The 70,780-nt window shown below is 43.2% G+C and overlaps 1 protein-coding gene across 2 annotated transcripts; it reads left to right on the forward strand.

Moving 5' to 3' along the window:
• Positions 1-21,681: 21,681 nt before the first annotated feature.
• Positions 21,682-58,124, forward strand: wnt7bb (wingless-type MMTV integration site family, member 7Bb). Of its 2 annotated transcripts, none has more exons than XM_030427216.1 (4): positions 21,682-21,925; positions 29,850-30,076; positions 48,999-49,270; positions 54,365-58,124. In XM_030427216.1, the coding sequence occupies exons 1-4, from the start codon at positions 21,855-21,857 to the stop codon at positions 54,842-54,844; spliced, it is 1,050 nt and encodes a 349-aa protein (XP_030283076.1). In that variant the 5' UTR covers positions 21,682-21,854; the 3' UTR covers positions 54,845-58,124. The 2 variants fall into 2 exon arrangements, with proteins under 2 accessions (XP_030283076.1, XP_030283075.1); XM_030427215.1 differs by lacking the exon at positions 21,682-21,925 and adding an exon at positions 24,327-24,874.
• The last annotated feature ends 12,656 nt before the right edge of the window (positions 58,125-70,780 follow it).

The raw sequence follows: 70,780 nt of genomic DNA on the forward strand, positions 1-70,780 counted from the left end.
GGCAGCTGATGAGGGATTATCTGCTGGCAGAGGCATGGCATACTCCCCACCATAATCTTCAATTAGTTCAGTTCACGGTGATGTGTTGGGTGGACCTGCCACTGCCCTTCCCACGGCTTCTTCATAAACATCACACCAACGTATTGACAAAATGTACGTTGTCATGTTTTGTCTGATTGGTTGGAGAAATTAGCTTGAAATGTCATTGTTATATTTTGGGGAAAAAAAAGTGTAAAGAAACGAAATGTTTATGTGCAGTGATGGAATGTAACTAAGTACATTTACTTGTAATTGTAATTGTATGTATCATTTTACTTTTACTGGGACTCTTGATACTTAAATGTCTTATTTATAATATTCAGTCAAGTGCCTGCCAGTTTGTTGCACTACCTAACGTTGCTAATGCTAGCTAACTTTGACATCCGTAATGGTAGTTAGCGGAAATTAACGCTAATGCTGCTATCCCTAGCTAATGTTAGCATTGATATCGCTAGCTGGAACCAACTGTCAGAATTCTTACACAGAGTTGAACAAAACAAATCATCTAAATCTTTCAGGACTCTAAAATCATCAATTTACAATCATAATAATGTTTGTAAGGAAAAGAGAGACTTTTATTCTGCAACTTTCTACAAGGTCTGTAGCTGTATTATTTTTAAAACATAATCTGTGTACATAAAAATCTTATCAATACGACTTTTAATTGAATTAATTGCCAGAAATTTACTTTTTACTTTTGACGCAGACATACGTCTGCTATCAGGTACTTTAAGAAAAGTAGCCAACTACTCATATGGGTGACTTGAACTTTCACCAAAATAATATTTAACACAACATCTGTAATTTTAGTCAGGTATGACTTTTTGGTACTTTTTACACTGGTTCTTTAAATGTAAAGTACCAACAATCTTCAGAATTGTAATGTGTCCATTTTTGTGTAGATGATTTGCACTATTATTGAGCAGTTTCACCTCCCAAGATTTGTTCTCAATCATTTCATTTCAAAACATGTTTGACAAAAAGTTGAAACACGGCTTTCCTGAATTATAAATAATGGTCTTTCCATTCACTCATAAGATTGGCCAGGATGAAGTTCAAGTTCATTTACTCACATATCCATTTATTACAAGCAACAGGAGAAGGTATCCAACAACCTACGCTCTGTTACATGGGGCCAAATACTGGATGGATGCCTTGCGAGCTGTAATATAGCCACAATATGATGGTTAGGGTGAAATGAGTGTTTTACACCAGTTGCCTTTGACAGAGAGAAAAAACAGAACTAGATATATCTAATAAAGAACAAAGAGCACAAAATAAAAATAGCACATGGAAAAGACATAACCAGCCCACCAATCTCAGCTAATAAGGCTCAGGTTACTTTGCAGCAGCTACCTTACACTCTCTGAGGTAAAGCCTTTTAACAGGCATCCTTTACACCCATCTGCACTCTGTTCCATTTAAGTCTCGGTTCATTTACTAGAAGGTGTGTCTCCAATTACATAAAAAGGAAACCTGTTAATTACTTTGACTGAAAGATGTTTCCAAAAGCTCAGGTTGGAGGTCTAAAACACAGTTCAGTGACTTGATGAAACACAATACTAACTCACATACAGTACAAAGTTCAAGTGCAGCACCTTTAGCTGTTTAATACATAGTCTTTTAAGAGAATACTGTTGGGAATACATCTAATACACCAGCAGCAAATTATGAATAATGTCTGAGACGCAACAATCTAATTATAGTGCTATTTCCCTATTTAACCAAGAACTTGCAAAACATTTTCCATTTGAAAAAAATGTATCTTTCATCAGGCATCTCAAGTTCTGGGGCCTTGCATGTTAAAGCGAAAGTGGGTCTGTATTAAATGAACTGCAGTGTTTGGAGAGGAACACAATATTTTGTTGAACCAGTTCTCCTTGCTTTAACATCGCTCAAGCTTTTGTTGGAAAGTGTTGGCTCTGGTGCTGTAAGTCACTCATAGCGGTCTAATACCATGAGGCTGTTAAAGTGTGGGGAAATACAGGGTCTTTCGGTACATTAAAAATAACACGATAGGGATCTATAACGCCATCTTGTCAGTGCGAAGGTTATCTGATCCACTCGTCAAACAGCAAGGTGACAGCCAAATGGCTCCGACAGGGAGATTGTGAAATGCCACTTCTCCCGCTGTTGTTGATTAGCTTGTTTTCCATGGAAAGTCACCAACAAAATGTCTGGAAAAAAACCTGGACTTCGTCTCACATATGAAATGGCCAGTCCCAAGTCCTTTGAAAGCGGAGGCTCAGGGTGAACCAACCGATCGTCTGATCAGATGTTTAACACTGCACCACACTGCACTGACTTCAGCCTTAGCCGGATTGTAAAAAATACCCTAAAGTCATAGTTGAGACAAAGAAAAGATATCATTGAAATCCATCCAGTAGTCTTTCTGTATTCCTGCTGACAAACAAACCACCCAAAAGTGCAAATGGGTGAAAACGTAACCTCCTTGGGAGAGATAAAAATAAGAAAATACACGTGGAGGGCAGCGTATCTGCAGATCCAGACACCGTCACATACTTCTAGTGGGTTATGAGTGATGATTGAGAGAGATTACTTTTGTATTCAGCAAATTAGACACACTAACATCAGGCAAACGGGTCGTCAATGAGAGCTAGCTTTTTCAGCAGAGGCAGGTGCATTTCCATTTGTTTGAATGTTGATTAAAGTTCATCGTCCTTTTTGAACATATTAAATTAAATAATGTTTATGCAGTACAAATAGAACGTTTCAGCGTTTTATCTCTCGTCATGAGGGTTTGATTTTATGTGATAGCGACTTTGGGATTCATTTACTGAGTCAGACAGCATGAATTGTGAATTTAGATCTTGTTTATCTTCACCAGAGGCAATTAGTATGAAAGTATTTATTAGAAATTACTGCCACACGCGGAGAAAGCACAAGGCTTCCTCAGTCGACATGTTCCCACCATACTAATGCAGTTAACGGTTCAGTAAAGTGTGACAAGCACAGTCAGTCACTTTGTTTCATACAGGATAGAGTCACACATTGCATCGGCTCAGTGGGCTTTATAATCTGTACAGTAGAAACATAAAGAGGTGGATTTGACATTATATTTGTACTTACTTTATTTCATTCATTTCAAATAAAAGATTCCATACCTGGGGTCAACATCTAGTCACTGCAACTCTGAAAACACAACTAATAACCATCTTTTATAGCTCCAGTGCAAAACCATTCAGCTGGCGGTTTAGTCTAAGGTGCACAGCAGGTCATATTACATTATTATAGAAGGCGTAAAAAAAAACGCAGCAACACCCGCGGGGTGGGTCAAATTCATGGGGAGAAGGGTCATCTCAGGTAAAGTGATCACGTGTGCTCCCACCAGCACTTCAGGTCTGGCACTTCATCCTATTATTGTTGGGTGAAGCTTGACCATATGCTGGTTTTATTTGTTTTGGGGGTTTTTTTGCAAGAAAGTCAGCCTGACACTGACACGAGGCCAGAAATGCTGTGACACAAACACGACATGAGACTCCCCTCAGTTTACCTGTGACCTTCTTTTTAAGGACAAGACTGAAAAGGATGAGCGCGCATGCTGCCAAGTGTTTTTGTAGGTGTGTGTATGTGGGTCTTGTTTGTTTTCCCTCGGAGCACAGTGATAGGCTTAGATAGGCTGGCAGACGTGCCTTAACAAGATGTGGGGCATGCCTCGATAACACACACACACACACACACACACACACACAGATGAGTGTATTTTCGGTCATGGGACTCCGTGCACTCATTCACCCCAGCCACTGCAAATGGAAAACAGTCGGCTGCAGATTCGAATATCACAATATCACAGGAGCCCTGTTTTGTTTTGTTGCTTTTAGTCATACAAATATGTGCAAAATTAAACTGTGGCCGGAGCACATGCACTGCACACTTTGTGTCATGCATTCACTCTTGCATTCATGACTTGCATATATTTTCTCTGAGTTTGCTTGTGTCGGCGCACATGTGATCGTTGTATCTAATGTTTACCTCATGTGGCCCGGTCCTGTTGTTTGTCTGGGCATTACCGCATCTGATCCCTGTCAGTGCTCTTGGATCGTCTCTACTTGAGGGTTTTATGCCTCCAGCTGACCCAGAAGATCTTAGCCGTCTGTTGGGCCATCCCCGCAGCCCTGCTGTGGTTCTCTTACTCAACACGGCATGTGTTATTCATCACATGTTGTCGTGAGCTGTCAGAGGCAGCCATGACAAATGCTGCGTTTCTGTTTATGAAACAATCATGTTGGCCTCACTCTTCAAACCACCATTATCATCCACAGTTGACTGCTCTGCACTTGCAAAATCTGTTTTGTGGGCACGCGGTGCCATAATTCAAAGGCAGGAGGACGTTTCATTTGCGAAGTCAAAGAAATACGCCATTTTTCACTACACACCAGTGCTTTGAAAAAGCTTGGGAAAACAACAGGAAAGACACGAGTGTAATTAATGGTCAGACTTGTAGACTTATCTCAGAACAACAAACTCTTTCCCCCTTACAGTAAGTGACCTCAAAGAACTTACGACACGAAGCATTCAACGCTGGTCCCCGCACAATACGATTACTGTATATCTCTTTCAACCCCCCTGCAGCTCCCAGAGATGACAAACATGCATTGTCCTTCTCCAGAGCCAGAACAATCACGTCCTTTGTGTTGGAACGCTCAAGGGTCGGGCAAGGTCAAGGGTCTTTAAGAACTGGAGGACTGAAAAAAAAAAAAATGCACATGTGTGTGGAAAGGGAAGCAGGACTCATTCATGAGGCTTTTAATAGAAGCTCTTGCAGTGTATTTTACTGTAATCTCCCAATCCCCAGTTGAAATCGAGCCTCCTCCTTGTTTATCTTTATTTTGTTTTTGCATCAAAAATGCTCACAGGTCTAGTGATCAGACGAAGCCGTCCCTCTGTCACAGAGCTGTGCTGAAGATATTCCTGCTGCTGCACGGAGACAGTTTAGTCCCTCCCTGCGTCACTCCTTCGTCCCCTTCACCCCTCCTTCTCCACACAGGCTGAATCAGCACACTGGGCCCCCCGGTGTCGCTTTGCAATGGCATCACCACAAATTCGCTTTGGTGAGCCGGCCCCCGCATCGCCGACAGAGAGCTGTCTCCCCCAATGACAGAGCAAGAAGGGGGCAGAGTGGGCGGGAGATGAATTTGAAACAGCAGAGATGGCTCAAGTAAAAGAATCACTGAGTTTAGGAAGAAAAAAGTTTTGCTCAACTGAGATTTAAGGGGAAACAGGCCTAATAAATCAAACGGAGCTCATGGAGATTCTCTGTAATGTTGTTTTGGCTCTTGTTCTCATTTTGACATTTAAAAGACATCTGTATTCACTTTTTGCTGTGTAAAGACCACAGAGTATTTGTCATGATGGAATACATGGCCAAAGAGTAAATTCTAACCCTGCGTGATAACTATACATGAAGCGAAGGAAGGAGATCAGTGTAAATTGGCACATGTGAATATTACTCACTGAACTTCTATCTGACCCGTGTGATTAGAAGGGAGCTCGAGCAGCGGAGTTTACACGTGCAGCGAGTGGCAGAGTCGAGCAGTTTATGGCTCCGGGCTCTGCTCCGTTAAAAGGTGCGAATTGGTCTGGACACAGCAAAAGATTGATTGTGTACAGGGAGGGAAATCTGGTGCACACTCTCAGCATAATTTACTGGGTCACTGAATCTTGATTTTTATCTCTCTCAAAACCTTTGAAGCACTTGTGAGATATATAATCTCATTAGCAGCAGTATATTTCCTGGTAGTTTGCATCGAGAGGCCTGCCGACACATACAGAAACACCATATGGAGAAAGTTTAGTAAACTTTAGAGAAGTTAAAAAAGTCCAGTGAGCATAAATACACTGATATTTTAAGTCTATTTTAACATTAGTTGTATTTTTTCATTATTTGTCCATCACTTCAATCTGCAAGATAACATGATGCTCCTCGTTTGCAGAGATCCGGGAACATGGTGACTTAGTGGCTACAAAGTCTGTAGCCAAATCTATGAAAATAAAGCCCACATTTGTGATACACAATTTAAAGAATTCCTTTAACACGACAAAGTTGAACCCTGGTTGAACAAATCTGGCCTTTGAATTACTGTCAAAAAGGTTTGCACAGTTGGTTTAAGCTGCCGTCAAATTAGAATAAAAAGTGTATTTGTTGGGGACCATGGGGCAGTTAGTGTGACAGTGTGGGATAGACAAGATGAAATAAACTACGGTGTCCAAGTTTATCATTAATAAGGAAATAAGGAGGGCTCTTCATTTATTTTGCGACCCCTAGAGGCCATGGTAATTATCATGGCAGTGAGGGAGGAAGTCAGCCAAGGTAGTATAAAGAGGGACAAGTTTGTTCGCTCGTTCGTGTCCTTGGAGATTGGCTGATGGATGGTTGGGTCAGACACGCACAGGACTTTCATTCATGAGACCACTGTTCATGTCATGAGTCATTTTAACTTCATAATGTGGTTAAGTGACAACATGTACATGACGTAACCGAAGCTACATAAGTCATAAGTTACATAGTTATTTCAAGCCAAATCATGATGTTTTCCTAAACGTAACCAAACTGTATCTGTACACTGCAACAGTCATGTCGTTTTGGGAGTCACTGGCAATCAACCAATCAGTAGTTTAGGCGAGGGTGTGTTGCAAAACATATAGAATTCAGCAAAGACCCAACAGACTTCTCTGTTAACTGTGGCTGAGGAAATCCGAGCAGGGAAAGCCATCGCTTTCTCTCTAAAGGTTGAGTCACTCTTTAGCAAAGCTCTGAAAGCTAATGCTCCTCAGGCGGAGGGTGCTTGTACTACGGAGGTGCCTAAACTAATGCAGGGTGCTAATAAAAACCATGCCGCTCTGCAAGGTTTAAAAAAGTTTCCTCCAAGCAATCATGGACATGAATGACATTTCCTCACAGGGGAATAATCAGATTGTTCACTGCATTTGTGATTATTATTCAGTTTGTGTAAGTGGCCTGCACCACTGCATATTCCAGATTTTTCACGTCAAGCTGCATGCTATGAGAGGAGACAGTTTTGACGATTCATTCCGGTCGAGATCGGCCCGAGATTGTACAATTAAAACAGCGTATTTACATATGTTTGATGTTTAAGTGCTTTGTGCTACATGCTAAAACAGAGCCTGGCGCTGTAATGCACTCTGACTCGGAGCAGTGGGCACAATGTCTATCTTAGATCAAGCTCTTTTTGAATCTTAATAGGGGTACTGTTACTGCACAGTGATACGCCTGGTGGGACTGGGAGCGTGGGGTGTCCGAGCCAGACACTGTTTCAATCACAGGGCACGGCAGGAATTGGAGGAGATGTGTTCTTCTGAATGTAGAAGGTGGTGTGCAATCAAGAGTCAAGACAACCTGCGCCCCCTCACCCCCCCACACACAAAAAAAGCACTCTCTTGCACACACACATACACACAGTTGGCAATCCAATCCATGGTAGGGTTTGGCTGTAGTCAGGAAGTGCTAATGAAGTTATTAATGATATTCATGTGTGCAGTGGCGTGCAAGCAGGGACGGGGCCTCCATTAGCCAGCTGGTAGATGTGTCTCAACTTAGTTCATGGTGATTAATAAAATGGGGAACAAAAGAGAGAAAGAGACTTTCACCCAGAGCTTTGTCAAGTAAAATTGAGTGTGGAGATACTGCAGAAAAACAGAAGATACAAGGGAAATAGAATGGTCACTCCAAAAAAAAAAAAAAAAAAGAGAGAATACATACACATAGGTGTTGGGGCAAATCTTCCGAAATATACTTTTGATTGCACTAGATGGCTGTTTGGAAAGTTAAAGGTGCAATATGTATAAACCGGCCACCTGTCAAAGTCATACTTTTATACAACAAAACAAACAGAGGGGGCAGCATGTCACTGCTAACCATTAGCTAGTTAGCTCAGTCAGCTGCGCAGCTGGTGATACCACAGGACGCGCAAAGACCAGGGGAGTATTGTTGTTCACAGGCTAGCACATGAGCTTTACACTTGTATGGGCATGGGCTATCTGGTTAGCATGCTAGCTTTAGTAGATATTTCTGTAAAAGAATACATAGACAACACAACATCACAACTGTTAATTGTTGATCATTTTTAAAAAAAAAAAAAATTCTATTAAACTTATCACACATTGCACCTTTAATTCTTATCATTTAAATAGTAATAATGTTGTTCCTGGTCAGGTGTGAAGTTTGCAACCTAAACTCTGCCACAAAATTAAGAATCAAGGGTATAATCTTAAGGTTAGGCATGAATATTACAGTTAAAACAGAACACAGACATATATAAGAAGAATACGGACATGGGGAGCAGAAAAAAGTAGAGCACATCTTGGTTAAACAAAGCAATGTTTGGCAGCATATACTTTATATTTTGGCAGACATTTGCCAAAATAAAGACGTCCGTAGTAACGCTGATTCTGAAATCACAAGTTCATCAAAAAACAAGTATTCAGTCATTATCTACTCACCCCAATGCTGATGAAAAGTTTCAGCAGCCTTCTCCTGAACAACTTTAGTAGCTGGAGCCTTACCTAAAACCTAAAAGAGAATTGAATCCTGCATCCTGTCTGCACGAGCTCGATCGATTGTTACTACTAACAACAGATCCAAATTAGCTGCACGCTAACTCTGATGCAATCACGTTCAATTGTGCACTGTCCACTTTAACAATAAACAATACATATAAATACATTGTGTCTTTACATGTGTCTTTTCAAATCAATTTAGGATTTTGGATTACGCATTCATTTTGCTATGAATCGCCAGAAATGTTTTAGGGACTTCTCACTTTCCGGGGTAAGTAGAAAAGAAGATAGACTGAAATTTCAGCTCCTGGGTGAACTTGTCCTTTATCTGATAAAGAAAGGACCTATAAGTGGTGTGTTTCCTGATGTGGACTGGTGCAGAGTTCCATTCATGTGCTTCCTTTATTCAAAGGTTAACACCTAAACGAGTGAAAGCAACGATCGGTTTGGTTTGACTTCAGCGAAAACTATCAGAGAAGACACGCCTTCTGATACAAGACGATTAGCAGGTACACAAATGTTCTGCATCGCTACTGCTCAGCCGATCACAGCACGGTTTTGTCCAACGCGCCGGGACGTTACGTTATCATGGTGATCATTTTGAGCCGTGAGTAACTCCTGCAAAGATGGCAGCAATTAAGATGGCGGCGGAACTGGGGGACAGTCAGACCCCGGCTCCACGCGGGCCGGATCCACTGGCTCCACCACTACACAGGGGCTGCTGAGAGTGAGAGCCTCCTTCCCCTCTGCTGCCTCACTGCTTGTCCTACAACTCCCTCTGCTGGGTGTCCAAGTTGCTCAGAGTCGGTTTGAGCAGTCTGCTAAAAAGGTTTTATGCAAGTCGATGATTATCGGACTTTTAAATTTATAAGCCCGTCTTGAGGTTGATAAAAAAAACACTCAAAAGTCAAAATCAAACCATCCCGACTTCTAACTTCATACATTGTCTAGTTGTGTTTGGTCAACTGAGGGAGACAGAAAGCAGACTGACTTTCACACCGGCCCCAGCTTGTTGTGTAGCGTTTTGTGCTGCAGACTTTGTCTCCATCTACTGGGAAGATTTAGCTGTCTCTTTGTTTTCCAAGTTCACACCAGAGCCCTTTCAATAGCAGCAAATCATGCTCTACAAAACGTGGACATTTTACAACAGTCGGACACCAGGAAATGAGAATTCGGATCACTCGGTTTTAAAGGTAGTGTTTTTTGATATTTTGGAACGGTGTACATGACAGCACATTTGATGTCAAAGCAGAGGAGCGATCCGCGCATGACTCAGACACATCAAACCGACCACTTTTCTTTTTTTCAAACACAATGTTTCAGACACATCACATGTAGATCATAATGTACCGAGCTGATTCTTTGACATATTGCTGTAATTTATGATACCACACACAGATGGGCAGCCATTCCCAAAGACATCATCGTTCGAATGGATTCCTGATGACAGCGGTCAAGTCAGAATTTCATACGGTAGTGCCAGGATCCAACCACCCATTAACCACCAATATATCCCTCAATATATTTAATCGCTCGGTTATGAATGATTTATTTGTCCGACAGCGTGCGGCGCCAGCACTGTGCACATTGGGGAGCCATTATTCTCTTCAAGCTAAATGAAGATAAAGGAAAGACAAATTTACTGCCCTCGTGCACCATTGGTCAAAAAAGAAGGAATTGTCCACAATTTGCTATCTGCCACTTCCTGTGAGCTTTTCCGTGCGTCTTCTGCGTCTCTGCCAGCGAGAGTTTGCTACAAATTCCGCCGGATTCCAGTAAGTGGTGTCAGACAGCTTTCCTGGGCTTAACGGGAAATCTGTCTTTAGGGTGTAAGATTATAACCTCTGCAAACCGCTGGTCAATGGAAAAGTCCTAATCCACTCACAGGCCAACCACTCCCGAGTGTAATATTGGCTCCGGGAGAAATGGAGGTGGCCGATTTAACCAAAAACAAATAAATTCCATGAAGAATAAAATAAATACTCGGAAGAACAGCATGTGAGGAGCGGAAGCACATTTCTGTGTTCTTACAGTCACTCCTGGTTATCCTGCGTCTGAATCCAGTCTAGGAAACTATGCTATGAGGACCGTTCTTTGTCCCTGGCTCTTAAATCAGTGCTAGATACTGACACACTTACATTCGTTCATTAGCTAATTACAAACTACAGTGTCATCTGGGAATTCTTGAGAGCCATGCTAACATCTTCCATATAAATGCCCTTAATAAGACCATTACATTGCCGTTCCGCGCTCACAACAGCCTCTCATCAGAAGCAGATAATGACTTTTACTCTCTCACTTGGCCCTAATTGTTATGAGACAGTCCGAACAAAGGAGACGTTCTTTTAATAAGGGAATGCATGCAGTAAAAAAAAAAAAAAAGTGTTGTACCACAGCAAAATAAAACCAAATGTGAAGCCTTTCATGTGTCTTTAACGGGGTTTACGCTACGGCTGAAAATATCATTGTCATGCTGGTGGCGGCTGAGGTAATGGCTCCGGCCTCAGTGCGGACGATGGCTCCCCTTCTCAGTCCGCCAGCCGTTGTTGTCATCTTCATCCCAAAACCATGACACCAGACAGAAGGAGGAACTAAGGAGACACGCAGAGCAAAAAGAAGAAGAAGAAGAAGAAAGGATGAACCCCGGTGGCGGCGACAGTCCAAGTCCAAACGGAACACCAAGGTGCCCTCTGACCTCCGCTGTCAAACAACCCAGAATGCTCTCTGTTTGCAGTTCCAGTGGAGACAAGGCTGCCAGCGGGGAGCTCTGGGTTTTGGCAACGCCGCCTGTCACTCTTCTGTCTCCACGGAAATGTCTTCTTCCTCTACGCGCCGAGGGGAAGCTTGAGGGCAGACCGACAGACAGACAGACAAACCGCAGGCAGCCCAGCGCCGCGGAGTTGAAACAGCAGTCACTTCTCACAGGAAGTCGTTGCTCACTGGGATGCTTCACCGCTCAGACACAACAAAGTGGGCTTTTACAGACCCAAACACACAGGGAGAAAAGTGCAGGGTTAACCGGAGGCCAGGAGCAGGATGAGAGTTGAAACCGAGTGTGTGTTGACTGTGAATGCAAATGATGTGGGATTTTTGTCCTTAAAACATCTTGGAGAGGGATGAGGCTGAAGTAAACAGTCCTAATAGACAAATGGCATCAGATATTCATAAGGAGTTCATTCAAGTCTCTCTGCGGTCTGGTTGCCCTTTGCGACCCGTGTTGGTATGCAAACTGATCTCGTCACCACGACGACGTTGCGTACATTTGTTGATTCCAACAATTTAAGCGATTCCGACTGAGACCCTCCTGGATCCAGAGTAATTTAACCGTCCCGCCAACGTTTCCTCTCCTCTGGCCGCCTCGGTATCCACTGTCCGGCCTCCGAGCGCGGCCCGAACCTCCCTGACCCAATTTAGATGTCAGATTACTGTTGTGGAGTCAAACAGGCAAACAAGCAGTGTGTGTGGCGGTGTAACGGATCCATCCAAACATTCCTTTGTGTACGTGAGGCCCCTGCGAGGTTCAGTGTGTGGCTGACACAACAAAGAGAACCTGTGTTTGACAAGCAGCCCAGATGCCAAGCCCAACCCGAGGCTGCCAGAGAAGCCCGGGACACTCTGAACCCACCTGAGGCCGGATGTCCAGCTCGTAGACACGACACAGACGTAGATAACATATTCAGAGTATTCATTTGCTTTCTTATTCAGATCTCGTGAATTATCTTTTTTACGTTGTCAGTCTGTAACGCATTGTCACCGCAGGGATATTCAGTTGGAAGAAATAAATTAAAGGACGGTAAAAGGAAGTGACCGGCTCGTTCTACAGGTAGGTATTCAGTGAGGTATTTTCAAATGATGAAAACCTGCCAGGAAACTGTGCTTGCCTCAGCAAGGGATGTGGTCCAATGATATCTGAAGTAAAACAAAAAACTGCATACATTTAGGATGATGAAGTATTACTACAGCAGAGAGAATTATGTTTATATGATGTATCTAAGAAGCTTTAATCTTTTAGTACTCAGCTGAGATCTGGTGTTTTACCATTTAATGCTGAAACTGGACAACATGTCAGTCTGGAAGCAGATCAGTGGACTTGTCCATTGCATCATCGAATAGAGTAAGAGCTCCTTTCTTTTAACATGGGGACCCTGCATTATTTAGTTTTTCGCGACACAGTGACAACCGAAGAAGACCGAGGTGGCAGTTAACATATACGTTAACTGGAGAACATTTATGAAAAAAGGGTTTTACCGTGAGCAGAAATATGGCTTTTGACAAAAGCAAAAGTGTCTTTCTTTATGCCCCTGCTACTCTTTGCACAATTAATTTGAACTATTGTAAACATAGTATTTTACTTGAATTGTAGGCCTACATATAATTTCATAACTGATTAATAAGACATTGAAAGTATTATGCAAACGTCGACATAATGTTGTTGTTCTGATTCCCATACCAGTATCGTCAATGCCTCAGATTCAGCCTAAAATGCTGGATCAGGCATTGACAGGCACACAAGTTTATGCACTGATCTGATACTACAACATTTTCCAGGCGTCCTCCGGTACACCTGTACCACTTAAAAAATGTTTTTCAAGCAGAAGTAGCCAATATCGATTCCTAGCGAGCGACTTGTGTAACTTTAAACATGTCAGCAAATGTTAATTTGCTGATACCTGTGATCTTAATTTGCTGATACCTGTGTTCTGATTGTCAAACTAGATAATAAAATGCATCGAACGTTTATTCATGTTTTACAAAGACACAAGGTCTGTCCAAAGGGAACATAATGATGTAAAGTCACATCATAGTGTTAGCAAAGCGCCACCTAACTACCTAGCTAACGATATATCAAGAGGAGTCTCTCTCACATATCAATTGTTAGCATGTGACCAAAATTCCATATTTCCATCCGTCGGTGGCGACAAAATGAGCCATTTGTTGAAGAAAGCTGCAGGATGTGACTGAAAGCTCTGGAAAAAAGCTATTATGTGGAGCTGGGGTCAAAATTCATGATTTCAACAAAAGTCAAGAATGTTGTTTTTGTTTTGTTGTGGGATGAAGCTTTAGTGGTTTAAAATAAATGGATAAATACATAAAAAATAAAAATCCTCTGCTGTTTTCTGTACCTGGTAAAAGTTGCACACACTCATATAATGTACCAACTATATCATGTGCTCTAAACCTGCAGGGAGAAATATAATCATTGCACAACTCGAAATCTTGGGCGCGTGCCACAATGTGATTTGAAGGATGATTGGTCGAGCTAATTGCTCCCTTATAACAACAGCAAATCTAGCTTGAATTTCATTTCGCATCAGCCCTCCCGAAAAACGCTGCATTGCAAGGAAACAATTTTTGTGCCATTTCTTTATACCGCAGTCTACTGGGCCGGTGTTATTAGGCCTCACTATACAGCTGCCAAGCCATCAGTGAGAAGGAGTGAACGCCACAGATGGCCTTTACATATTACACAGCCAGTGTTTGATGTCAGGATGGTATAGGGAAAGACACTCTGACGGTGCCAAATCAGGAAAACCGCATTCTTATATCCAAACATATCAGGCCATTGGTATAGAAACCTCAATCTGCCAAATGCGATGCTGAAGATAAACAGCATGGATGGATTGAGGGGAATGGCATACGCAGAGACGGAGCAGATTGAGAATAGCCAAATGCTTTTCAGACATTTAGCTGATGCACTCATCCGGAGTGATTTATGTCGGGTTCATCAGCAGAATAATGAAATTCTGAGAAAATTAAAAGCAAGCGACAGAGCGAGCCTGCTCTCAATGAATCTGCTGTGACGTCAAAAAGCTAATTGAACGCGTATTGTACGATATGATTTAAGACTGTAAAGGAGATTGCTCTTTTGAGAACACAGTTTGTTCATTTTTTGTACAGGAGTCTGGAGTTCATTGTTTATCCATGTTTTTTATTAACCTCTATAGCCGAGCAGAGAGGGGAGAGCGAGCTCCCACTGGCTTTTTGAACTCGTTGTACCAGCTTCTTCCCAACGGCAGTTCGTCTTTGTGACCGCCTTTGTTAAGGAAACAGTGCGCGACTAATATCTCTGTGACCCTGACTGGAATGCTGAAACATTATCAATAGCCGGGGGAGAGAACACAGAAAAGAATCAGGTGCATTTCTGAAATTCTACTTGATTTCTCAATGAACTTGGCCCCTGTTTTCCCAGCGCGACCTGAGGCCAAGCCTTCCCCGGGTTTGTGTGCGTCTTCACAAAAGCGGGCCTCACAGTGTGCTTGAATGGCAAAGGGGACGGAAACGAGCGCTGTTTGAGCTAGGTGCAGTGCAAACACAGACAGTGCACGGGTCATTGTGCGAGTGGAGAAGAGAACCAACGACCAGCTGTTCAGAGTCAAGTTTGCATCTGTGTGTGTGTGCGCGCACGCACGCACTTGTGCCCGTCCATAGCTGCGGTCAGATACAAATATGGGGCCACACCTTAAGTCAATGCTCTCTGTTTAACTTTCACAGGTATGTAAACTCCAACGCCAAAGCATGCATTTGATGTGCCCGCAAAGTTTACCCAAAAGGAGAGGAAAGTTAATGCCTAATTCAGTTTTGCAATGTTATCTCATCCATATTCCTGCCTATTGAGGCAAAACATGCTCAGAGCGTTCACTAATAGCTCTCGAGCGATGAGAGCAATATGCACTGGGATCAATGATGCAAGGGAGTTATTTAAAGAGCTATAGGCCATGTTGGAGTGCTAAGAACGCTCGCAGTGTCATAAAATTGACCTCAAGATTACTGTTTCATGTCATTTATGCTTTATTAATGCCCTTTTCTTTTTTTCCTTTTTTTTTAAGTCAAGCAGCCTTTTTGAAAACAAAACAGCAATTATCCAGTTGAATTGTTGCTCCTGGACATAGGGAACATGTCATGACATTAATATTTCAGATGAAAATCCCGTCCAAAGTGCCAACTTGACGTGGTCTCTGTCTGTTCTCAGACCTTTTCTCATATCCCCAGGCTTATTAGAGGCCAGCAGAGAGTATTGCTTGCGTTCGCTCCACTGCACACAAGGTCTGGGGCCTTTGGTACAGACACAAGCCATATGTCTGTCAGATTTTATTGTGAATGTAAATGCCTGGGTTCCATTCTCTGACCAAGGAGACCGACTGTGGTTCATGTAAGTTTTATTGCATCATCAGTCTTTTTTGTTGATGTTTTTTTGTTTGTTAGTGATGAAACTCATTGTTCCTGCATTTACTGATCCCTGTCCGGTGCTTCGCTTCACGTCCTCTAATAAATCAAACTAGGCTGTATCCATAACATTTTTTAAAAACAACAGTAACGCACCCTTAGAGGTTAAGTTCACCCAGAAAAATGACAATTCAGTCATCGTCTGCCCGCCCCACGAAACCTTTCTCGAGCTTCACAGCAAAACAGCGCTGCGGCATTCTCCAAAACAACTGCAGCAGACGGGAAAAACAAAAACAAACAAAAAAATAAAATAAAAAAAACTGAAATGGCTCCGTACAGCTTGTCCAAGTCGCCGGAAGCTCGGAGATCCCATATTGATTTGAAAAGATATTTTTGCAGATCGGCCACTGTAAGGTAAATGCTAAGAGCACACCACGTCTAAAGAGGTTGTAAGTCCTTCTGAAGACTTTGACAAGCTGTAAGGGAACAACAAGTCTCCATCTTCTTCAGTCATTCAGGAGAACGCTGGGAATCAGTTTTGCTGCAAAGCTCCAGAAATGTTTTGCGGACTGCAAAACTCAACTTTCCATCCACACCGGGGTGATTGGGTAATTGGGTAATATTTGGGTGAACTTATCCTCAAGTGCACTCCACCGTCTGCTGCGTGCGCCCTGAATCACAACAATGCCCCGTCCTGGGCGTCCCGTCTGAAAAACTGTGGCACAATGTCCTCCTGTACATCTGATTTCAATTCAGGCACCTGCTTACAAATCATTTCCTCAGAGCAGTCGAATCTGTCTGGAGAATGGAATGGGAGCCCTGGTGGTATATGACCGTCTCATAGGGATTTTGAGGGCTTTACGTTAGCTCATGTTTTACATATCAAAGTCTAGCTGTGGGCACAGCCATCGATGACAATGCGATCTCTGGAAGTAATATAACTTCAGCTCGGTCCCCAACACAGCGTCAACTAACTATTTAGTCCATTGTTTCTGACATTTGGGAAGGAAAAGCTGAGGAGATTCATTGATAAAGGGCGTCTGAGAAAAATCATAAATTCAACAAAAGGATTCCATTTAATTGTCGAACTGGCACGCACTGAAGTGTACAGACATATTTTTCCGATCCATCTCACTTGATTGTTCTTCCGGCTCGTTCAAAAATATTAGCCCGTAAATCAAAACACTTTAAGTCAGAAAAACAAACCTTCAATTATGTTGTCTTGTGTATTAAATATTGCAGATGGTGGCATTAGGATCTGCTCTAGCAGGATTTATTCTCGCTGGAGTGTCACATAAAGTCATTATTAAGTGCATATTACGTTACCTCTGCGAAAATACCCAACTGCAGCCCCGCTCGCACTCATGAGCCAGGTCTAGACACATGGCACAGTAGCAACAAATCCTAATCTCAGTCATTCTCAGGCCTCTCCAACTTGAAACTGGACTCTTTACTTTCCTCTAAGCCATTTCATTCACTTTACAGAGTGTGCTCTTGAATAGAGGCTACAGCTTTGGCGTGGTGTCCCAGACTGTCAGATTTGAGTAAATTGATCCTGCCTCCCTGTTCTGTCTCGGAGCCCCGGCCCGATCAGGAAAACACCCATGACAGTTTGGCCAGCGGCCTTGCTAAGAAGCGAGCCCCGTTTGAAACAGCAACATTGCAAATTAGTATTTGAAGTTTTAAGCATGAGAGCAAACACCAGTCTCCTTTTGAGCTCTAACTTTGCACAAGTTCTCCAAGTGGTGTCAGACACTGTGAAGCCAACCCTCAGAAAAAAAACAAAAAAAAACTCCTTTCCGTGGGGAGGGCACGGCGCAGCATTTCAGCCAGGGCTAATGCACGTGGATCCAGCCTGGCAGATCTGCTTGCATGCACACACACACACACACACACACTCACACACACATGAACACGAATGAGCAACCGTTGACCTAATATATCAGCGAACATGGTGAGGAATTAATCAGATCACACCCCGGTTCCCTATGCACAGCTGTGACTGAAAAAGGACAGAGGGAAAGGTCAGAGTCATTGGTCAGGACGGAAGGACTGGGAGAGTTGGTTTAACCTCTGACCTCACAGCTAGATGTACGAGGAGACATCTGACATCCGGGTCTAAAAAGGTCACTTTCTCTCAGTGTACCTCTGCGAAATCCTCCTCCTTCGTCCGCCTCCCTTCCTCGCGTCACGCTCGCTCGCTAAACTGCGGCTCAGTTAATTGAGGGAAGAGTGTTAAGATGGAGGAGAAGAGAGAGTCGGAGGGAAGTGGCTGTTGGAGATGGAGAGAGGGGGACTTTGCGAGTGCATAATAGCCGTTTCCCCCCTCTCGCCTGGGGCCCAGTGTAGATGTGGTGGACCCAGCCCCAGACGCCACTCCATGGTTTGGCATGCTCCGCGTTTCAGTCCTCTCACTGTTTCCAGCTGAACCAGCTCCTATGCAAACACATGGGCAACCGGTGGGTTTTCTTATTTAGTTGTCGGTCAAGAGTACTTAATAATATTCAAAAAGACAGTGCGACATATCATCGCGCGCTTGCCAAAATATGATCGCCTTCTTTTTTTTCCCCCCTTTCTCTTCCAACATTTTCCCCCTCTACATTTTGGTGGGAGCAGATGAAAAGGAACAGATACACAATGGTGCAATCTTGAAAAAAAAATAAAAAATTGTTTGGCCGACGGTCATTAAAGCCGTAGAGCAGACCGAGGAAGAGGGTAAGTACGGAGCAAGGAGGACGGCGGCCGCCTTTCAGGAGACCCGAGGAGGAGATATCCCAAACACAATGGCCTGTAAATGCAGCATAGAGCGTGAGCAGTGATGTGGCGTATGACTTACTCCGATTGATATGTCCTCGCTGACCCAAATGCTCTCATCCCCCGCCTCAGCTTTTTTTTTTTTTGAAGTTAAATAAACAGTGTGTCACAAGATCTTCCACATACCACCCAAGTGTTACAGTGTGTGCGAGAGCCTCTGTGTGTGTCCGCGGTGCTTGAGTGTCTACGGTTTGATTTTTGCGAGCCCGCGCTGCACACTCGCTTGCGTGCATGGACGCAAGGGAGAGACAGATTGTGTTTGTTTGCGTGCGCAGGAATGTGTGCGAGCGTTTTTTTGGACGCGCGCAACGTCATCTGTAATGACAATGGCGGGTGACAAATAACGCTGACGCACACACTGTCCCCAGTTCTTGATCCTGCTTATAATAAAAAAGTGTTGGCTCTTTGAACATTTTAATTAAACTAAACAGGGCCCATCCCCGCCCAGGCCTCGACGACGAGCTATGTACATTTGAAGACAAACAAGACCATCTGTTACGGGGCAGACATCAAATACATGTCTTCTTTTTTTTTTTTTTTATGTCACCCTGGGTCCGCATGTTGACTTTCATTATTTCTAAAAATCCATCTGGAATTTTGATGGACATGTTTTGAAGGAAAAGGCCTTGAAACCACAACGCAGGGATGTCTTGAAACAAAAGGTCTCCGCGGTTTTGTCTGTTCCTCGTGGTCAACAACAGCCCCGGCAGTCTCTGCGCTCAGATAGCTCATGTCTGTAATTTTAGTTTATGCCATCATTATTACAACACGTTAGCCGTTTTTCATGCCGTTTCTTGGAAATATACTGAACTGATGGTTTATGCGCTCCTTTAAGAAAACCGAACCGAGGCCATAAAGTGCAGAGAGAAGAGAATGAGGCTCCGGAGATTTTTTTGACTCATCAGGCAGAGGAGTACATGGTGTGAGACTTTCCTGACCTGATAGCTATCTCGAAAAAGATCACAGTATACAATATTAGTTATTATTATCATTTCCAGTGACCCTAATTGGAATAAAAACAGATGGTTTCTAACTGGCTGAACAAAAGTTTGACTTTAACTTCATAAAATATTATGTCCTGACAAACATCAGGTCTGATATTACATGAAATATATATTTCTAATAACACTGATAGGGTAGAAGAGAGTCAGTTCTCATAACATGACCATAACCTAAGATTTAAGACCAGAGCGGCCTTTTCAAAATAACAAAACTTTTATCACAATGTCAAACTTTCTCCTTTCTTGCTCCCTGACAAACTCAGTGAAATTTGGACAGCGATGAGTCGATATTATCAACTTAACCGCACTTAAAGGATAAGTTCACTGTTACCTCAAAAGTGAAAACTCAAGTCATTATCTTCTCAACCTCATGCCGAAATATAGAGGTGAAGTTTCGTGGTCCAAGAAACATTTCTGGGGCTTTGCAGCTAAACAAGTGTTTCAGGATTCTCCTAGGCAACTGAGGTAGATGGGGACTTACAAACAACAGGACATAAAAAACATCAAATGGATCCATGCGGGTCCCTGAGATCCCAAACTGATTTGAAAATATCTAATTACACCCTTTTAAAAACCAAAAAAAAAATCCACTGGAGCTGCTGGGCTGAAAGCGTTAGGGTGCACCTCATGTAGGCGAGCACCCTTGACCCGTGTGTATAATCATTTTATTTATCATAAGTCTTAATCCCGCCAGACAAGCTGCATGAAACCCCTCCATGTTTTTTATCGGATGTCTTTTCTTCACGCTTTTAAACCAAACGACGTCTACTTACCGTCTTACCATCTACCTACTACTTTACTGGGAAGGTGAGTAGATAATAACTGCAGTTTCATTTTTGGGGTGAACTTTTTCTTTAAAGAGGACTTTCTGGAAAAAAGTCTGAGAACTATACTTAAATCTGAAGTTGCTGAGTGAAAACGCCCGAGGAAAACTTATTCCAACAATATCAAGAGGGTGATTTTAACACGTTTCCTTAAAAAGAGTTTAACTTCACTGTCACACACACACATTCAGACACCTTTTCTTTAGATTATACCTGCATCTAACTACACAACTCTTCTGCATTTCTCCGCTGGTTCTGGTTCTGATTCTTGACTGTCATGCAGGAGTCGCAGTGACGGGGTTCGTCTCTGTACCGCGTGTTTCCACCAGAGGGCGTCTTCCCAGTCGAATCCTGTTCGTCCCAAAGGGGCTTTTTGACTGTGTGTCCTGAAACATCTGCACAAAATTCACATCACCCGACTCAAGCCCCCAATAACGGCGCTATTAATGTTTTGTTTATGTTGTTTTGTTCATGCATCGTGCTGTAAATTCAACCCCGACTGACAGACCTCCACTGGCACACACTTCGCCCTGACGCCAGTTCATTATTACCAGTCATTATTAGTCATGCGATGGTGTCTTTTTTTTTTTTCTTCGTTCATACAGCTGGAAAGCCGTTCCTAGTCTGTTTAGACTTTATGGGGCTTACTGTTGTGGTGAGGCGCACAGCTGATGGGGTAATGCCCAATGTTGCAAGCGACAGGCACCAGCCTCGCCTCGGCCTATATAAGGGCCATTTCACTCGGTTGCTTCTTTAGTTTTTCTGTACAACAACTACACGTGTTGAGCTCAGACTGCAAAGCCCATCCCCATTCCCTGAATATCCATGCTTGGAGGAGGAGGAGGAGGAGGAGGCGTGCAGTCCCTTTTGTTACCTGTATTAGAGTACCTGGCCGCTGCAAGTTTAGTGACATGGACTGAGTTTTCACGATGTCTCCAAGGAATAGAGAACAAGAAGCTCTGAGCTGAAACCAAATCCACAGGGCGCTGCTGTGGCCAGTTTTTCGTTTTGTTGTTTTGTTTTTTCTTCTTCCCTCTTCTTACCTGCACGGCGCAGCAAATGGGAATTGCTAATTAGGGCTCTGCCGTGAAAAAAAAAAAAAGTGAGGACGACTAGGAGGCACTTCCTCCAGAGAAACTCATTCACCCTCTCAGGTCCGACCCTCTCTCGAGTTTCATTTCGGAGATCCCGTCCACCTCACGGGTCGCCCTCCCCCGCCCCCCCCCCCCTCCCCCCTCCCCGGCACCTTCAGCATCTCACCTGTGCCCCGCCGGACCAATGGATTTCGCACGGTCGAAGGTTTCAAGGGCGCTTCAGCTTCACGTCGCGGAACATAGGCGGTATACGTGCATCTGGAAGGGTTAGGGAAAGCCGCCAATGTGAAACGAGGGGGTAGAAAAAACAAAAACAAAAAACAAAAAGCGTGACCACTGTATGTTACCGTGCATGGCCTCTGGACGAAGTGGTACCGATCATGCACAAACCCCTCCGAAAGCGGAGTCTCTACGTGTTCCTGTGTTTCGGCATCATCTACCTCAGACTTGGGTGAGTTCTCTTTTTCTTTTTTCTTTTTTTCATTACCTGTGATTACATGCGCGGAGTCTTTTCTCCACATGCGCGAACCTGCGTGTGTGAAATCCATTGCGACACTCTTCACAGTTCAAACTGTTTACAGGAAAGCTTCGAGCTGCCCTCTGACCTCACGCTTCCACAGAATTCCGCAGGTGTATTTTTGTGCGTTTCTTTTTGAGAAGAGAAGTATGTTCACACATTAGATCCGAACGCTTGCGCTCGGGGAATGCGTTGTGCGTAAAAAAAAAAAGAAAAAAAAAAAAGGGGGCAGATCGGGTCTCATGCCAACAAGGCAATACGATCGATTCGTATTCGCTGTCAGAGGGCTATTAAGTTCACCTCGTGAGACTCCGGCTCCTTTTGTCGCACAAGATAATTTGAGCCGCTGTCTCTGCTCCAGATCCAGCTCACCCCTGCATACCTTCATTAATAGCGGGCGGACTGAGTTGTATTTCCACATTCCATTGCCCAGACGGAGTTTTTTTTTTTTTTTTTTTTTTTACCTGTTTTGCAATACCTCACCTTGATGCATAAACACAGAAGGGCTCCTTTTCTCTGCTGCCCCTCTAAAGCACGACCACGCCAGGGACCCCTTCATACAGGCTCACGATGAATTCAAGCCTTCTGTTTTGCACTTTTGTCCAAGTGTGTTTGTTTGTGCATGCATGCTGTGTACAGTCTCTACTTTTTCTCTGCTCAATTGTGGAGTAAATCAAAAAACTGTTCACTTAAAGGGGCACCGTGTAGTTTTTTCTTTTGGGAGAACACGTTCAAACTCAGAATTAATGAGGTAGTAATGCAAACTCAGCTATATTTCTCTTTGCCATATGTGAATAAACAAGCTGTTCTCAGAGGAAAATATGGTCCCCAGAACACTGTTTGAAGCTGGAATGGTGGCAGGGTCCGCCACATATAAACAAGGCAATACAGTGTGAAATTGTCCTTCAAAGTCAGTTTGTTTATTTGGTTTATTCGGCCATGAAAACGAAGAGAGATTTAAACAAATCAGTCAAGTCAACAGAAGCTGCTTCTGTTCTGATTCCCCCACTACAACTACATAATGCACCTTTAAACAGGGCCTATTGTAACGACACTATGCTTATAATAAGCTCTGGGGGACTGAAGTTAAACAGGTAAACATGCAACAGGTCTTACCTGCCAAATTATGATGCCGGGGGAGATTGAACGCACAGTGACAGATTAATCATCAGTATAATTTGGCAGCTTTTCTTGAATATCTTTGAGCAACTGCACATGAAATGTTCATAGTTATTCAGTGAGGTATAAGCTGCTGCTACATGGAAAGAAAAAGTCCACTTATCAATAACGCTCTTACTGTTCTTGTAAGTTTTCTCAGAGATCCCAATCCCAGCCACACACACACACACACACACACACACACAAGAAGAAGCGTTGGCCCTCCCTGAGAGCACCTCATGTGGAGTGAAGCGTGTAACTGACAGATGCTCATATCACATGACAGTAGCTCCAGTATGGGTCGGTGGGGAGGGGGAAGAAGAGTCACCCATCTCCGTGTTTACTAAGCCTCGGAATTAGCTCATTCCTTCCATCCTTTTTACTCCGGCTAAATCTTTCATGGCACCCTCTTCATTTACAGTGACTGGAGCCTGCAGGTGTTGAGTGAGAGTCACGATGCTGTGGCGATAAAAAGCCCCTGAACCCCCCCCCCCACACACACACACACAAAAAAAGCCCTGCGACAAAATCTCCCCAAGTATTGTATATGTCTCTCTTCAGATTTAATCTCAGGGAACACACTGCTATTCTCTTTCTTTTTTTTTCGTCCCCCCCCCCCCTTTAAAAGTACCTTCACTTTTTTTTTTTTAGGAATCCCACAGTCTGATGTGATTATTATATCATTTAACAGCACGGCCACAAGAAGAATATTTGAATCCAGCCATTAAACGCCATCAGAGCGCAGCAGTCTGGAGCGGGAATATTACAGACGCCTATAGGAATATTACGGTGTGACCACGGCACATAATAAGGTCACTGAAAGTCACATTCGAGCACCGCAAGGGATGGTTTGATGTCTCTCAGGACATGTAGTAGGAAAAACTTTTTTTTAAAAAAGGAGCACAGCACCGTGTGACCACTTTCACGCAGAAACATTTAAAAACCGTATTGGTGCGTAATTACGACGCCAACTTGTTGATTTTACGGACACATCCTGTCAGAGAAATGTGCTGTTTGTTTTTTTCTTGCACATGGAGCTGTGATGAAGGTGCGAGCGTCTGTGTTTGTTTATTTTCGGCTGGACGGTGGAGTGGGGTGGTGCTGGTGGTGGTGGAGGAGGAAGAGGAGGAGGAGGAGGAGAAGGGGGAGGAGGTGGGGGTGTGGAGGGTGACGATGAATGAAAACCTCCTGCACGTCCAACGGGGGTATCGGATCAGTGTCACCCTATTGTCCCGCCGTGGCAAAGTGGGCGGATAGCAGTGTCTCTCGCTGCCCAATGGCAGGCACGACTCATGAGAGTGGAGAGAGGCACTTTTCTGCCATGCGAAATCCCTAAAACCATCATCATTCCGGCTTGGGAACCCACAGTACTGTGCAACAGCCTCCGCCGCTGAGAGATGACAGAGCCAATCTCAGCGCACACACGGCCCTGGGAGCTTGGAGCTGCGTAGAGCCACCGCGCCAGAGACGAGGAGAGACGCACGGCACCTTCTTTTTTTTTTTTTTGATTTTTTTTTTTTTTTTGTGTGTGTTTGTGTGCGAGAGGGACTCTAAAGCCGGGAATTAACGGAGTTTCTTCAGCCTGCCTGCCTGTCCGCGTCGTCTCACTCAATCCGAACGTGGCCATTTGCTCAATGTCATCATGATCATCTTCTCGTCGCGCAGTGTACTGCTGTCAGTCTATTACCCGCAGATCTTCCTGATCCTGACGAGTGGCAGCTACCTGTAAGTTTGAGCCAATTAACTGGGGTCCTTAATTAACTTCAGGGAGGGCGCGCGCTCATCCTCAGCAGCGCAAAGGCGCACGGGTGTTTCGCCTCTGCTCCCGTGCAGCTTTGCCGGGGCTTTATTTCCCTTTTCCTTCTAATCACTAAACAGCCGGTTTTCTTTAGATGGTTTTGTTTAGTTTTCTGCGTCCGAGGATTGGAGACTCATTTGAAGTTGTTCATATCGTGTGATCGGCGCAGGGAGCAGACGCAGCAGAGGCTCAACTTTACGCAGCGAATGTGATTTAATTGTAGGATATTTTTCACACACCTCCTCGTGTTATACAAGCATTGAATCCCATACAGAGAAGTCATCAGTGGAAAACGATCCACGTGGGAATAAACTAATTAGGTGAACCCGCTCGTGTGCCGGCGGGCGAGCGTGGCTCGCGAGAGATGGTTCGGTGTCGCAAATATTTTAAGCAGGATCCGAAAAAACAGAACACTTTGGTGACTGCTACACGGATCCGTTTTGGCCACAGAGTGGCAGAGATGTTCAAGACAATTGGATGCTGAGATTCTTTTTCATGTGAGGAGAAAATTCAAACAACACGGATGCGAGCACCGTTAAACTGTCAGAGCATGTGAAATATCCTCTCCGTGCGTTACCTCACCTCTGGTTAATTCTCCCTCCGCGTTTCGATGTTATCGTTTTTGAACCCACATCTTAAAAGAGAGAGAGAGAGAGTGTGTGTGTGTGTCTGTGTGCGCCTGCAACATGCACGTGCACGCTGTAAGTGCGCCGCGGCTCTGAATTAAACAGAGCAAAGACTCTTGCAGGAGAACACTAGCTTTTCTTAAAGCTTCCAAAATAATTACTCACCCATGCGCCCTCGCTCCCTTTTCCTCTGCTGCCCGGAGACCCCAAACCTGACGCTGAAATAGATGTGGTTTTTGGTTTTTCTGTTAAAAGTGGGCTACACTGCTAAGAATAGCCATGGCTTGCACATTAAAGCTACATACCATTGTTTGTTTGGATTATTTAAGCATGTTTCCTGTTGAGCATTAACCGCAGAAAGCGCCTGGAGAACATTTTAAACACGGATGCGAAATAATGCAGCGCATCAGAGCTGCACATCTTGTGTTGTGGAGTGTGAAAGTGTGAAATTTGTAGAGCTGTGGGTGGCAAAAGAGCCGTCAGCAAAAGGATCTGACCACGGAGAGGGTTGGGGTCATCGCACTCCTCACACTTCAGTATCCAGGAATTTCACACTTAATGTTCCAATGACAATAATCCGACCATGTTGGCTGTGTTTTGTTAATATCACTCTGGCCTAACCAGTGTGCGACTGCTGATAGAGTCAGAAAACCGGATTGTGATATCGAATTAAACACCCCCTTGGCGCTATTCATCTTAAAGTCCTGTATCTGTAGATGAGCAGCAAACAGGGGGAAAAATATTCAGCATCAAATTTGGTTAGTCTCCTTCTTGAAAAAGAAAACCGCGTTTATTCACTTGACTTAGTTAAGTCGTGTCTCTGGCTTTTTTTTGTGAGTGCATTCCTCGGTAGGAGATGCATGCCTGGGAGCTTAATAGTGTGTCAGTTAGGTTCAAAGTGTTCCATGTGATGGAGTAGGTGTCTGCGAGCACACTGTATGCCATGACGTAGACTATAGCTTCTCTAAAGGCCAAGCTGCCCTGTGATGGGATCAGCGAGCTCCTGACCGCTCTCACGATTTCATTTTGTCTGTTTTTTCATTGTGTTTTTCTACAGAAGTTAATTTAATTGTCGGGTCAACCTGCGAGAGAGATCTATTCCCCTGACATTTAATGTTGAATGTCGACATATGTTGTGATCAATATACGTAGACATTCAAAGATAATCAGATTATTAGAGATAAAGATGTGTGTCTCCTCAAAGTTTAGAAGTGAAGCTGTGGTTGACAAAGTCCCTGTGCACAACCAGCTTGTTGGTGTTTGATGAATCCGACAACATCACTTTTTGGATCAAAACTAGGGCTGCATAAAGGTCAGTTTGTTTGTTCAGCCATGAAAACAATGAGAGTTTGTTTACTTTATTTGTTTGGGCATTAAAAAAAATCAGTCAGTGAAGATCATTGTCTTCTGATTAAAATTTCTTCCCCCAAAACTACAGAGTGCACCTTTAATCGCAATAGCCTCAAAAATATAACTGATTATATTTAGTATGCGGTGCTGCAGAGATGCCATGGGCCTATAAATCTTGTCCACCAGATGTGAGCAAAAAAATGTTTGTTAGCTGAAGACCCCGGCAGATGTCACATCATCATGATTTCGATTACTTTCAGTGAAAATATCAAATTGTTTGTGGCTCACATCTCAGTCGCAGCCTCTGTCAGAATGATCCAAACATGCAGACCTGATGAAGAAAGAGCACTAATGTGGCCTTTCCGAGTTCATGCCAAAATTTTGGATATGCACCTCACAATAGCTGCATAAAGCTCACACTCGCCATGACAGCTTCCTTAAAGGTGCACTATGCAACTTTCGTTTGCTTGCAGTTTTGGTTATATAGTCCTATATTCTTGGAACGGCTGTAAACATGTGGCTGTAAAGTGCATCCAAAATGTTAGATGAAGAGCTCTCTCTCTTTATTTTTGGTTTAAGGCTTTAATACGGACTGAGGTCGGTGATCAATCTGCACACTTTGCATCCGTTACACTCCAGATCACTGCTGTAGCTGATACATGAAATACACAGTCCACACGATGCAGGAACTTCTCCTTCACCGGCATCAGCCACAGCATCGATCCTGTGACATTTCCAAGTGTTGTTGGCGTTCCTGCTGTCGCCCCGGGTCTGTAACCGTGGGTGAGTCGTCCCCAAGCTTGCTGGCGTACACGCAGCAGAGCATACGCTAAGCAAACAGAATCGCATTTGTGCACTTTGATGATTTCGGGGATTTAAAAGCTTAGCTCTGGAATTCTCTGTTTGCTGTTGTCTGATGGTTTAGGTTGCCAGAACGGTAGACTGTGATTCTGTGAATTTAGCAGGTGAATGACGTGAGAAAAGAGCCGAGGGGGGAAGCTGTTAAGGGTTTCTGTTTGTCAGGCTCAAAAACAACGTGCTTGCACCGAAATATCGGAGATATGAAGTGACTCAAAAGTATTTTATTGGCCTTTTGGATTTATATAAACACACCAGTTCCATTTGACCATAATGTTTATGATGCGAGATGGTGAACGTCCTAATGAGCTCGACCTTTCGGTTTGTACATTCGAGTACATGTCATTGTTGCCATGAGCGACCGCATATACAGCGGAGGGTCACGGAGGGTCAGTGGAGTTCAAGCCTGTTTAAAAGCAGGGAGAGCAAAGAGGGTCTGAGCGCAGCAGCATGTCTGAGTGCTTACTGAAGAAACGCTGGATGTGTTTGATGCACGGCGTGTTTTCTTCGAGGCATTTTACTTTTTAGTCGTATATAATTTGAAAGTCATAGTCTTCTGTCGACGGTGTAGAAAGATTAATCACGTCCTATTAACATCTTGCTTGTGGTTCTGTCTTTTTTTTAAGAATAACAGATGTTACCACGGAACATATTGCACTGAAAAACAATAAAAAAGAATCTTCTTAGTTCAGCTAGAATCTATGGTATTTTCAGAGCAGGGTTTGCTAAATCAACAGTGTATACAATGGCACTTTCCCTTTTACACACTGTGGTACGTTCCCCTGACTGCGACGAGGGGACCGGGAGAATGTCTGCAGCCTGGTAACGCATATGCGCCTCGCGGCAGTTAGGATTTATTTGAACGTTTGTGTTTGAAATTGATTTATGTTTTTTTTTCTGCCTCTGTGGAGAAACTTAAAGAGCCAGCAAAAGAGTAAGCCTGATCGTCCAAGAGCGATTTCTAATCATAATCATCGATTTCTGTCATTGTTTTTGGTCAGGGGGGCTCCTACGCAAAAGGATCCACAGAAATCATTGTGTGGGTTTCTCTTCCTCAGTGCCCCTCGAGCGTTCTCCGTTCTCGCTTCTCTCACGCCGCCGTTGCTTTTTTGCTGACACACAACGCGCCAGCGTTAGCTTGCCCCGTTTTGTGGTGAAGCCTTTGGAGGTCGACGTCATACTTCAAAGCCCGCGTTTGCCTCCGCGCTCATTTATGGCTCCCCATCCCTGACATGTTTGAAAAGTCTGTATCTACATGGTTTTCGGGGGCTATAAACAGAGCCACGGAGAAAGTCAGCGCCTTGTTTGGCTGTAATCTGTTTCGGCTTTCTCGTTGGTTGCAAAGCCATTTTCAACATGTGTTTTGATATCATCACATCAAGTGATCAGATGTTATGGTGAGAGCTGAGAGGGAGGTGTGTCAGTTATTGTACAGCACATGAATACCCTACCAGTTCAGGCAACCAGTGTTGTGAACCTTTAATATTTTCCATGCAGACAAGCCTGAGGAGGTGGCTGAAGTAAAAACAGTCTCTTGTGAATTTATAGGCAGCGTTTCACACGATTATACGAATCAGAAGGAATAACATTTTGTGTGACGTTTGGTTAAAAAGTGGACTCTGCATTCACATCACAAGACACTGAGCAAGTGTATAAACCGTCCTTGCATAAGAGTCAAGTCTGGCAGCATTTCACGCCACCATGCTACCTAACAATTAACACAAAAACCACAACTTGTTACTCAAACTCCCGCCATCCAAACCAATGTGGAGTGGCGTTGTCAGCAGTCAAATAAGCATTTTGTTTTCTCTCTCTGGACTGTTTTAACAAGTTTCTTTTTTTTTATGTTTTCAGGTTTTTTGATTTACCTCTAATCCATTAAATAGCAGTACTCATGCAGTGCAGCTTTCACTTCACTACGGAATGTACATCAATCACTGGTCGAATTGAATCCTGTTTCTGGAGAGTCTCACATAAGTGAGTCAGTCTGACCATCCTTTGGAAGTCCTAACTGAGTCTCTGTTTGTGTGTGTGTGTGTGTGTGTGTGTGTTTCTCTTTCTCTGGCAGGGCCCTGTCCTCGGTGGTGGCTCTGGGTGCCAACATCATCTGCAACAAGATTCCCGGGCTGGCACCTCGCCAGCGGGCCATCTGCCAGAGCCGCCCGGACGCCATCATTGTTGTGGGCGAAGGTGCCCAGATGGGCATCAATGAGTGTCAATACCAGTTCCGATATGGACGCTGGAACTGTTCGGCTCTGGGAGAAAGGACAGTCTTCGGCCAGGAGCTGCGAGTAGGTCAGTCTGGGTTCTATCGCAAAAAAAGCGGAAGGGAGCGTAGTGTGCTGTGTGTGTGTGTGTGTTTGTGTGGCTGCCTGTGTTGAGCTTTAGCTGTTGGAAAGAGGACATGCTCTGTCGTTTCTGCCAGTAATCACTTGTTTCATTCTCAAGTTTCTTCGGTGTCGAACATCATTTATTAGAACTAGGATTGAATTTAGGTTTGTAGCGTGGATGAAGTTACTTTTACATGAAAGATGCACTATGTATACTTTTTTAGTAACTTTTTTTGGTTATGTAGTCCTTTGTTTTTGAACGACAGGACCTCTAGATGGAAGATGTGCTGTTTTTGTCAACTTTTTCGTTTTAATGTTCAGAAACAAACGGCTCTAAGGTATAAATATTTTAACTGGTATTCAGTGTATCACAAGCTCCTCCTCTTTGTCTGTTTTATATGTCTGAAAAAAGTTGTGTAGTGAACCTTCAAAGCTTTGGATTTAGGGTTAATGTCATCTCTACTGCCTGACTCTAGTGGTTGGAACTTGACTGATGCATCTTAGGCAGAAGAGCGTTGTACAAACTCTTGGACGTGGACGGGTTAACATGTCTGGGGAGCCCGCAGCAAAAATGTGGCCCCCGTTTGTGTGTATAAACTAGGTTGTGGTAGTTTGATTAAACATAGCTGCTCATAAAAACAGCACACATTTAATAAAATTGTTAATATATTAAAATGTTGACCAAAGGAACGGCAATTAAAGCAGGCATCGCTACAGGGCTCGTCTTGATTGATATTAGACTTCTCAGGCAAATTTGCACTCCACCAAAACACCAAAAAAACTAATCAGCATGAAGCAAGCAAACTCTGAGTTTCTGGTAGAGATAGATGCAGTCGCCTCTGTCTTTATAGTCAGTGTCTTGATCACAACATGGATGAGTAACACGTCATGTGCAACAGCCTGTATCAACACTGAGTAATCTAATTCTGATAAAAACAAGTAACTAAAGTTATCAAATAGACTTAGGGGAGAAAAAAGTACAATATTTGCTTGCAAATGCATTGGAGCGGAAGCAGAAAATGAAGTTATACCCCATGTCTAGATGTTGATACTAAGATCTTTATTTATACAGCTACTTTATGTGAGTCTGATACAAATATTATGGTTATGAGCGTCCTTTAATACTAGTAATCAATATCTGTACTGGCCCTGAAAAACCACATCAGTCAAGTTTTTGGATCTCAAATCCTCCAGAAAATTCCCAGAACGTCTATAGTAAAGTACAAAGTTCAACATTTGGCGTTGCAGCTGTCAAGAACGACATGTTGGATTTGAATTTGCCTCCGGTATGTGCAAAACACTGCTTCAATCAATGGAACAAACTGTCACCAGAATATACTAGATGTTGTACAGGATCATATCATGTTTTTGTAACGTTGAAGCAACTTAGGAAGGTATTTGAAAAGGAACATCGAGGTTCATGAGGTTAAGGTTTGGAGTGTTGTGTAAGGGATTAGGTCACTGCTTGAGAGTATGAATGTTATCAGTGATAAATCCTCAAGTGTGCGTGTGTGTTTGTGTGTGTGTGTGTGTTCACAACGGTTGGAAACACCCTAAAAAAAGGGGGGGATTATAACTTGGATGTGTGTACGTTGGATGCCTTTATAGCTGCCAGTGACTGTCATTGTCATTTGGTAATGATCTTGAAGTTGACAGTGATAATACCAGTGGCTTTCCTGTCGAAGAGGGATGAGGAGTTACATAACGCGAGTTTCGAGCCATCCTATTGTTTCAGATTTTGAGAAACAGTACCAGAAGAGTATCAAAAAATGTGGTACCAGCCCCCGACCCTCTGAGCCCCATGAAATATGGCTGTTCTCAAGCCAAACCCGAGCTGCACACATCACACAGTCAAAACTCAAACCAGTAACACACAGTCTCTTTGACTCTCTATTGTATAACCATTTGCGTTGGCATCGCTCAAGAGGGACCTCATATACTTCTGATTCCAGCCCATCTTAGTTGTCCTCTTTTCAATTGACAATGTTGTATTTCTCCAGCGCGCTCTGGTTTCTGTTGATGTAGGTTCTGCATTGAGCCTGTTGGTTTGCAAGCATGCCGCCCGTCGCTGGCGAGGCCAAAGTTATGGAAAAGCTACCGAACGGCGCTGGAGCTCTAATGGGGAAAACGTATGGTTGAAAAATGATATCGCAAATGAGGAGACAACTAATGGTGTTATTGCAGAGAACGCTTGTCGAACCAAAATAGATGGACACATCTGTTGTTAATCGGGCAAAATTGGTTGTGTCCATGCCTGGCTGGCTCATGGGAGTGTGCACATACATGCAGAAAATGACGTTAAGCAGACAAACATTTACATTTACGATGCTGTTGTTTGGGAGACTTGGCATTCCGCAAACCTCTTTTGCGTCGCTTTTGTTTTACAGAGACTTTTATGTATTTCCTTTCATTTAGAAGATGCTTTGTTGCCATTACGTTGCGGTCGGGCTGCGCATTTAATCCAGTGGCTCTGTTAACAATCACTCCTCCTAAGGAGTAGCTGAATTAGCTCCAGCTCCCTCTCCAAAAGCACTTTTTTTCTTTGTTGTGAATGTGGCGCTTTCTTTTGTAATGGAGCTCATGTTGTTTTCCTCAACACTCAGCATCGCCTTTCCTCCTCCTCTCGGTCTGTTCTGTGATGCCCTTCTGAAGGGCGTAGAGATTTAGGACTGATATTAGGCACTTGCTCAACTGAAGCGTCCTTTTATTTTTGTTGTCAGATGTTTGTGTTTTTACGCATTATACTGCTCACCCAGGGTGCTTCCTCCAGCGTAAAAATCTACGCTTAGCAGTTTGGATTCACACAGTCTAGTATTTGATGAATCTGATTCACGAGGAAAGTCACGTGTTGGTGCTCAATCAAGCTGTGGCCATTCTGCCCGTCTGCAGTGCTACATCTACATCCCATGATGGCATCATCTAAATTTCCTGCTCCCCTTTGCTCTTCTTGTTTGGTTTCCATAGTGGATCTACACAAATAAATCCTTCATGCGCCCGCACTGAGCACATCACTGTTGGTGTCCAGTTCTGGTCAGAAAGCGATGACTACTGGGCGGCCCTGATTGTCCAATAATGATGGGACTTGGTGGCCTTCTCAATAAAGTATTCCAATGATGACGTCTTCTCTTAGTCCAGCGTAGAACTTGATTTTTGCTCAGTGTTCCCATGACGGCTTTGATTTGGGTTTGCTTTTTTTAAATGTATTTTCTTATTTCTCCTCTCCATTATAATCACCACAAATCCGATGCTTTCTTGACGTATTTGAATCATTGGATTCATTGATTCAGTTACGTCATTGGATCGCTGGATTCATTTATTTTTACTTGGTAATGAAATTGGCGTTGACGTCGATGATTCCAGAGACTTTTCTGTCGAAGGGTGATGAGGAGTGCTATCACTGTTGTCCTGCAGATTTAACAATACGAGAACAGTATAATAAATGACAGTACAAGCACCCGGCCCTCTAAGCCCCATGCGATATGGATTTATTCCTCCGCTCCACAGTTGCCAAAGTGAGAAAGTGTTGCATCGTTTGTGCCTCTTGACAGTGATGGCATATTGGCGTAAACACCATTACAAGTCTTTATCTATCAGGCCGGCTAACGGCCCAAACAGAGGCTTGTTCACTGGTTCTGTGATGGGTATGTAGGTTCATGGTTTTAGGAGGTAACTCTTGTTCAAAGGAAAGAAAGGAAAAGAAAATCTGTGGTGTTGAACGCATCAGTAGCTTTATACACACGGCCACTGACACACAAATATCATTGTGTAATAAATGTGTTATTGATAAACTGTGGTGAAATGCGAGCCAGAAGTTCAGATGAACAAAAAAGCCACTCACTGACTGGAACATTAGTGGAACAAAAACATGAGGTTAGATTGAACTGAACTGGATTGAGAAATCTTCTCGTTGGTGGCCCTTACCTCATTCTGAGAACACGAAACACGACAACTTGAGCCTCTTTTCAGCTCGCACAGGTATATAATGTGCCTAATGACTGAGCTGCGAGATGTGCTGTTCCATATTGCACAGTTAAAGTAGTAAAAAATGTGTTAAGAATATGTTCAGAGGGATACCACACAGACTCAGAAATCCAAAAAGTATCCACAAATCTCTTGATAAGTAATGCTAATGTGATCATTTTAATCATCTTAGTTTCTGATGTTTTGGGGGATCGTGATAGATTATTAGAATATTTTATGGACTGTATGAGAGGAGCGAATCACTAGTTTGATTACATTCATGATCTAATCCACCTCATTAGAAGAGTAACAAGTGAAAGCACAGGAACAGTACATTACAACCCTCTGCACTGTCAACGTGCACATGTGCACAGCCTTGGTACTACAGCAGGACATTTACAGCGGAAACCAGTTTATGACTTCTCACTTATAAAATAAGTGGTTCAGACGATCTGGTTAAATTGAGGACTTGAAACCAGTGATTGCTCACGTTGGACTCGCTGTCTAGTAATATTGACTTGCCAACACGTCCCAGCAGTTATGGTCAGTAAAAAACTCTATCACAAGTAATTATTTTCCAAACTAGGAAATCAGTGCTTTATTATTTTTTTCTTAATGTAGCTGCCGTTTAACCCTGCTGACACTGGCACATCTAGAACTTATTTTATTACCGTTTCTGACTGCTGGATGGTGTGTTCAAGTTTCTCTTTCAGTCTGGGTTTAGCACTTACAAAGAGACAAGTGTGTGTATATGGTAGATATGTTGCACTAAAAGCCAAATATACATACCCAGTTAAGACAGAAGTGTGTTATATTGTTCTTGTGCACGTAAAATGTTTGGAGGATGCAAAGACAATGGGAACGTTCCTTTAATTCCGTGACTTCTTGAATTCACACCACGTCAATGTGTCACACAATTGCATAGTCATGGTAGAAGTGAAGCTACCTGGAACCTGAAAACGCAGCAGACAGAGCCAACCAGAGACGGTGAACGGTGCTGGCTCAAGTATGTGTGTGCTGACCAATCAGAGCAGACTAAGGAATTTGGGAGGAGGGCCTTAAAGATACAGGAGGTAAAGCCGAGTGTCTCACACAGAAGGGAAATACGGTGCTGCTTCACTGACCAGCATGAGCATCATACATTGTCTCCTTTATGTTTTGTCCCACAGAGGATGAATCCTGTGTGAAGCAGAACAATAGTTACATACTGTGATGTTAGTTTTAATATACATTAAATGAGTTTCTCTGCAGCTGCACTGATCTCTCACTCTCTGAAACAGGTTTTTAGTTTTGAGAAGACAGGATGGAACTGAACTGAGCTTTTTGTGGATGATGTATTGGGTGGCTACTGGTCATTTATAGGTTTGAATGAGCTCATTCTGCAGTAACATACAAAATTTATGTGAACTTCCTTGAATTATGGCTATATTGACCTTTAGAGGGTTTTTAGAGAGTTCCACTAATTCAGTTTCCCTTTTTTTTCACGATTATTTGCTTTTTCTTTCAGTATATAGTTTTTTTTTTTTCTTTGTCAAAGTTTAAAAGCGTTGCTTTGCTCTACGCTTTAAGATACGATACACGACTGGTTACAGGGGTGTGTCTGGCTGCTGTGGGATCAGGCTCTCCACTGCTGTAGGTGGAATCTGACGGTGCTCTTTCAGTTTAGCAGTGTCCCACTCGGCCATCGTGGGAGACCACAGACACCACAGCTACTGCAGAGCTCCTCTGCCAGTTAGACGCTGTGGAAAAGTGGCCGATTTAGCGTTTTCTCTCAACACCTTAATGTCAAACTGCCACCAGCGTGCACGCAGCATGCGCAGTTGCGAGACTTTCCAGCGTTTGCCACTCATGACTGAAGATGTAACCATGTTTTTCTGACCATGTCTGTACGTATTATGGGATTCTTTAGCATGGCATATGAAATCATGGAATACGCCCCTTCAACAAAATGTTCCGATCCCTTCTCCGAATCTGCAAATTCCCGCATCATCATAATCAAGTGCAGGGGAAAAGCTATTCCCGTTCTGCTCCTATTTAAGTTTTTCATTCAAATCCCCCAAATTATGAACACTAAACCTTTCCCCCCGCTCTGTGATCCAGTCTTAGTTTTGGACTGGAGGGAGGAGATGTCGGCATTTTTTCAAGAACTAAAGATCAGCCGACCGCAAGTCTAATGCATTCTCTCTGTGCTGCCTGCTCTTGGAGGCAGTCTCTCTGTTCTGGAGCCACTCCATGGTATTACATTCGCTTTCCAAGAGAGCGCACATTAATAGTCGAGTTATTGAGCATTACAGAGCCTAAGATATCTTCATTTGGGAGAGATGATTCAGTTTCAGAGGCTGGTCATTTGATAGTTATGTCGCTCTACTACTGTCGACAGAAAAGCGTATTCAGTTCAGGCGATGGCTTTCGGCTGGCACCTTCCCTGCTGCCTGACGCTCCCGCGGAACACGAGACTTGAGGCTAGATGGATTGATGGAAAAATGGAAGCATCCCCATTCTTGTTGCAGCTCGATCCCTCAACAGTTTCTCTGTTTTGCAGAGAGCGCTGGATGCCTCATTATGCTCTCACTGACAAATTGGAGAACAACACCATAAACTCCTAGTGAGATCTGAAACGGGCAATTTGAGCGCGTCTCTGTTTCCTCCGCAGAAGCAGATTTAGCAGTCCTCCCCTCGTGCCCTGCTCTGGTGTTGGCACGAGTTGGTACCTTCAGTCTGTAAAAATGTGGAATGAATTATCCCTCGCTAACAGAAATGGGTGTTATTGAGTGGTTGGTTGCAGTCTATTAAGAAGTAATAATAAAATTAGAGGCAAATCCGTCAGCGGGTCAGGCGGAACGGACGGACGGGGGGGGGGGGTTCAGGATAAGAATGGCAAACGTGGTCAATCCTCCAATCATAGTACTTGGCCTGGTCCCTGGGTGAATCACTCTGTTTTTAAATATTTCTGTCAAGACTGATCACAGGGCTGCGATTTGCTGATGCTGTTTTATTGTGCATATTTAAGTGTGTTCGCCCACGCATGAAGTGCATCGAAAGCCCCTTGTGGTTTCTGTTACGCATCTCTCATAATTTGTTTCCGTGTTTTAGACCAAGCGAGTGATCTTTGCCCCGCGCCTCAACTTTAACACACATAAAGTATCATGTAAACACATTTTCCCCCGTTCCCCCTGCACATTTATACCTTTCTTTGATGATATGTTTTGATTGAAAGCACCTCATCTTGTGCCCCCGTCAGACATTTCTTTGGTCAGTCACCTGTAATGGAGATGCTCCCTCACTTAAAAGACCCGCTCATGAACACCTTACCGGCTCTCTTCGAATCGCAGTGCACTTGATGTCAGCGATTAGGGCTTGAAAATGGACACCTTTCAACGGTTACACTCAGCATCAAAGGCCAACACTGGCCCCCTTGTCGTGAAACGGCCTGCTCTGGTTACTCTCTGTTTGACTTTCCAGCCAGTTTGTCACCGTCCTGATTCATGCTTTTCATCTCAAAGAGGTTTCTTGTTGTGCCGGCGATGAAATATGACAAAAGTTCAATCATGCTGCCTCTGGCTTATTGCACAAGAATAGATGCACTTGAGCAGGTGAACCCTTTTGCTGTAGAGGGTTTTTATGACTGTGTATTTGTTTTAGTAGTTCTGAATAACATGTTTAGATCGTAGCAAAAAGGGGCTTCAGAGAGGACGCAAGGAAAAGCCCATTCTGTGACCTACATCATCGCTCTCTCTCTCTCACTCTCTCTCGCTCTCGCTCTCGCTCTCGCTCTCTCTCTCTCTCTCTCAGTTACCTCAGGTGGGTGCACAGTTCTTGCAACAAGCTGTGCTGCATGACTAGAAACTGTGAAAGTGGATGAGAAATGTCTGTCTGATCGTTACAAAGAACCAATGCATGAATAGTAAAACAAATCCCAGGTCAATATAGACTAATGTTTTGCAACACAACCAGCAGGATAACTGTTGGCAGCGTAAGTTTCTGCAAACCACAGACATGTTGAAACACTTCTTTATGCAGCGAGTTTCCTTAGGTTTAATTTTCAATTTTATGTTTTGACAATGAATGTTATGCTCTGGTTAGGTTTAGACACGAAACCCACTTGGTGAGGGTTAGGAAAACAGCATGTTTTGGAGACCAGAACCAGAATACGCTGCAAAACACGGCCGGACATGTCCCGAGAACTCGTTAAAAAACATCCGGTGTTGTAGCCACAAGCATCCCTCGAAATTTCCCCATGGCCTCCTCAGAAATATCCCCTGGTTTCACACTTTGAAATGTTGAGACGCAGTCTTGAAGTGCGGTCACTATCTTGGCAGCCTTTCTTGCCTCCAACTCCACCACTCTCCCCTTCACCTCACGGCATGAAAGTCAGGTTATAAACATGTAATGTGAATGTGAGTGCGATGACACATTTTTGCAACATATCTGTAGAATGCAGAAACGTTAACGGCCGACAAATTATCCTGGTGACTGGAATCCATGTTGTTACGCCTCTTGGCATGTCTGAAAGATGCATAACGTACCCCCTGAACATCTGAGAAAGCCTCTGTAACATGTGGTTAACATTGTGAAATGGTCAAAGTTTAGTATGGTCACACAAAAACATATTAGTTAGGTAGAGGAGAAGATCCTGGTCTGGATTGAAACTTTCTGTACGTGACTTAAGTGGTGTACATGGTGCACGTGGCATTTAGTCCACAAACTGCCATCTCCTAGGTGAAAGTCCTGTCCTACACCCTGATAGCGGTTTGGACCAATAAATCTTGTTTTTTCCTCATCCTAGCCAGTCCCTACACCCCTCATTCAACTGTCTCCTCTTGGCTAAGCAGTGTGTGGTGAAGGCAATGGGGCAATCCACCTGCCTGGACTGCAGGGCTGCAGGGCTGCAGGGGCCAAATCAGCGTCTAGTCAGATAAAGGATGTTGAAGTCAGCAGGTTCATTGAAAACCACTTGTGTGGAAAGAACTCCCAGACAGGCAGGTACTTGATCGGGGAGCTGGAGACGCAGAACTCCTTCGGGCAGAGCTCGCTCTCACAGGAGGGGAAAGGTCACTACAAACAGACATAACTCAGTACCGAGGTTGGTTTTTGTGTCTTCAGTTGAAACAGTGGAGGAGGATAAGTGCAAAGAGGACATGGCTGATAGAAGTTTTTGGATTTGACTTTGTGTTTTACATTTCATACCCTTTTTTATGTGGCTGGATCTGTTGAAACCACGCATACAACAGTATTCACAGGCAGAACTGAGTCAGAATGATTTACTACACTGAATCAGGTGGAATTTAATATTATTAGAGCCACAGTTGTAGTTAATGATTATTATCCTCACATTTTATTTTTTGCTGGGGGCTTAAAATAGCCGTTAATTTGCTTTTCTTCCCACATATCTAGCATTTCTCCTCGCACACGCTGTGCTACAAGCTCCCGGTTCAAGGACAACAAAATACTTGCAGTTTATAAATGCATTGGCGGAGCTCCTTCCCCTTCTCGGAATCAGTTGATGGTCATTTGTGGTGAAATCATATCCCTGCAGTATGCGAGTACAACATCGCAGTCCAACCTAAGTCTAATAATGGACGGACAAGGAAATCTATTCACATGGCCGTGTGGTTCCATTCATGTTTTGTTTCTTCATTCTGACAAAGTGGAAGGAAATGCAAGTTGAAATATTAATTTTTCGAGCACCAGCTGAAGTCCTTTTTTTAAATCATGTGGTGATGCCGTCTCAAAAAAACAGACGTTCAAGTTAAATATCAACTACAGGATAAACATACTTTGCTTGAAAGCGGATACGTCAGTTGTACAGTGTGGACTTTAGCCACCTACGTTGTCCACCCAGAAATAATTAAAACAGATTTATTTACATCTCATAGATTAAAGGCTACCATTGTTAGGGAGTGAAGCTTCACTGTTCACATTCTTGCTTGCAGAAACTGCAACGTTACCTTGTTTGACTTATGAGCCTTGTCAGTTTAATACCCAGGACTAGCTTAATAAAGACAGTCAGAAAGTCATTCTTCAGAACTGGGTTTTTTTTTCAATAGCACACAATTGGATACTTTGACACCGGTGAACTCTCCCAAAACACCATCAATCATCTCTCTGTCGCCGAGGTTTTTCCCTTTGTGGGATTAGTTTCTTGTTGGTTGTGCACCCCGCAGGGAAGTTGTGATTATCAGCACAGATATGTAATCAGTTATCCCAGATAGATAGCAAATACTTGCCATAATCATACAAGGATGCTCTATCAAGGCTGATATTGCATAAGATAAATACAAAACATCTGCGATGCATGGTAGTGCTGCACTACCAGCGAAACTGTAGATCCAGCCTAGTTGCCAGGATAACATGCCCCAAACCACAGATGTGTTCTAAGGCAATAAGGCTGCCATGGTTGTAGTCTTCGTTTTAAAATAAAGGGCTAAAAAAATGATATTTTCCTAACCCTAACCAGGTGTTTTTTTTGTCTAAACCTAACCAGAACATAAGCACAGCATTGTGGCAAGAGAAAAATAAAAAATTTTACTGAAAGTAACGTAAAGTTTCAACATTAAGAAATGTCAAGTTTTCAGCTGATCTGTGGTGTTGCATAAACGTATTTTGCCAACATTCCTTCTGGCGACCGGGCTGGCAGATTCACTCCCGGGCTGCCAAGAACTCGATGCAGATAACGGTGTTGAAGTGATGCGTGCGTTGTGTTATGGTGGAGCGGTGGTGGATAAAAGGCCTATTTTTCAGCCCATTATCATGTGGGTAGCCGTAATCCTCCGTGCCCTCTTCTAAGTAAGTTCAGAGAGAACAGAGCAGCTGTAAATAGCTGTGTGTGTGTGTGTGTGTGTGTGTGTCCAACTGTGTAGGATCTTTCCTCTAACTTTATCTGATAGGAGAGTCTGATGTGTTGTTGTTCTACAGTGTGTGGGCTGTGGTCATCACGGCTCAGTAAAGGTCATCTCTTACTCTTTCTCTCCCAATGTTTTGCCTCACTTCCCTTGCCCACAACATGCGTCTGGATGAAGGGTGGGGCCTCTCATCCTATGCGAAAACCGAACAGCGCTATCGTCGCCAGGCCCCTTTGCTTGTTCATTCATCGGCTCTGTCTCTGTCTCAGACTGTGTGGGTGTGTCGGGAGCTAGGGTCCCTCTCCTTTCCCTCGCCCCTCTCCCGCTCACTCTCTCTGCTGCCCACCCACCGTCTGTCTGCTGACGTGGCCCGGGGTCGTTCTGGGCCCTGGCCCTCGGGCCTCTGTGTGTATGTGTGTGTGTGTGTGTGTGTGTGTGTGTCTGTGTGGGTGTGTGTGTCGCTCGCCCCTCCCAACCTCGCGGTGATGTGTTATCGGTGGGATCTGCGTCTGTCTGTGTCTGCCAGTGCCGCTAGACGCAGGAGGAAACAGGATGCGAGAGGATCAACTGTAATCTCACAGCGCGCTTTGTTCCACACAATCCCAGGCCGATCACTGTATTCTCTACACGCAGGGCCGCCACTGGACATTTACATGTGCCAACAATCACACTGCTACTGGCCCACTTAGGTAAGAGCGCAGAGAGAGAGTGAGAGTTAGTGGGTTTGAGGCAGAGAGACATCGGCAGGAGGAAGAGGATGTTGAGAGACCTGGGGCTTTATTTGAGGGTTTCAACGAATGTCAACGAATATGGAAATGTTAGGGCTGGAGGTTTCTTTTGTAATGAGAAAGGAAACATGTCATCAGTGGCATATTTGACTCGCTGATTATAGTGATGACGATAATGATATCTTCAACGATATGATGAGGGATTGATATATATCTCGGTAAATATGTTCCCATTGAAGATGAAACAGAGTCAAATGGGATCGAAATTGAGGAAAATCCTCAACAATGTCCTCAAATGAACTTGGTGATTACCATGTACAGCACATAGACAGGCCTACATTTCCAGATCTGAGCAGGTGAGGTCCTGATTCGGTCTCATTATTAGGATGAAAGGGTGGGAGAAGGATTTGTGCCTGTTTTAGCAAGTCTCGGTATTCAGTCAAAAAGCTTTATCTCCACCTCAGGGAGATCAGGGAAGAAAAAGGATGCTTTTGAGATGCTCCCTGCCAGCCCAATTTTCTATGCCTGGGAGGCAGCTTACTTAGATTCTCAGCATTTAATACCGGCACCGTTAAATACCCTCATAATTGTTTTAGCTTTACTTCTCAAAGCCCTCCTTATTATATGAATCAAACATCGAGACCCTACAGCGAGCGCCTGTGCCAAAGAGTGTCACTTCCCCGGCTCCATGATGTGAGTACACTGAGAATGTGGAGCCTAGTTCTGGTAAAACAATATTATTTTATTGTACAGGAACACGGCTGTGCTAATTCCTCAAGCTGCAAACCTCACAGACCACAACTTTGTCTATAATTTGCTGGGAGCATATGTTCATAGCAACGGTACATAAAGCGGAACGGAAAACAGTAGTAGAGAGCGCATTAGTCAGTTCAGTGATTGGTATACAAAGCAAGGGGTTTTCCTCCAACTTTCTTCCCCTTCATGGGGCCCTGGAGTCACAGTTCCAGCGCCGTCTCGGAGTTGGTTAGAGCTTGTTTTCAGTGTTTTGGGTGTCATAACTGTATTATATATGTACAGGCTGGAAAAATAACTTTTTTTATGGAGTGTGCATGAACTAACCAGTGGTTTAAAAAATCCTCAAAGTGTATCAGATTTCTTTCTCATTCACTGTTTTGCAAAAGTCTTCGGTGGTATGTTGCCCCGTTTTTTCGACTTTTATCTTACATACAGTTTTGCTTTTTTTAAATGAAGAGTAGGGACTTTCTTGGCTCGAGTTAAAGTGCAGTTAGGCAGAGCGAGCGGAGGGAAGACAAAGACAAGTCTTCAGCTGGATTTTAAAGTCAGCGACTCACACATACAACCCCAGAAAAAAAATACTTTGGTTATCTCCCTTTCCACCATATAAATATAATCGACTTTTAATTGAAGCGTCAGGTGACACGTCCTCTACATGAAAACAAGTGTCCTGTCCTGTTTACAGCACAGCATCACCACAAGTGTAAGCACTCCTGCCCACCAGCAGGTGACACTTTCCCCTTGGTTCACTGTGGTGCCATTTGTCCGTGACAGGACGTCCTTGCGCCTAATGGATATGAAGCTCCAGAACTCCAGTGTGTCGTCGCGTTGTCGAGATGTCATTTCTTATGCAATCCAATCCTCCTCTGTCCCCGGGGTGTGAGTGCATGTCCGGGACGAGGGGGCCTTTAAAAAGCTTTCCCCTTCACTGCTCCACCAACAGGCTCGTCTTGTGTGGAGAGAGGCCATTCAGCTGCACTGCTGGGTTCTGCCGGTCTGTGTGTGTGTGTGTGTGTGTGTGTGTGTGTGCGTGTGTGCATGTGTGTGTTTTTTCCTCTGGCTTGACAAGACCCCTACTAGTATTCAGGCCCAAACTACCTCTCTCCAGCCCTTCTGAATTTCTCCTCCTGTCGTCTTACTATAACCAGTCCTCCTCACCTTTACGGTAATCAAATCGGATCGTGTCTACATGCTTAACTCCGGCACACTTAGGCGGCAGACCTTCTTGTGGGCCTTTGCGACCTTGATTGTCCGAAAAGTTCTGTGGCAATATATGCTGACACAAACAGGGAAATTGACTCGAGATGTCAGAAGCTTCCTCAGTGCCAGAAACTCAACACTAACAACATCGCAACATATGCAGTAGCTTCTCTGTGCAGGTAAGTTTAGTTACCCAGAAATCCAAACTACAACTCAGAAAGTATGTTTTTGTTGCCTGTATGGTGTCTCGCCAGCTACAAAACAGTTTATTTAACTTTATATTTCAACCCTTTCTCTTATAATGTGAGACACACACAACAAAACTTGAGCTTTTGGGATGGAGCTCTAGCCTCCACACACCCCCTTCTCCATGATCCTTCAGTATATCTTTTCCCTTCTTTCTCCCTTGTCAGCAACATGGCCTAACCATGGCCTGAGAGTGGTGAAGGAAGCGAGGCCTGTTAGGGTCAGTGGCAGGGTTACTACTACATCGGCCGGCCTATACTACAACGGCACTGTATAGTGTCCTTGGTTGTAAATCTCCTGTGCTGTGTCATGTGAAATTTGTCTAGCGGTGTGCCTGCCTCCGGCTCTAAACACAGATTGCTGTCTTAGCGGCGAGCCACTACATCCAGAGATTTCTTTTTGTGTCCTGCTTTTCGGCAGATGGTCAAAAGACATGACGGGCATTGCAGCAGGGGCTAGTGTCCAAAGTTATGTGGTCAGTTAATGTGAAGGCCAAGGCGCACTGAGTCAGTAGCTCTGCTACATCTCTGGTTTTAGCCCCTGATACACGAAGGTTGCAGGATAGTTTATGAACTCTTGTACCTGTTCTGAGTGAAGCAAAGCTGATCGTCTTCCTTCCTTTTTTCTTGGATAGTGTAGCAGACACTTGCCACTAAACTCCATTAGACATCTGGTTTAATATTCCCCCATTCTTCTCTCCTAGATGTTTCCAAGTTCATTGAGGTTTTTCTGGTCACTCCAATTTTCCACTGGCAGCGAGCGAGGCTATCCCAGGGTGGTTCCTCCTGGAGGACTGTCAGGACTCTGGGGCCAGCCTCTGTAGGGCTTTTCGGCTGCTGTTATGGGTGCTTTTTCTCCTCCGCATTTCATCAACCGCACGGCTGTTCAGCAAAGCTCCCTGAGGGAGTAAAACGATGTTGCACATACAAACATCCAACAAAGAACAACGGAGCATTGTTGTATGAATTTTCCCGGTTTTGGTTATATTAGTGTATTAGTGTCGTAGAGTGCACTCAGAACCAGAACCTCTGGGTTTTTTGATAACTGTCACTTCAGGGCACCTAAATGTATTATCTATTCATTCATTGGTTTTATGGAGTGGAGAATGGAGTGAATACAAGATCTTCATTTTTTTATGTTTTTTGATGTAAAGAACTATCACACATAATATGACTGAATTGCATTGAATGGGCAAGAGAGATACTTATACCCAGCAGCAACATTTTTTAAAGTGCTAGAAATCTGATTTCTGATGTCGTCTTTGGTCCATTGCACAAAGAAAAGAGAGGGTCTTGATCGCCACAGTTCCATGGTTGTGTAATTGGCTTTCATTATGGCCAAGCAGAGCCTTGGCTGTGCCAGACCCACCAGGGGGTGACAACCAGTACAAGCCCATCATCATCATTTTCCCCATGAGCTGCACAACTCAATGGGCCCAGAAATGGGCATGCATCTATGGCTGAGGGAACCACCCTTTCTCTGGAAACTGCCTTTATCCTGTTTTAAACATTATAGTGACGCTCTGTTTGTGCGTTTATGTGCAAATGTGTTTTTAACAGCGCATGTGTGTGAGGGTTGAGGGCAGTGTGAGTGTGTTGTGTATTTTTATTATGTGGCCGGTCACACTGCGCGCATATGTTTGCGTGTGAATGCACACACTCTAGTTGTGTGCCTGCGTCCGTGCATGTGTGTGAGGTGGGGGCAGCAGAGTGTTACCACAGGCTGGTGGGGCACAGCTCTGCTGCTAACCAAAGAAGCAAGTGGTTGTGAGTCAGTCCCCACCAGGCAAACCTGTGGCCATGGTATTAGGGCTGCAGCGCCAGTGCCAAGATAGGAAATTAACAGTGGCTTTGGGTGAAAACGTCTCTGAGAGTTCAGAAGAAAATTCCCTCGGGACCAGAATTAGAGGTGCAAAGTGCCTCTGAAGAAGGAAGAGGAAATGAAATAAAAAACAGCTGCAAATGACTGCATGTGAGTGGTTTATTTAGAAGTACTTGATGCAAATCAAGTTTTAAATGCTGAAAAAGCTCCATAAAATCAGGCAATAGTCAAATACAAACCCCAACATGTACACACATTTCACTATTCTGCTTTATGCACAGCAGTCCTGCCGCAGCTACATTCCAGCTAACGCTAGCAGCCTTGCTTCTATGTAACCGCAATGACTGGGCCCGTTAAATAAGGTAAAATAAGCAAAAGATTTTACGTCTAGTAACTCTGAAAATTGTTAAAAGTTTATTTGGTCAGGGAAAATAACACAGGCCGTACTGTATGTGTTTTGTTTCCACATAATTTCCACTTTATTGTTGTACTTGCTGCTGCTACAGATGTAAACATTTCCTCCACTGGCTCATTCTAGGATATTATTTCTGTTTTTGGTGGACGCAACTGTAGGCATGTCTGCAATATCTGACAGTTTATTTATTGTAGTTATTGAATGTTTACAGAGTTCACATTCAATTCGTTTGGTTTGTCACCGGATCAAAACTGTTTCTAGTTCCCATTTCTGCACAGGACGGTTTGTTTTGAATCCATTCCTTTTGAAAACATGTACATCTGTCACTTTTCAAGGCAACATGTAGTCCAATATAGTGCACTACAATTATAACTGGTTAATATCCAATAATAACTCCTAATTCATCAAAACATATTGCAGTTTGTGTTACTGATAAATCCATCTCTGAGGGATCTTTGTCCACACAGGATTTTAAAATGCTCTGTGCTCCTCACGCCCAAATCGTCTGCAGTGTGAAGTGACATCAAGTCACGGTGTCCAGAGCACTCCAGTCGCTGTTCACATCTTCACACACATCACAGTGAAGTCTGCTGCCAAGCTCATCTGACAAGCTTCTTGGCTGTTTTCTCTGAAAGCCATTCAAGACATGATAAATCATCAAGAAGCTTTTTGGCTCACTGAAGTACAGAAAAAAAAATGCATTTCACCTAGAGAGATTCCAATAATTGCAACTGAGTATATTACACAACATACATCAAAAGACTTGCAAAACATTCCTCTGTGCTCTGCGGTTAGCCTTGTTTCTGCCGCTTGGTCCCTTCCAGATTACTGCCAGTTGAAGGGAGGCCGGGGTTTTAATAGCCCACAGTCTGTTTTAGACCAGAGGAGGCCTTTTAAGCCAGCCCTCTGTGGCCATTAGGAGAGGAAGAGAGGACTCTGAGATATTTAGAAAGGAAGGAATGGTATGGCATGGCTGTTATCAGCAACCTTTTGGCTAAAAGTGTAAGATAGTCCTTTGGCTCCCTCTTCATCCTAAATCTGTTTTTAATACTTCACAGAAGTGATATTTGATAACATGATTCCATGATGAAAACATCCATTTTGACAACCAATGAATCATTCATCAAAGATAAATGTTTCAAATGTGTCTGTTTTTTGTCTGGATGTGCAGTTTTACTCCATTTGATATAATTCTTGATTGAGTATGTTTGGGATTTGAACTGTTAGTCTGACAGATTAGGCAGTTTGAAGACACCGCATTTGGCTCTGGGGTTTTCTGGGGATATCATAATGTTATTTATTTATGACATTTTACTAACCAAACAGATCAATCAATTAATTGAAAAAATCAATGTATCAATTAACAGTCAAAGTTACCATCACTTGCAGCACAAATTTCACCAAAACCTCATTCTCTGTTGTGCAGTTTTTGCCACAAGCTGATTTTACGACACAAGTTTTTTGCGTTAAAAAGTGATAGGTTGTCTCCTGCCAGCGTAGAGTTGACAGAGATGAAATAAGTTGGTCGTCACACATTCTTCCTCGCTGCCCTCATTGCTTTCATCAGAGGGCAAGTTGCAGGTAGCCTTGCAATGACTTTAAAATGACAAATTACCCTTCCGTTACTGTACGAATAGCTCTGTTCGCAAATCCATCAGGCCATCAAGAGAAGCTCCTGACTCAGAGACTGAAACAACGGGCCACCATGTTCTTTTTATTTACCCTTACATAGTTCTACAGAATAAATTCACTTTTTGTGTACACTTTCCAGTATACTGTTTAAGAAACTGAGGAATGTTTTTCTTATGCTACTGGGACAAAAACTGACTGAGCTTTTGAAGTGGTTTGGCGGAAAAAGTTTATTTTATACTGCGGTCAGAAACATCGACCCCAGAGGATTAATTATTCAAGTGCTCATTAACATTTACAAGTACAAGTACAACTGAACTGTACTTCCTCAACTCTTAGAAACCCACTTCTTGTTACGTCTGTTTATCTGACCATGTGACCCCTTTAATCTAAGGATTACATTATTATCTAAGATTGTCACATAGCAGGACTTAAGTGTAACACAAACACACAGGTAAAAAATACCTCCTCTTTATGTTTATCTGCTTATCTCATATGTGCCGTCTTGGTACCATCTTGCTCTTGCACCCCACAGTGTCTCCTCTGTTGTTGGCGAGCAGTGTGAGTGAGGCAGTGAGACCTGCAGACCCCAGCTGTTTGCACAGTGTGGGCAGCAGTACAAGGTGCTCCTGTAGAGGAATTCAGCACTTTGGACAGCACCTAGACCAGCTCTCCCCACACTGGAATTCCAGCATCGCTCTCTCGCAGGCTGGGCCCAAGGACTTTGCGGTCGGAAATGTGACCACATTTCTACCAAGGTGCAGGAGGGAAGCCGTTTAGGAGAGGGGAAGGAAAAATTGGGAGCTTATCAAGACGATGCAGCAGACTGCTCACGATATCAGGGTCAAAATCTCTGCCGCGTCTCATTATGCAACTGGAGTGGCGCGTTGAAAGTTTGCTGTGGTGAAGGTGGCAGTGGATTGGTCCAATCGAGAAGTTTTCATTTTTTCGCTTTTTCAAGCTGATATATGAAATGAACTTGAGTTTAAGGTTCATAAAACAAAGGTAGGAAGCGTCACTCTCGTCCAATCTGTCATTTGCCCCTGAAAAAAAGTTAATATGGATCTTTAATGGTTATGATGGGTGCTAAACATGTCCGCTGTAAGTAACAAAACAGCCTCAGAGTGTCAGTTGATTGATTATTTCCTATTTTATTTCCACTCTCCATTCTGTTCTTCATGTCAGTCCTTTGTGTTTCCCTGATCCTGCTGTGTTTGCCACCATGTCCACCATATTTTCTCCAGCGTGACACATGTATTTCTTAACAAAGATCTCTCTTCTCTCTTTCAGGCAGTCGGGAAGCGGCATTCACCTACGCCATTACAGCGGCAGGGGTGGCACATGCCATCACGGCGGCATGCAGTCAGGGCAACCTGAGCCAGTGTGGCTGCGACCGGGAGAAGCAGGGGTATTACAACCAGGAGGAAGGCTGGAAGTGGGGAGGCTGCTCGGCCGACATCAAGTACGGGATCGAGTTCTCTCGCCGCTTCGTGGATGCCCGCGAGATTAAAAAGACCCCACGGCGCCTGATGAACTTACATAACAACGAGGCAGGGAGAAAGGTAAAGAGGTGTTTCGTAATCTCAGATACTCTGCCGCGAGTGTTTTTCCAGGAGTGATGAGAAGAGAGCGACGGCAGAACCACTCTGAATCAAGTTTGTTTGAATGAACGGAGGATGTTATAAAATTAGGCAGCTCATTCCACCTTTTAAGAAACAATGATCTGATTTAAAGGATAATTCTGATTAATTACAACTCAAATTTGTGTAGTTTGGATATCAGTTATTATAACATGGTGCTCTCCAAGCCAAACTCATTTGGAAACCCAGGCTGTTAGTTATAAATATCCACATCAGTTCAAAGACGGACTCTCTTGTTTAACTCGGAGCGATCATATTTGCAGTAGATTTTCCTGTGCAATGAGGGATTGCTACCAACGTTATGGGTGCTTTTGTTTTCATCTCCAAATGTAGTTGTTTAGATAATCTGGCTAAACTGGTAAAACTGTAAAAGTTTGTTTACAACCTGGCAGATCATTTTACTGCTCGTGTTTCTTGCCTCCACTTTGTCGAGGCGATGTTGTTGCTGTGCTCCCAGATCTCTGCAATTACAATGTTAACAAAAGCGATATAGAAATGCTTGAAATCAGACCCAAGCTGCGCCAAGGTGGAATTATCTGTTAAATGAATCCTTGGAAAGAAGTTGCACAAAACGGTCGCACTCCAAAGACGCAATGCGTGTGCTGATGTGTTCCCTTGCAGCATAGCAAACAGTCCCAGATAAAGAGCTCACAGATTCACAATCATGTGAAAAAGCACTGTGATTGACCAAGCTGCTGATTGATTGATCACCCAGTTTGCCTTTCAGCAGCTCGTTTTGCTTCAGCCAATTATTGATATATCTTTCCATTCTAAGAGGGCGTCTTTTATTTCTGAGAGAGTGTGTTGGCAAACTTCTTTATGGGCATGTTTGTTTGCTATTAGTCATCCCAGAACAGTCATGAAGCGAAGAAAAAGAGAAAAAGAGGGAGAGCATGAGGGGTAAATAAAAGAGAAGAGATGATGTTATGTTGACAAATGCATCTAATTAATAACTTGGGCTTATTGTGTCCACTGGGAAAATGAGGCCAGGCCAGTGCCTTGCCAGATGGAGGACTGCCATCCCCTCTTTCCAGTTCCTTTCATGGAATTATGAAGTGTAAAGTCAGGAACAGGATATTATTGCAGTTCTCTGCACAATACCAAAACATGTCACTGCCATTTGACTGCGTCTATTCAGGGTGTGAAAGCAGGCCGACAATGCCGGTGTTAACACAGCAGACTGATAGGGTCTCTGCTGCATGCCAGGATGCTGGCATGTTGAACTGTCAGGGTTGGGGTTGGCACTGTAGCTGTTCTCACTCTGGGGCTTGGAAAGTCAGAACGTAGAAGGATGTGCAAAAGTCAGATTTCCCCTTTGCTGAGACAGTAGGAAGCTGGAATGTTTCTTACACTTGGAGGCTGTTGAGGATATAGAGGTCTGAGCCTTAGCAGGGTATAAACATGGTTTGTTTGACCCGGTTTACAATTAATCACGTCATGCGTCTCGGGTGGATGGCTATCAAATGTCAATAAATTAGTGTGAAATCCAAGTAGCATTCAAGATGGGTTAAAATCACATTGTTCAAAACAACGTGGGTGAAAAAAAACTTCAGCCTCTCTTATAGTCCATAAATGTGATTTATCCATGCAATAGTGTTAGTTTATGGATACTCTTGCATAGCCAGACCACAGCGCTGGCATGGTGCTGGAGAAATGTCTGGCTTGTTTGTATTTCTTTAGCCGGTCACAGTTGTCGTGGGCGGTGCAAAGCCCAGGATGCAGCAGTAGTGCACCTCCAAAAAAGTGTTTCGGGGGAATTTTATTTGCTGGAACATTTGCATGTGGTAAGGTGAGCCCTGGCATTAAATCGTAAAAGTAAAGGTAACAGCTGCTAGTTTGTTTACATTCATACGGTTAGCAACTAGGTTACGGTTAGGTTGCCATTTTCAGTGTGTAGGTTGCCATCTTGGAGGTTTGCCGTAGAGATAGCTATTTTAACATGCTGGTAGCAGAAAGGGAGTAAAATGCTGACTCATCTGGTGAAGTTAATAGCAAACCTAAGATTTAGCGCTGGGCTTTCGTTGTGGCCAAACCTTGTAATTACAACATGCTCCAAACATTTTTTTACTTTAGGCTGACATTGTGAATGAAGCGGCTAGAAAACAATGGATGAAGATTTTTGAGCATCACATATGACTGTAATAAGTTATTGGAATTGTATTAATTCAGTCCAATAACATTTGTAAAATCTAAAAGAACCGCATCTTGAAATGATCAATTCCTATTCAAATTAGCGGAGCGCTAAACCAGAAGCAAGCCAGAAGTAAGCCAGTCATCCAGCGGAGGTCTATAGCATGCATGCTTTATGGGCTTAGTCATTTTATAGTCAATCTTGTTAGCTTCAAGTAGCACTGAGCAGCATTCATTGGAATCAATGTGGCTCCACCTCCGACAATCTATCCAGATTTACCTAATAGATTCATGGTTTATACCCTCAATCGAACTAGTTTTCTAGATATTTTTCACCTTAGGGAGGGTAAGGACAACCCCAAGGTATTTCACTCGAGTCTGTTTGTTTGTTGGTTGGTTGGTCAGCAGGATAACAAAAATGGGTCTCTCAGAATAGACCCCATTTATTTTTGATGCAGTTTTGGATAAAGGGACGGATACACTCTCACTTTCTTGAACATTGTGAGATAGGTCTATAGTTTTTTGGAATTTCTCAGGGAATATACTTGGATGTTGATGTTAAAAAAGCAGGCATAATTAGATAGCTTGTATCTATGAGTGAGTAAAATTTCATGCGGATATAAGGGGATTGTTGGCAAGTATGCACTCTACTGAGTGCCATTCTTGTTACACACAGTTTTTTTTTTAAACTAAATTGCCACGGTACATTGTTTTTCTTGTGTACTTGGCTATCAATAAAAAGTTTCATGTAGCCTAAATTATCCCCATCTGGACTGGAGTGAAGAGCATGATTTGCATTTTGCCTGGGAAAACTTAGATGGACTGACGTCAGATTTGCGACCCGACCGACAGAAAGTGTGTGTGTAAATATGTGTGAATGAGTTCTTACCCAGTTATTTAGAGCAGAGTGTTGTTGTTTTATGCATAAGATTATTGTCCCCATTCTGCTGAGCTTGATTTGTTGGGAAAAAAACAAAGTGTGTTGTGCAGATCTTGTTTGTGTGCAGTGTCCACTGCAGATCGCTCGTTCTTACATCATATGATAGAAAGGCACAACACCGATACATTCATGACAAATTAGCTGATAAAAACGGCCCTGATTCTGGTGAGGGAGGAAGTGGTTCGTCCAATGGGATCCAGCTGATGTTTGTTTTTTTTGTAATGACTGATAAAAAGCATAATTGAAACAGAAAACTATATAATTACTATAGATTCCGTGACCAAACCGAATGTAAAAGAACACCCAGTTACTCAACAGATCTCTTTCATCTTGCGCCGGGGCTATGTGTTTGACAAGTGATCTTTAGATGGGAAACTAGTCATATTGGACTAATTAGTAACAGATCGGAGGCTTTGACAGACACAGTTTAAGTAAATGTTTCCATGCATCTGTCAGACTCCTCATGCCAGGCATTCCTTGTGGTTTTGGTGCTATACATTTTTGGAAATCCTCGCTCTGAATCAACATCCGAGGCGGGATTGATAGCTGACCCCAGCTTTTTTATGAAGTCGGAGGAGCTCATGTTTTTTCAATCAAATCAGGAAACTGAACACATGGGTGCACGGACAAGACAGACAGAGATACTGAACAACTCTTGTGTACATTTCGCAAGCGTTTGATAGAAAAGATGACTCGTGCCGCCAACGAGGCGGGGTGCCAGGAAAAAAGCTGTACTGGAAAAATGCCCTGCCAACCAAACTTACATCTTATACAGCAATGACACATGCTTCGCTCAAGCAAGTCGAGGGTTCCTAATTTGGTTAAAGGAGTCATGTCAAGACTATTACGAATGTGTTAATATGACCCGTTCAAAGCCCAGCCCGTCTTCCCTCTGTTCCTTTGTCTTTGAGAACATTTCAGCTAAGAATAAAAAGGGTACAGTTTTTATTTTGAGGTTTTTTTTAGTTTCTCAGTCCCACAGGGCAAAGGATTGACACTTAAACACTGACGACAGCACACAATATTTCCCATATGCCCCAGGATTAGGCAGCAGAGAGAGGACATTCTGCCCTGTGTACCATATGTTGGAGATAACCTCAAAGAGAAACTCAGTCCAAGTCTGAGTATGGGAATAACCTAAAGAATTCTAAATTATTGCATTTAAAATGACTCTTCGACTAAAAGCATCAGAATCTATAACTGTGATCCACTTTCAAGCATGTGGCAGCGTAGCTTTTCTTCTCCTGATCACAACATTATTCAAGAAGTCAAATAAGCCCCAAGTCTCTTGTACAGCTGTAAACAATTGAGTTTGTCTTTGTTTTGCTCTGCATGAGCAACACATTTAACGACACAATAATCTTGATGCAAATTGTCCAAGATGACTGATAGCTGAATGAGATCCATGTTTTTCTTTTCTCCGTCATTGATGTGGTTTAGGGAAGGTAGGCAAAATTACAGGATGGAATATTACCAGTAAGTGCAATTTTCTCCCCTCCAGGACAGGCAGCTACATGTCGTCCATGACAGAAAATTCAGATATGCTTGGATTTGCTTGGATTTGTCTTCTACACACAGATCTATCACTCTGTACCAAAGGCAGAGAAGTACCTGTGGCATAAATGCACTAGATTTACAATATAATACAACTGCACAATTACATACTTACTAATGCACATAACTATTGTCATCAAAGTTTTAACTAGGACTGCACAATTTATTAAAATATACTCAAAATTTCAGAAGCTGAAGAACATTACATTAATTTAACAAGATGTTAACACAATGAGATTTTTGATATCTTCACTCATCAATGTGAATTTGACCTTGAAGAAAGACATGAGATCGGTCCTTGTTCCATTCATTCATTTTGGGGTTGGGGTTACTTTAATGTCCATATTTGGCGCAGCTCTACAACTGTTCTTTTCTTCTCTTTTGCTCTCCAGGTACTAGAAGAAAGGATGAAGCTGGAGTGCAAGTGCCACGGCGTCTCAGGCTCCTGCACCACCAAGACCTGTTGGACTACACTTCCCAAGTTCCGCGAGATTGGCTACGTACTCAAGGACAAGTACAACGAAGCCGTGCACGTGGAGGTAGTCCGGGCTAGCCGACTCCGACAGCCCACCCACCTCAAGGTGAAGCAGACTCAGGGCTACCGCAAGCCCATGGAGACGGACCTCGTCTACATCGAGAGGTCACCCAACTACTGCGAGGAGGACGCGGCCACGGGGAGCGTGGGCACCCAGGGACGCCTGTGCAACCGCACCTCGCCACATACAGATGGCTGCGACCTTATGTGCTGCGGGCGTGGCTACAATACACACCAGTACACCAAAGTTTGGCAGTGCAATTGTAAGTTCCAGTGGTGCTGCTTCGTCAAGTGCAACACATGCAGTGAGAGGACGGAGGTGTTTACCTGCAAATAAGGACGCGAGGAACTCAGTGCCAGGAAGTGAGGCGCCAAGGACTAGCCGAATGAGGAAGACTCGAGCGAGCGAGATAAAAGTGTGACATGGACCAGTGAAAGATTTTGAAATAAAAGAATGGAATTTACACTATCAGCTCTTCATGGCATCGTTTTGCACAGCAGAATCTATCTAATTTTCTTTTCAGAAAGTAAATGCTAAATATCAGTAGGTTATACCCCAGAACTTTACTGTCACATAGAGATTGTGCTCATGTACTGATGTATCCACAGTGAAACTGGGACTACAGGTAACGAATGAGGCCCTCGTTGGGAACTGTGCTTTGCACTCTGGGATTTCTGATTGTTAAATTCACAAGAGACTCGTGCATGGAGAGGAAACACAGTGACGTGTGAGTTGATCAAAATGACCACAGCTGATGAGGTTGTGACTGGGAGAGATTTGTCAAGTCTTTGGTTGAAAACCTTTTAAGGGTTTTGTCGTGTTTTCACTAAAGGGGAGCAAAAGTGAATCTTGACATGAATGACCTCGCCAAATTGGCCAGGGCTTATTTTGGAGGTTTGTAGAAATGAAGAACATTTTGTAAGTACGGTGCGTTGGGGTGCGCCAAAATCTGAGTGGAGAACTCTGTTAAACCCTCTGCTGCCAACTGGAATATGGTGGAGTATGTTAGTTTTCCAGTCACACTGGAACTGTCTGTTCTGAACACTGAAAATAAATTGTTTATTTATGTTATAGTATCTTAAAACGAAGCACTAACGGGTAGAGATGTCTTTTTTTTGTACTAAGTGTAAAGAAAAATACTTTTTAGAAACTCTGACTGAAGATGTGTGTCTATTAGAAAATGACGCCCCCAACCCTTAAAACACCTAATCTTTTCTAAAAAAAAAAAAAAAAAAAGGAAAAAAAAAGGTTTCATTGCTACTGGTGTGTTGACAAAAAAAAAAAAAAAAAACATCATTACAGTGTGTTTCACATTCAAACACCTTGGTTCTATTTTACTGTAGCATAGTTTGTTTGCAGTCCTTTACCTCCGAGCAGTGATATCTATTTGGATGTTTTTGCAAGGTTCAGTTGATAGACAGTAGCAAGAAAAATCTTTTAACTGCAGAGATCCTTCCTCAATTCATTAAACATGAAACTGATACATTGCTGGATGTGTTTTCGAGTGCTGCACTGATATTTCCTATTCAGATACCACTCATGAGAACTAAATAAACTCCCATTGACTCAGTTTGGCAGTTCATTGCTAAAATATCAGTTGGAGTTGAAGATGCCATCCACCTTAAGATTCGACACCCACATGCATATAATAGCAGAGGAAACAAGACATATAGAGGGGATTATTATTAGTAGTGTTTAGCCTCAAGTGCAAACAAACATCAAATAATAGTTCAAAGTATATATTTTTTTTACTGAACACAAAGCGTGTGTCTCATGATTCTGCAACAGGAGAATTTTGCTCCTCACTAGATTAGCTCTGTCTGCTATAACATTAAAGAAATTTCAATTTGTAACAATATTGTTATAAACTGGAGTTTACAACACGCTTATGGAGCTTTGGCCACACTTTCTATCAGTTATAATAACATTGTACTGCCAAAGTAATCTAGTAAATCTGGGTGTTTGCAGGCCCACACGGAATCTGCAGCCGCAGAACACCGATGACAACTCCGCAGATTTTAAGAAGATTTCAAACAGAGTTTCTGCTTGTTAAACTGAGATCATTAACACATCTCCACCCTCTTGTGCATGCGTGGGACAGTAGTGAGCCATTTTCAGGTAGCCCTAAGATCAAAGTTTGTGGTGCACCGTGACAATATGTCAGAACTGGATTTACTGCTGAGGAACTTAATACCAATTATTTAACCTGCTTGAGATAATATTTGGTTGTTTCAGTGTATTATGTTGCTTCATTTTGCTCAAAAACAATCTTTGTTATGTTAAGCAAAAATTGTCTGTCACTTTACAAGTAAAGAAACATTCTGCTGATTTCCACTGATTTTCCTTCTGGATCGCCGCTGAAAAGCAAAAAAAAAAAAAAAAAAAATGTGCAGATTCCATTTGGGCTTGGATCGGCTACAATAAAATCTGACGGGGCAAAAACACAAGAAGTCAGATAATTGGCAAGCTGTGAAAGCTTGTAAAACAGTTTCCCAGATTATATAAACCACTTTGGCAAAGACAATGTGAGATGATGTCAAAATGTGCGATTAAAGTGAGTGTACAGTACAGTCTGTCAGCTATATCTCTTCCCAAATAACTGTAACCAACCTCCTTCTTTGGCTAAGGCTCCACATCCCCGGATCAATTCTATGAACTTGGTAAGAACCTTGTTATCATAATTGATAGGAAGGATGTTCAAAATGAGTTAGGTGCTGTAACTAGAATATTTGCTGATGAACAACAATGGGCCTTTTTGTGGTTGCTGGTGAGAAGACTCCAGAGAGTCGGTGCTCCCTGTTGTTGTTCTGCCACTAATTGTCGGAGCATTTAACTCTCCCTGAAACCACAGATTATCCTTCATACACGTCTTGACAAACAAGATTCATTGTGTTCATTAGTGAGCTTTGACGATGTTGATCGATGCGACTTTTGAGAGAGTCAGGCTAGGTGTTTTACTCTGCTAAACAAAGCTAAGCTAATTGCCTCCTGACTCGAACTCCGAACCCGATGCACAGACACGAGGGTGGGCATCTTCTCATGGAACTAATGCCAAGAAAGTGATAAAGCAACATTTCTCCCATATCAAAATGATTCCTTTAATTCATGCAGCGTGGAAGAGGCTAAATGAGCTGTAAGCTGACACTTTGCTTCGGGGTTTTTGGATGTGCAGTGCTTCTTGGCACTTTATGTTATAACCACTTTTTGTTGGCATATTTATTTGGCTTTCATCTACCATGCTATATTTTCATGAGGTGTTTACAGTCTATACAGGCCAGTTTATCTTTTGGTTTCGGTTCAGAATGTATTATCATGTTTGCACAGTAATAATAATAATAACCATATATTTTAGATATTTCAAGATGACATAGGCTAGGCTTGCACTTTGCAATAATCAAGCAAGTTAGTGCAGTTTAGTGTGTTGTGTGTGCATCGGTGTTTAACTTATTTTATTTCAGTAGAGGTGCTACTCGGATGAATCAAACACAGATGTCATGTAAATGGATTTGCGTATTTACTCAGTTAAAGTAACTTATTAATATAACATATCTAGCACATAGTCTCATTCTGACATTTGTATTTTATTCTGAAAGAGATTAAAATAACTCCAACTGCATTTCAAAATAAATCATGTTTTGCTTGACATGAATGCAAATACATTTCCACACATAAAAAGCTGACATGTCTGTGTTTTAATGATGAATTGTATTGTGAAACATACCAGGAAGCCTATCTTTGAACCCCCCAGTGAAGGAATCCGCATTCTTCATTTTATTGCTCAACGCATGTTGGTACAAGAATGTTCCCGTTCAGTGTTCAGTTGCCCGTATCGACTGTTCCAACAAATATCCAAAGCTATTATTTTCATAAATTCTCTCCCTTTAAGGAAAAACATTAAAACACACACACATTAAATCTGGTCATTGTGTGTGTCCGGGTTTTCAAGCCAAACTTTATGTAGAAGTCTGTTATTCAAACATTCCAACCACGCTTAATATAGTAACTGGCGAATGCACGAGGAAGCATAAATCATTAAAAATCAAAAAATAAATAAATCAAGCCGCGTGCTGACTTTGACATTATTTTGTACACAGCCCATTTTGGTAATATGCTGTGGTCTTCTGTCTTGATTGTGGCACGCACGGAACAGAAGTCAATTATCTCTTCCAGCATGGAAAGGAGCGTCTTCTCCATGTCTGTGTCAAGCAGAAATGCGATCAGAAAGAAGCAAAGGAAAAAAAAGCAAGACGTTGCAAGAATTATGGAAAAACTGTTTTTTCCATTTAAAATAAAAAAAGCAATACCCCCCACAAAATAAATCCCCAGTAACCATGCAAAATGTGATTATTCATCAAGTCAGAATGGGTTATTGTTTACGAATGAAAGGCACCCGCGACGTTTTTTCAGGGTAATTGGGCCTTTCTGACTTGGGTGGTCACAGCCACCTGTGACACCCGCAGTAACTCTTTAACTCGTAACTTTGCATGTTTATTTTCTGTTGTGGTTAAATGATATTTGCGGTGTTTTCTCAAAGCGCGGTGTGTTGCAATTCATGACACGCGGGATGAACAGAACGTGGATTTAGGACGCAGGACGACGGAATTACGGGCTCGACACTCGAGCCCGTCGTCATGCTTTCTGTGCTGGCAGAGCCCTTCGGAGTCACTAAATGGGGAGAGGACCATCATGCAAATGACCTGATGTGAATAGGAAGTGGCTCAGTGTGCCTCTTGTTTTTAGACACACAAACAAGAGTGTAGTTCTTTGTGAGGGTGTTTTTGAGATGGATGGGATGGCTTGATGAAACAAGGAGGTGCATGTGTAGCCGGAAACTGCAAGTGAAAAGAGTGGTTATTTAGGAGAGGAGCTAATTGAGAGTGGTCTGGAGAAAGAGTGGGTACACTATATAAGTTGGAGCAGCTGTCGAAACCGAGTTACGGACTAATTGCAAAGCATGATCAAGGACAGAACAGTTTTCAGTCGAGGAGTAATTTCACAATAGTTCACTTTCACCCTCTCCAGCCTCCAGTAGTTCACTGAATTCACTGTTAATGTCGCTGAGCACAGAACATGAAAAAAAAATCATGAGAATTGATAAAGATACTTAAAATAATTAATATCATTCGTAAATGATCGTTTTGGACGTGATCACGTCCGGCTCTTTCTACGAAGTGGCTCTGTGAAAGAGAGCCATGCCATTTCATTCATTTGCTGGACGCTCCCACTCGTCCTCCTGTATGTGCAAAGCATTGTAGGCAGGCAGCAGAGCAGAAGTAAGATGTGTTTTGTTAGTTGTCTGAAGCCCTGGGGACCGGAACCGCATAAGCTCCCCATACTATGCCCTGGATTGAGAAAAATAAATCCATTTGTTTCTGACAAACATTTTGTCATTAAAAATATGAGATAGAAAAACAGAGTCTGCTGTGTGTGCCTTCTTCTAAAGCAGCCATTGTTTAGGTGTCAGGATCATTAGTTCATTGGGAGATATTCTGCAAGCTAATGCTTCTGGTCTAATTCACACTGGGAGAGACGCACCCACTTTTTTCCTATTCGGGGCCCGGTCTGGAGGAAAGACATTAGAGAGGTAACACTCACATCACTGGAAACGATGTAGCTAAAGTTTGCCAAGGCCATGTATTTACCTTATGCAAATTTACGATAGGATGAGTTCTCTGGCAAGACATGTCGGGCTCTTTAGTGCTACGGGGAGCCAGGGTGGCTTCAAAGAGAGAGTGAAGGAGTCACGAGACTGCCAGTTTTCATTCACGCTGATCGAAAAGAACAGCAGAGACAGAAAACTGGAAGAGTTCGCATACACAAACGGTGGTCAGTGATTTCAGTGTGCTCCGAAAAAGAAAAATGATTTGAACCAATAAAGTAGCCCAGAACAGGACGAACCCGCTGAATGATTTTATCATTTGGCTGACATTTTACTATTTGCTGTTAAGATAATTTATGACGGCTGTCAAGGTAATTAAATGGATCTCAGCCAAGGACATATAAAACAGCTCTTAGTTGAGATTTTTCTTTGTGCTTGTTACGAGCAACATTTCTTTATGCCAAGTCGCTTTTCTTTTTTTTTTTTTTTTACTTTCTTCCTTAGTTTGTGAAGTGACAAAAAGCCCTCCAAAATTCCTTTCAATTAGCTCCAGCATTCTGCCTCCTCTTGTAATTTGTAACTTTGGCAAAGTGAGACAGGAACGTTCAGATCAGAAGCTTGGCCTCTCAGAGATAAGACACGTCTGCAGGAGTGGCTGGCAAAAAAAAAAAAAAAAAAAAAAAGGAATTACCCAAATGAAGGGATGAAATTAAAAATTGAGGAGTCAGAGGTCTTTCGAGCTGATGCCTGAGATTAGCCAGATACCAAGTGAGAAGAAAAGAGGATTGTTGTCTTCCAGATGCTGCACTTCAATTATAGACTTCTCTTCAGTTGAGCAAAGGGATATTTAACAGCCCCGATGGAAGATGGATTGTTCTGGGGCAATCCTTTAAGTCTTGTTTGTTATTCCAGGATGTGAAGGCTTTGGTTAAGGTGACACAAACTTGGAAGTACTACTGTGCTGAAAACATCTCTTAGCCGCCCCTCAGGGACGTTGCATACACAGTCAGTATTTGCGTAATGATAATGCAGGTTCAAAATGTTAAAATCCTCAACAAAGAAGAAGCGCATACAATACAGTTTAATGCCGCCAGCAACAGCCTGCAGCAATTAACAATGTATAGTCTTTTTTTTCATGTGATCGCTTGGTGTTTTTCTGTGTTCCTTTAACTTTGTTTTGACTGCTTGTCTTAGTGAAAGACCATCATTTGGAGGTTTCTCATCATCTGTTTGATATTAGTGGTGAGGAACACATGGCCATTCAAAGGCAAAGCCCTGTGTGACATCATAGACCACAAGGCAAAGTGGGGATCGTCAAGACCCCAGGCTGAGGTCTCTGAACGCTACCTGACTGCCTCCATCCATCTGCAACTGCATTGTGCCAGCGTGGGTCTCTGTTTCTGGTGCGTGCTTTTGGTTTCGCAGAGCTGCGCGTTGTCTCCTCCGCACAGGCGGTTTGAGGTCTGAGAGGCCCTTTGCAGAATATCTCCAGTGTCAAATCTAAATTAAATGCAGAGCGCAATAAACTGAACTGAAATCAACTGTCATGCTTAACTGTGGCTGTGCGTGATGATTAAATGGAAAGAAAAACAGGCAAGATGCAACAGAGTTTTAATTGATGAGTCTTGGTGTGAATCACCTCGCCAAGCACAGACAAAAAGAGTGTCTCTCCTACACGTGGCTCTGACTGAACAGGTTCAAAAATGTCTGTTGCAGACGCTGTAAATCACTTCAGATTCATAGATAGCAAAGTGAAAGTTCTGTATATGTATATATATAGATATATATATATATATATATATATATATATATATATGTATATATATATATATATATATATATATATATATATATATATATATATATATATATATATATATATATATATATATATATATATATAAGCAGACAAGACATTAGCCTGGGGAGCAATGACGCCCAATTTGGCGTACACACCTGTTTATGTTGGACTGGGGCAGAAAGCGGTGCTTGTAAAATATGAGCGAGGTTAATACTTATGCGGTGACGCCCTCAGGCCTCACAGCTACGGTAAGGACAGCATCAGCAGTCTGGGACGATGGGATGGGTCTAACCCCAGGCACTGCTGTATTTGTGTCTGTGCTCATTCCATAGACTTAAAGAGCACTAAGCATTTATTTGTCTCCTCACCTCACCTAATGTCTCTGACTGCATGCGACGTCTTTTATGTGCGTGCCTGTGCGAGTGCGAGGCGGACAGATCGCTATGGGAAGTGGGTTTCTACGTGGACATATTTGGTGGAGGGAGTTCGAGGACAGCCCACACGCGCTTTTGTGCTGCTCAGTGTCCAGTGGTTGGCTAGGCCACGGCTTCTCCTTGAGGTTATTTTTCTCCTCACGTTTTGTTTTCATGAAGTGAGGTTGGGGTTCTAAAATCAGACTCCCAACATAGGGGAAAAACTGCAAGACCCTTGAGGGCCCTTTTCTTTGCACTTCACCCCCTCGCCCTCTCCGAGAGGCAGCCAAAGACAAATTGTCCCGATGAAGCAAATTACAATTTTTACGAAGACGATTGCATGAAAAATTATATCTTGGGAACACATTTTCCATGGCCTGTTGCTTTTAACATGTACCGAACTATAGTATTTCCAAGCTGACACAGCATGAAGTTTTATGCTCAGCAATTCATTTTTCTAAACCATGATTCATCTTTTCAGCAAATTGAATTTGGCGTCTCGCTGCAATGCTGCAAATAACAAACTGAACTCACTAGAACTGCAGAGAATTAAGTCAGTCCAAACCATAGAAACTCAGAGAGGCTCCCAGTGCTGTGCTCTAAATGATCTGCTCTGATAAAACAACATCAATATGCTTCACAGCTGAGACCACAGAACTTGACACTCCGCAGCTGCCATTTGGAAAATACTGGCATTTTTCATGTTTTGCTCAACTTACACGGCGTGCACATGTTGACAACAAGTTAAAAAAGAATCGCTCTTGAAATAATTTCCTCACCTCGAGCAACTTTACTTCGCCTCTACACTGAGAATTTTGCACCGCGATCGAACGAGTTGCGGCAACAGCCACAAGTCGATCTCTCTTTTTTCTCCGCTTAAGAGCGACGCTTTAGAGCCGGGTCAAGAGAATAGTCCAGGAACACAGCCAGCGCTAGTGAGGTTCAGTGCCAGTGTATCATCCTTCCCCGTCTCGCCTGTGGAAAGAGCAGCGGTGAAGGTGAAGAGCTTCCATGATGTGGGCCATATACATGGAATGTTCTGATGAATCCTTTTCCATGGGGATGAAAGGTCACCGGAACAACACAAAAACAGCTCCAGCTCAACGTGTAGCTGCAAGAAAAAAATGGGCCCCGAAATTATCTTGCAGCGTTTAATGGTTTTTACGGCTGTGTCAAACTGTTAAGTGTTTGTGGCAGGTAATGATGAGCAGCTCGGTGACAAAGTTTGCTTAACACAAGTGAACTTGTCCATCTCCCGCTCACAGAGTTGATGGCTAACTCAGTCTGTCAGCAGAGCGCACCGCATGGAAAGCAACATCAGAGAAACTGGTTGCCCAGCGCTTGTATATTTCTGTCTCCATCTGTGTCACCGGCTGGAAGTGGGCTCATGTACATGCCTTTGAATATGTAGGGCATTGGACACCAGCTCCATGTGGTTTGGGAGAAGTTAAAGGCTGGTTGGGGCTTTAATCCGCCAACCCTCCTCCCAGTTTTTCCCCTCTTTTTCTTGTCTCTGTGGGTCTCGTTTCCCCCACCAGCTCCCCATCTACCACACAGGCCCGTCAGCACCCAAGCTCCAAAAGACCCCTCAGCACCCTGGCCGCCACCCCCCCTCCTCCGCTGCCTCCACATCAACTGGGCCTTGCCTCGCCGCAGTCTTGACGTCCTAATGGCTGATGGATGCACCGAGGTCACACTGATGATCTAGAGAAGTCCTTTGGTCCATCATTGAGGCTTTGATCAACATACTTAACCCTTTCTTCCTAAGAACCCCCTCAGTGGATGAGAATGCAGGGAGATTGAGTTACACAGTGCTGGAGAGCAGGCAGGCTGACATCCCTTTGGTAACACATGTCTTTGTTTAAGGCAAAGCTCTGGCACTGACGGTCCTCTCCCAAGCTCCTCTCCTTCTCCTAGTACTCTACCAGAGTTATCAGGGAGAAGGTCTAGGGAGGAGACACAGCCTCTAGTATGAGAAAACCCATTTTCTTCCCCAAATGACTAGCTGGTCAGTCAATCCTACCGTGCAACCAATAGATATTTTGTCAAGTACACTTATTTGCTTTCTTAATGGGAGTTGGGGGGGGGGGGGGTGTCGATACCGCCATCATATCTGTCCATCAATTATTTATTATCGTTGTCGATACCGCCATCATATCTGTCCATCAATTATTTATTATCGTTATCCATCCATTTCTTCAGAGGCCTTTGGGGGCTGCCATGACAGATAACTACTTCCGCCGGCGGTTTTGTGTTTCCGACTGCATGACTGATTGCCGCCGCAAAGCTAGCCCAAAACAACTAGCATTATGTCATAAATGCTAAATTGTTTTTAAAATGAGCTCAGGTACAACACACAACAGTTCAAGAAAATTGAAGGTTTTTCAAAAATGTTGTGTGTATAACATCAACAACTTCAACAAACATGTCCGTGCCCTGCGCGCCATGCCAAGGAAGGAGGAGCGGGGCTAGCGTGGCTCACGGATGTGAGACTAAAATGAATATTTGGATTTATGAATATCTTCCACAGAACAGCTGCTGCATGACTACATGACTTCCCTAATGGCAATGCATGAGCAGCCGCCTGTCTCCACGACTCCACTTTCCTTCAGCATTATCCACGCTGTATGTTTAGCTTGATTGACGCTCAGGCTGGGCTCCACTGCTGCCTTCAGAAATATAAACTCGCTGTGTTTCTACATTACTTTTCCTATTTTGTTACTGTGTAGGTAGTTGTATGCTTCTGTGCTTTTGTAACTGCGTAATTCTCCGCTGTCAACACCTTCAGAAATTACGAGATAATTAACTATGTTGATGTAACTAACGTCGGGCCATTGCTTAATGTCATCTGCCCACTCCCGTGAGAACTGATGGAGGAGGCACTGTTACAGAACTGTCCTTACGACTTTTCAAAACATCAGTACTGTGTATCCACCCCCGATTTTGTCCATTTAGTCGCTTTCTTTGTGTTAAAGAAGCCGGTTTTTAGAGCGAGCATGACCGCTATGCTAGCGTAAACACCGAGTTCAACCAGTTTAACGGGAAGAGCATAACAGACTACCGCTATGAACCATGGGTAAACTTGCAAAGTCAGGAATATGGTGGATAGCCTACAGCCAGTAAGCTTGGATTAGCAAAAAAACTGGAAACGACAAGCATAGCTTCAAGTTAACCTGCTAACTGGACTTTAGACATGCTGGTAGGTAAGTTTGGTTACCTTTGGACAGAGCCGGGCAAGCTGTTTCCCATTGTTTTAAGTCATTCTTGCCAAGCTACTAACCAGGAGCTTGTTTAAATATAAATGTTATATCGACTATTTATATATTCATAAGGGATACATTCTGTCATTGCCATTTTTAGTCTGTGATGGGCTTAAAGGCATACTACGCAGGAATTGTTCACTGCTGTTGGTAAACAGAGAGTGAATGAAGAGAAGGAGCTGTGGAAGCAAGAAGTGCATAAACCCTATTTTAAGATTGTATCATAGCAAATTTTTACACAGCGAAAATAAAGATGCCCAACTGCCACACAACCCTCTGAATTGTGCGTAAATACAGCTGACGTGCACGCTTCATCCTGCCCACTGTTTGCCTCTCTGCTCTGTGTGTGTATGTGTGTGGCTTAGCCACACCTTCTGTCAAACCAACACACAGACCTGCAGCTCTTTATACATTCATGACAGACCAAGCGCTGAGGGAGAGATGGTGACAGCGATGTAAGGTGGTTGCTACCTTGAGAATCTGTGCACGCATTGTTCATTGGCTGGGGGATACAAACCACTGCCCAAAGGCTGGCACTAAATGGCCCGAACTCAACAAAATACTAAGGAAACACAGGCAGAGGACAGTGTGATACCACACTATTTTTTTTTTTAGAAAAGTCCTGCATAATGTATCTTTGAACAGTGCACCATAAAACAACACTGTACTGTTATTTGAATTAGCTTAAATCATTTAAGATTAACTTTTACATTTGCATTTACACCTTTAAAAACTTCCACAGTCAAACATATAGAGACCAAATGATGTTTGATTTTTGAGTAAAGCACAATCAGTTCCTTGGAAAGATACGTTTGAAGCATGTCCCATTAGTCAGTTTCTGTCAGCAGTGTGAGTAATCATTTTATTTGCAGTGCAAGTGTCAACTTGATGAGCAGCAACCACGCTGGCACTAGAAGTACACAATGTTTTTTTGGATGCAGAAAGCTGTGCGCTACCACAAAGTAATTCAGTTCAATGTTGCTTCCAAGAAACAAGGTACAGGTTTTGCTTAAAGCTAGAACTTGTTGTTTATTCTGCAAATAACTTGTTTTTTTAACCAATTAACGTCTGTGGGTGGGAGATTATAAAAACCACTGTGAAGTGCCATATGTGTTGTAAATCTCATTGGCGCTAAAGGCTTCATTATATGGTGTTAATCAGATCTTTTGCTTTGAGTTCTGTAAACACAACAAATCAAGTTTTATGTTCTCCCATTAAACAAAATCTTTGTTTTATGTTCTGAAGGATTAGTAAAATAAATTCTTTACTTTGAATTTGCTCAGAGATGATTTTCATTAGCCAGTCACAGCAGATGAAATGTGGTTTGAAGGAATAGTTGCCCAGTACGTTCATTTTAGGATCACCTTACCAGTATTCGGATATGTTCTATCAATTAGCGGGCTTGGGCAGAAAGCAGAGGAAAAATTAATATGTTTCTAATTCTGAGTATCATGGTTTCTGCATATGGACCTGTATAACATCGTTCCAAAGAAAACTTCTACCCTTACATTTCTCTGTTTTATTGAGCTGAATTGCAATAAAATGTAATCCACAAATACATAAACGCATTAGACCTCATTGGGAAGCGCTATTAGGTCTGTCTTGGAGCAGCAGTAAAATCCATTTTTAACTCCTGCCAGTTTGCTGGCCTACGACCTGCAGTTACACCTCTCATCACTCAGGCCATTTAAGAATACTGTCTGCTCCACGTGGAGTGGTGGGGCACGCAGACACTCCTGTCCTGTCATGTCCCAACTGTCTACTTGGCTTTCTGCGGACTTTTCCCATGAGCGCAGGTTGGTGAGGCAACAGCAGCTGTCAGACAGTGGTTGTTGGCAGGGCGTGGTGCCTGACCAGCGGGTCTGACCAGACACTTGCGCTGCTGCGCTGAGCCACGGGTAGAGCGCTGACCCTAAAGCATGCCTCAGACTACTGGTTGACGTGCTGTGGTCGTCGGGGGCTATGACTGCACGGATGAAACTCGAAGGTGCGGATGACCTGGACTTCCTGGGTGTGCTTGGTCACATCGGGATCTGACAGCAGCTTCACAGCTAAACAAACTTGTGATTTGTGAGCCACAGTAATCCTGTTCTTGGGTCATATCCCTCCTTTTCTCTTTCCTAAAAATATACTACTTGAAGTTCCCTCAGAGAGATCTTTAGATGTGACAGGAGAATAAATAGCGAACACAGCTTGAAGCAGAGCTGGTTTGAGAGGAATATGAGTGATGACTGTCTCTATGGCAACCTCCCCGTGTTTTCAGTTTGCAGCTGACATTTCAATAGGTCCTGTTGTATGCTGATATGTGGGGATAATAAATGTTATAAATGTATGAGGTGAGTTATTAGGAAGTCTCTTAATTACAGGGGTGGGCTGAGGTATAAATCTTGCAGATTAGAGGCTGGATGTATAAGGAAAACAATCTGCAAGCTCAACACTTGGTACTTTAGGGGCCCCGTGGTGGAAGTACTGGATAGCCGCAATGTCAAGACATGGCATGGAAGACTCAGTTATCAGAGTCAAGCGGAATCTGCATGAAACTGAAGCTGATGAATGTGAATTCATTATATTGGTAGGGGTGGCCATATACATTGAGAGAACCAGTGAAGTTCAGTCCATGTTTTCCATCTGATACTGGATTACAAGCAAAGGACCGAAAGCTTGATGTTCAGAGCTCCTCTCAAAGTAGAACACAGGACGATGAGATGTATAGACTGTATTCAGTGTGGCTGAGGACAAACAATGCAGCTCATTTTGGACTTTATGCTATTATTATTGCTAGAACCATGAAAGTAAGGCCCAAGTTGCGATTAACTGCAATTACCCCTCAAATCTGTGAATCTGAATTTGAGGCCGATCTCTTCGTTTCTCAGTCTAAAGTGATGCATGGTTATATGCTGAGGTTTGCAGGTTTGATGTCCGGAGTGTCAAAACAGGTCACAATTGAGATGACAGATCGTGAAAGAGGTACACAAACAAACACAAACATTCCAACTGATTGAGAGCAGGCGGGCCTGGGTAATGAGAACGGGTCAGGAGGGAGGCTGACGGCTGGAGCTGGAGAGACAGGTCTAGAGGTTGGAGCATTCATGCACAATGGGCCATGAGAGGCTCCTTTCTCCCCTGTGGCAGGCCCTTTCACAGGTTCCTCCTCCCCAGCCCTGAAAAGGACCCCACATGTGTCCCCACTTCGCCGTCAGTCCACTTTTCTTTCCCATAATTCCCCGACAGCTGTTTCTTGGGTGGCGTTGTGTCATTATTTGGACTCATTTACGGCCCCCTGCCTGTGAAGAGCTCGGTTTTGTTGGGGTTGTTGTGGTAGCTCGCTCACATTTGGTTTCAAATATGTTGCATGTAAGTTATTTGATGGTTTGGCTGTTGACAAGCACTGGTTAAACTAATTGGGTGCTCAGAAAAAAAACACAAGCCTCCAATGTGAGTGAACGCTCGAGCACATTTTTCAAAAGTGACGTGTTTTTTTCAGCGCTGCCATTTCGACATTGCAGGAATGGTTTCCTTTAACCATAATATAATGTTGTTGGCGCAAAATATTTGAAAGAGATATTTCCTAATTATGACTGGGGAACATAATCTGTGATCAGATATCAAATGAAACCAACAGGGCATGTTTTTCGTGTGGAGAGCAAAACTCTGCTCTGCAATTTTGGCGAAGCAATGAGATGTCTCCGACACTCACTGACACTCGCTCTGACTCAAAAAGACAAGGCATCGTCTACCACAGTAGCTCTGACATTTTCTGGGCTTTGGATAAACAGGTGCACCGCCGCGACTCTCATGGAAAGAGTCTTACGTCTAGAACTAACCCACTATCACTCCCAATCCACATAAAGACCTTGCGGATTGCACAAGAAGACAGTGGTGGATATATCACGTGAAAAAGTGATATGGCATACTGTTATGGTTCAGTGCCAGAAGTACTATAGGAGAGCCACGTGTGGTCAGAGTGGTGAAGAGAGGCCTCACAGTGTTGGCAGCCACGTGTGTATACTCCACCAGATGCTGCTTTCACTGTCATTTGTTGGAGGCAGTTGCAGATATGATGTTCTACCTGCTTGCAGTACATTCTAAACAGACTGCAATGTACCTTCAGCACACAGTGTGAAACAGGTTAGGCTTAGCATTTATTCAACTCAGATTTGTTGAAGAATAATAATGTCCAAGAGTCGCAGAATTCATGTGCAAGACTAAGAGCCAAACTTATTAGCCAACACAGGCCTCCTGAACTGGCTAAATAAGTATCACAAATGCCACAGCTCAACTATTCATTTGGAAGATTTTCGAGTTGCCGTGCATTTTACATTTGGACACTGCTTGTGGGTTATGGAATGCTTTTAGTGGTTGCTATAATTAGTCGCCGCATAAACACGTGGAATTTGTTACAAGGATTTCAGTTATCAAAGCTGTTCAGCAGTCTTTCAAATCTTTCAATTTTTCATTGCTTTGTTGTTTACTTTGTGTCAAGCTGTGTTTTGTGAATGAGGGTTCTGGTGTGGCCTCCAGTGTGATCGGTAATCTTAACATGTTGTGACTTCCAAATGTTTTTCATCACAGCGGGAAATGAGCTGCAACAGTATAGCTTAAAAAGCTTGGGTGATGTGTATTTAGCCATATTTTGGGTTAAAATAATAATAAGTGGATTATGTTGCAGGAGTTGGTATGGGCATGTTTTCCTCTGTGAAAAGTGGTTAGAATTTAAATTCATTGTGGCAGATAAAAAAAAAAAAAAAAAAACTGGCCAGGGACTGGAATTATAGGACAAAAGGGCCTACGATGTGCCATCATTGATTTGTAAACAAGTTACACATATGATTCACGAATCCAATCCAATACATTGGTGTTGGTGGTTATAAACACAGTGACTAGTATTTCTGCAATAATATTAAATTATTCAGTCACAAAAATGCTCCAATAGGTTTTGGTAAATGGAATCGGATTGAACATTGGTGAATGAGATGGGAGTAGCAGCTGTTAACATACCCAGCAGGTAACCCATTTGGTAGTCTAGCATAGTTTACAGTTGACGTTTCTGCAAACCACAGAGATGTCCAAGGTAGACATTTGTACCAAACGTGGCGTATCACGCTCACATTAAATGCAACTCTCACATCAGGAGGTGCAGCGTTATCACAAGACAACAAGGCTGCCAAATGGCCAACTGTAGTTCAAACCACATCACTG

The sequence above is a fragment of the Sparus aurata genome, chromosome 8 (assembly GCF_900880675.1).
Source record: "Sparus aurata chromosome 8, fSpaAur1.1, whole genome shotgun sequence".
NCBI classification, from domain to species: Eukaryota; Metazoa; Chordata; class Actinopteri; order Spariformes; family Sparidae; genus Sparus; species Sparus aurata.

Bases quoted from the DNA above. Each gene is read 5' to 3' on its own strand.
- wnt7bb (XM_030427215.1), top strand. From the start codon at position 24,792: ATGATCATCTTCTCGTCGCGCAGTGTACTGCTGTCAGTCTATTACCCG. The intron at 30,077-48,998 runs GTCAGTCTGGGT...TCTCTCTTTCAG, and splicing joins CGGCCAGGAGCTGCGAGTAG to GCAGTCGGGAAGCGGCATTC. The intron at 49,271-54,364 runs GTAAAGAGGTGT...TTTGCTCTCCAG, and splicing joins ACAACGAGGCAGGGAGAAAG to GTACTAGAAGAAAGGATGAA.